This window comes from Mustelus asterias, chromosome 4, assembly GCF_964213995.1.
Source record: "Mustelus asterias chromosome 4, sMusAst1.hap1.1, whole genome shotgun sequence".
Classification (NCBI taxonomy): Eukaryota; Metazoa; Chordata; class Chondrichthyes; order Carcharhiniformes; family Triakidae; genus Mustelus; species Mustelus asterias.
The window spans coordinates 101,701,488-101,773,576 of record NC_135804.1 but is presented as its reverse complement, the minus strand read 5'-3'; the positions used below and the strand labels follow the sequence as shown (position 1 = coordinate 101,773,576).

Here is a 72,089-nt window from a genome sequence, read left to right as displayed (position 1 = left end):
CATTTACATAGCTGTTGAGATACTCCTTAAAGGTCACTATCGTAACAGCATCTACGGACTCCCCCTGGCAAATAAACCCTCTCTGTGCAAATAAACATGCCTCATACATCTCCTTTAAATCTTGCCCCTCGCACCCGAAACTCGTGCCACCGAGAAGTTGCCTCAAAGTGAGTGGAGGAATGACAAGTGCTCACGTCTTGACGGCAGCCCAATCATGCTGGCCCATTCTCTCCTTCTCTTGAGAGCTCCAGCGCCCGCTCCTCAAAAGGGGGTGAGGACCCAGAGGTCTGGCTCACCACCCCCTGTCTTCACCATCTCCTGAGTGTTATGGTCAGTCTTCTCCTGTGGAGACCGAAGGAGCCATGAAAGAAATGATGGCTTGGCTCCTGCAGAGCATCAAGTGGTGGCCCTTAGAGGGCAAGCGCAGTGGGGCTCTTGGGGGGATAGGAAGGAGGTGCTTGGGGGTCAGGAGCTGGAAGCATGCAGGGTGCTGGGGATGGGAGGCTCTGGGGGAAATTTGGGGGAAGATGCAAGATGGGGTTCAGCACTCACCCTTCTGCATGGATGAGGTCATTGACTTTTTTCTGGCACTGCTTCGCGGTTCAGGGGGGCCAGTGCCCTGGCACTGACCGAAGTAGCAACTTCCTCCCAGGCTGCATTTGCAATAGCCCCTGGTTTTGCGTCCTCCTGGGGGGAAGAGGGTGTCCCACCTCGCCTCTGCTGCATCCAATAGCCTCCCCAGGTCACCCACAGAAAATCGGGGGGCTGGTCGTGCGCACATTTTGTGCAGGAATGCCTGCCTGTCCATTCTTGAGTTTTTAATGGAGCTGCCCCTCGTTAGGGCCGATCAGCTGCAGGCAGTTTGGCAGAACATTCCAGCAAGTTCCATGCAGTTTGCTTGTTAGCATTGAGAGGAAGGCAAGTGAGCACTTGCAGGTGTGCTGAAGGGGAGGATCAGTGCCTCAATAACTGGGGACAGGGGAGAGAGAGGGAGGTGTCACACAGCGATCGGAGTCCGGAGGAGATGGGGGCCTTGTGTGAGAGGATCCGGGGTAGGGGTGAGGGGGATCACCCTGCCTGATATCTGTAGGAGGGAGGGTGGATCTCTCTGCCTGAGATCAGTGGGGGGAAGAGGGGTCCACTGCCATTCTGCCTGAGATCATTGGTGGGAAGAGGGGTCCACTGTCACTCTGCCTGAGATCAGTGTGGGTTCACTATCACTCTGCCTGAGGTCATTGGGGGAAGGGGGAGGGACCTGGGGTCATTCTGGATGGCGGGTGGGTGGGGGTGCTTGCATCGACAGACTACTTGGGAGTGTTCTCCCCACATCAAAAATCTACTTCAGCCCTCACTGTTCTTCTCGTGGGCACCGTTGCGCCACAAATGATTCACCTCATTTGGCATACCTTGCAAATTTTTCAACTCTTACGCCCTGATCCACGCATTCCGTTGCCTGGGCCAGCTTCACAGCTTTTTCAAGGTGATATTGGTCTCAGCAAGTAACATCTTCTGTATTATTAAGCTGTTTATACACAGACCATTCTGTCTCTTAACGTTTCTGCTAATGCTGGGCCAAATTTGCAGTGTCCTGCCAATCCCCCAAGTCTTGCCACAAAGCCTAAGATTGTCTCCCCTGGCTCACGGATTTTTTTAAATTTCAAAAATATACTTTATTCATAAAAAACTCTCAAATAAACCATTGCAAAACAACATGTCCAAAAATTACAAACAGTGCAAAAAAAGTCATTTTTACAATACTACACTATGCTTATTTACACGACATTACATTAATTACATTTTGGTACTTAAACTATATACATACATCAGATTTTACTGTGTGCTGTTATTTTTCAGATAAGCACACAGTTACGCAGGCCGAGGGCGTTCTGCAGTTACCGGGCCCTCGGTCTGCCTTGGTTGAAAGGCTTTACACGGTGGCCTTTTCCCATTGTGCCTTTGTGGCGGCTGTCCCAAGCTTGAGCGCATCCCTCAGCACATAGTCCTGGACCTTGGAATGTGCCAGTCTGCAACACTCGGTCGAGGACGAATCTTTCAACAGGAAGATCAGCACGTTTCGGGCGGACCAAAGTGCGTCCTTCACCGAGTTGATGACCCTCCAGCAGCAGTTGATATTTGTCTCGGTGTGCGTTCCCGGAAACAGCCCGTAGAGCACAGAGTCCTGCGTCACCGAGCTGCTCGGGACGAACCTCGACAAATACCACTGCATCTCACTCCAGACCTTCTTTGCAAAGGCACATTCCACAAGGAGGTGTACGACCCCCGCAACTGCTTCGAGGGCAGCATACGGTGATGTTGAGACCTCGAGCGTGCATAAAAGATCTGACAGGGAGTGCCTTCTCACCACCAGCCAAGCCAGGTCTTGGTGCTTGTTTGTGAGTTCTGGTGATGAGGCATTCTGCCAGATGACACTGACAGTCTGCTCCGGGAACCATCCGACAGGATCCGCCATCTCCTTTTCTCTCAGGGCCTCAAGGACGTTACGTGCTGACCACTGCTTGATCACCATGTGGTCAAAGGTATGTTTGCAGAAAAATTTCTCCACAAAGGACAGGTGCTGCGGTACAGTCCAACTACTTGGAGCGTTCCGCGGCAGTGTGGCCAGACCCATCATCCTCCGCAACACAGATAGAACCTCAAAAAGTAGTGGCACTTGCTGTTAGTGTACCGAGGATCTACACTCAGCTTGATGCAGCCGCACACAAAGGTGGCCATCAGGATGAGGGCGGCGTTGGGAACGTTTTTCCCTCCGTTCTCTGGAGATTTGTGCATCGCTACCCTCTGGACACAATCCATCTTTGATCTCCAGATAAATTTGAAGATGGCCTGGGTCACTGCTGCTGTGCAAGATTTGGGGATAGGCCAGACCTGCACCACGTACAACAACACGGACAGGACCTCGCACCGGATGACCAGGTTTTTTCCAGTGATAGAGAGGGAGCGTTGCTCCCACAAGCCCAATTTTTGCCTGGCTTTGGCGATGCGCTCTTCCCAGTTTTTGGCGCATGCCCCTGCCACTCCAAACCATATCCCCAGCACCTTGAAGTAGTCTGCCCTGACGATGAAGGGGACAAAGGATCTGTCAGCCCAGTTCCCAAAGAACATGGCCTCGCTCTTACCCCGGTTGACTTTGGCTCCCGTGGCCAGCTCGAACTGCTCACAGACTTGGAGGAGCCTGCGAACAGACGAGGGGTCTGAGCAGAAGACAGCCACGTCATCCATGTACAGGGAGGCTTTGACCTGCGTGCCTCCGCTGCCTGGAATTGTAACCCCTTTGATGCCTGGGTCGCTTCTGAGGGCCTCGGCAAAGGGTTCAATGCAACACACAAAAAAGACGGAGGAGAGAGGGCAGCCCTGCCTGACTCCAGACCTGATCCGAAACCTATCTGATTCCCACCCGTTGATTGAAACTGCGCTACTGATGTCTGTGTAGAGCAGTTGGATCCAATTGCAGATTCCCCCCTCAAAGCCCATTTTGGAGAGCACATCCATCATGTAGCTGTGCGATATTCTGTCAAACGCCTTCTCCTGGTCTAGGCTGATGAGGCAGGTATCCACCTGCCTGTCCTGCACGTAGGTGATCGTATCCCTGAGTAGCGCGAGGCTATCAGAGATCTTCCTGCCTCGTACAGCACAGGTTTGATCAGGATGGATCACTGACCCCAGAGCAGACTTGACCCGGTTGGCGATGACCGTGGCCAGAATTTTATAGTCCACGATCAATAGTGAAATGGGTCGCCAATTTCTAATTTCTTCCCTTTCCCCCTTCTGCTTGTAGATGAGGGTAATGATGCCTTTCCTCATGGATTCTGACATGCTGCCTTCCAGAAGCATACTCTCGTATACTTCCAGGAGGTCCGGGCCCGTCAAGTCCCACAATGCCGAGTAAAACTCAGCCGGTAAGCCGTCGCTTCCGGGTGTTTTACCCTTCTGAAAGGACTCGACGGCCTTTGTCAGCTCATCCAGAGATACCGGTCTATCCAGGCTCTCCCGCTCGCCGTCGTCTAAGACCTGCGTGATAGACAACAGGAAAGACTGGGAGGCCGTGCTGTCTGTTGGCTTCACTTCATACAGTGTGGCATAGAAGGATTTGCAGATCCTCAGAATGTCAGACTGCGATGACCTTACAGAGCCATCTTCTTCCTTCAGGCTGCTGATCACAGAGGTTTCTCTGTCCAAGGCTGCTCAGGGAGATGAGAGATGAAATCGCTGGGCCTCTGACGCAAATCTTTGTCTCGTCACTGGACACAGGTGAGGTCATGATGTGGAGATGCCGGCGTTGGACTGGGGTAAACACAGTAAGAAGTTTAACAACACCAGGTTAAAGTCCAACAGGTTTATTTGGTAGAGGTCCCAGAGGATTGGAGGATAGCTAATGTGGTCCCGTTATTTAAGAAGGGTAGGAAGGATAACCCGGGTAATTATAGGCCGGTGAGCTTGACATCCGTGGTGGGGAAGTTGTTGGAGAAGATTCTTAGAGATAGGATGTAAGCGCATTTAGAAAGGAATAAACTCATTAACGATAGTCAGCATGGTTTTGTGACAGGGAGGTCATGCCTCACTAACCTGGTGGAGTTTTTTGAAGAAGTGACTAGAATGGTTGACGAGGGAAGGGCCGTGGATGTCGTCTATATGGACTTTAGTAAAGCGTTTGACAAAGTCCCTCGTGGTAGGCTGGTGAAAAAGGTTGGATCTCATGGGATAAAGGGGGAGGTGGCTAGATGGGTGGAGAACTGGCTTGGTCACAGAAGACAGAGGGTGGTAGTGGAAGGGTCTTTTTCCGGCTGGAGGCCTGTGACTAGTGGTGTTCCGCAGGGCTCTGTATTGGGACCTCTGCTGTTTGTGATTTATATAAATGATCTGGAAGAAGGTGTAACTGGGGTGATCAGTAAGTTTGCGGACGACACAAAATTGGCAGGACTTGCAGATAGTGAGGAGCATTGTCAGAGGCTACAGAAGGATATAGATAGGCTGGAAATTTGGGCAAAGAAATGGCAGATGGAATTCAATCCTGATGAATGCGAAGTGATGCATTTTGGTAGAAATAATGTAGGGAGGCGCTATACGATAAATGGCAGAACCATAAAGGGTGTAGATACGCAGAGGGACCTGGGTGTGCAAGTCCACAGATCCTTGAAGGTGACGTCACAGGTGGAGAAGGTGGTGAAGAAGGCATATGGCATGCTTGCCTTTATAGGACGGGGCATAGAGTATAAAAGTTGGGGTCTGATGTTGCAGATGTATAGAACGTTGGTTCGGCCGCATTTGGAATACTGCGTCCAGTTCTGGTCGCCACACTACCAGAAGGACGTGGAGGCTTTGGAGAGAGTACAGAGGAGGTTTACCAGGAGGTTGCCTGGTATGGAGGGGCTTAGTTATGAGGAGAGATTGGGTAAACTGGGGTTGTTCTCCCTGGAAAGACAGAGGATGAAGGGAGACTTCATAGAAATCATAGAAATCATAGAAACCCTACAGTGTAGAAAGAGGCCATTCGGCCCATCGAGTCTACACCGACCACAATCCCACCCAGGCCCTACCCCCATATATTTACCCGCTAATCCACCCATCTCAAGACACTAAGGGGCAATTTTAGCACGGCCAATCAACCTAACCCGCACATCTTTGGACTGTGGGAGGAAACCGGAGCACCCGGAGGAAACCCACGCAGACACGAGGAGAATGTGCAAACTCCACACAGACAGTGGCCCAAGCCGGGAATCGAACCCAGGTCCCTGGAGCTGTGAAGCAGCAGTGCTAACCACTGTGCTACCGTGCTGCCCTAATAGAGGTGACTTAATAGAGGTGTATAAAATTATGAAAGGCATAGATAGGGTGAACGGTGGGAAGCTTTTCCCCAGGTCGGTGGTGGCGTTCATGAGGGGTCATAGGTTCAAGGTGAAGGGGGGATGTTTAACACAGATATCAGAAGGACATATTTTACACAGAGGGTGGTGGGGGCCTGGAATTCGCTGCCAGGCAAGGTGGTGGAGGTGGACACACTGGGAACGTTTAAGACTTATCTGGATAGCCATATGAACGGAGTGGGAATGGAGGGATACAAAAGAATGGTCTAGTTTGGACCAGGGAGCGGCACGGGCTTGGAGGGCCGAAGGGCCTGTTCCTGTGCCGTATTGTTCTTTGTTCTTTGTTCACCTCTGGAAGAAGAAACGCGAGCACGTTTTGTCCTGCTCCACGGAGCGGACCCTAGACTGGAAGATAACCTTGGAGGCCTCCGAGGCAAAGAACGAGGCTTCTGGCTCTTCACCTCCCAGAGATCCTCTGGCTCACGGATTGCCCTATGAAATCTGTATCTCAGCATAATGATCAAGGGATGGAGGTTAAAATGATTTTGACCAGCTACACAATCTGGTCAAAAAACACTTTTGGGGCAATCTTATCGGCTTGTCCTGCTGGTCAATCGGCATGGCGAGCCGGTAAGATTGGGCGAGAGGTGAAAAACTGGATTCATGCCCGGTTTCTCACCTCTCGCAATGTTACTGGCCCCCTTCTACTTGCGTAATCAGGTGCGAGGCTCATTTAAATATTTATGAGGTTATTTAAATATTATTAGTAAGTCCCTGGATGCAATTGTTTAAAGTTTATCTATTAGTGTTACAAGTAGGCTTACATTAACACTGCAATTAAGTTACTGTGAAGATTCCCTGGGCACCACACTCTGGCACCTGTTTGGGTACACTGAGGGAGAATTTAGCATGGCCAATGCACCTAACCAGCACATCTTTCAAACTGTGGGAGGAGACTGGAGCACCCAGAGGAAACCCACGCAGACACGGGGAGAACATGCAGACTCCGCACAAACAGTTAGCCAAGCTGGAAATCGAACCCAGGTCCCTGGCGTTGAGAGGCAGAGCTCACTTGCCTTGACGACCTCACCGGCAGAGGTCCTCACTGGCGAGGATCACATATGGTCCCCACCAACTGGAGCCTTGTGTGATGATCTTGCCAGTGGGACCGGAGGCCATTGAAGCCCCCCTGGGTAATCAGGGGCAGGGCTGGGCAGTGCCCCTTGGAGCTTGGGCCCCTGGCATTGCCCACCGGTCACCGAGTAGGACTTGAATCCATAGCAGAGGTGCAACTGTTACGACTGAACTTTAGGGAACTTTAGACATCTTTTGCCATATTGGTTCCTTGTTCAAAATTATGGTTTAGGTATTGGACTGTCTGACCTGCTACAGAGGAAGAAGTCTCACAACACCAGGTTAAAGTCCACCAGGTTTATTTGATAGCAAGAGCCACAAGCTTTCGGAGCGCTTGCTGCTCCTTCATCAGGTGAGTGGGAGTTCTGTTCACAAACAGGGCATATAAAGACACAAACTCAATTTACAAAATAATGGTTGGAATGCGAGTCTCCACAGGCAACCAAGTCTTAAAGGTACAGACAATGTGATTGGAGAGAGCTTTAAGCTCAGGTTAAAGAGATGTGTATTGTCTCCAGACAGGACAGTTAGTGAGATTTTGCAAGCCCAGGCAAGTCATGGGGGTTACAGATAGTGTCACATGAACCCAAGATCCCGGTTGAGGCCGTCCTCATGTGTGCGGACCTTGGCTATCACTCAGTATACCCGAACAGGCGTCAGGGTGTGGTGACTAGGGGATTTTTACAGTAACTTCATTGCAGTGTTAATGTAAGTCTATCTGTGACACTAATAAATAAATCTACTAATGCAGGCTTCTAATGATGGAATCAGTACTCAATCGATGAGTTAGCTTGAACTTAAATCACTGTCCTTAAACTTTCCATTCCTGCACAAACTTTGGTGATTTTGGTCTGTTGTTTCTGGAATGGGGTTTGAACCTTCAGACTTGGGAGGTAACTTGCTTTCTGTACAATTATTTAAATATCCTGCTTTTTTACTTCTTGCTGTGTCCTCTCTGAGAACTGATTGGTTGGACAGGCTGCTCGCCTTATTCACAAACCCCAACCACCCACTAAAACTCTGTGGCCAAATTTGAGGTGAACAGTAAGGCTCCTTATATTGTCATTCACTGCAAAATGTTGGCCAATATTATTTAGAGTCATAGAGTCATAGAGGTTTACAGCATGGAAACAGGCCCTTCGGCCCAACTTGTCCATGCCACCCAGTATTGACCACTAAGCTAGTCCCAATTGCCTGCATTTGGCCCATATCCCTCTATACCCATTTTACCCATGTAACTGTCTAAATGCTTTTTAAAAGACAAAACCTTCAGGCAACATTTAGCAGAGCCCTCACAGGCTCCAAAAACAAGACTTCAACCACAAGTATGTGAGCAGGCAGAGCAAGGGAATGAGCAGCCTGTTTCTAGCTTTTCTGAAGCCGCAGGGATTACATAACGTCAAAGTAGGAAAAGGCTTTGTATTTCCAGAAGGGAAATCACTTGGGTGTTTAAAAAATGTGCCAGATTGTCACTTTTATTGTAAATGTTTAGAAGTTAGCACTTGTCCTCAAGGCGCCGTCAGCTGGTGTTGTTTGGAGCTGTGAATAACTGTTCCTGGCTAGCTTGCACCGACGTGCATGATAATCTTCCAGTAATATTAGAGGTAAACATTATTGGAGTGGAATTTATTTTGATTGAGAAATATTGCAGGTTGAGTGGAGGTAAATGACAATGCTGGCAAACTTGACACTAGTCGCCTGAGAGATCCACCTGGACACTGCAGATGTCACAGCGGAACCCCGGAAGGAGCCTGAGACAAATAAATTCAAGGCTTTGCTGACCTTGGAGTCCACCGCAAATGCCCTGTCCACCTATCCCACATGGCAGGAGATGACAGCAATGATCTGTTGTGAAAGTCTGGGCTTCCTGACGCAATGGCACTCACGTCGTGTCCATAAAACCGATCCTCTGCCTCTATACCCCATGTTGGTGATACTATCTCCTCAGGGCTGGAGCTCCACAGTAAACTCCTCTGACATTTGGAGTTGCAGATGGGTGAGGGGAGCTCCTGTTGATATTGCTCCCTCTGCACATGCTGTTGCTGCTTCTATTGTTTCTCATCAAAGGTCCAAGGTGGAGCTGCAGAAGCTGCTCCCATGTTAGTGTGAAGGCCGACAGGAGAGCTGGGAAGGGCAAATCAAAGGCAGAAAATTCCAAGGTAACAGAAATGACTTTCAGTCATGGAAATCACCTCCAAGTGAAAGCACACTCTCAGAACAAACCCCGTGAGCAAGCAGCCTTTTAGGCAAAGCAGCACCTGTCAACGCTCTACTTTCAAAGAAATTTCAGGCTCCAGATTACTCACCCTCTTCAATTTGTGCTGCGCTCTCTCGTTGAACCTGGGGAGTTTCTGATAAATTTCTAAGAAGGATGTAATAATTGCATTAGAATAGATACAGACGAAATCTAGAAGATACTTTGGAGGAAAAGGATGTTCCCAATGGCACTGGTGTTACCAATAGTGATTTCTAACCCTAATCAATAATTCCAAACCTAACATCCTATCAACTATCTCCAACTACTAATCCCAATTCCACCACTAACTACAACTTTGACTATTAACTGATAACCTCAATTATTAATCCTAATATTCACCAAGTAACCCCCACCAATAATCTCAAACCCAATCACTAACAAAACTCCAGTTAGTAGCTCCAGCTCCTATTACTAACATGAAGCAATCCCAACCAATCGCGATTAACTTCAACCACTAATCCCAATCACTACTAACCCCAACCAGGCCACAAATGAAGAATTTTAGTTACAAGGGAAGATTGAATAGGTTGGGGCTGTTTTCTCTGCAAAAGAGGTTGTTCATGGGAGAGTTAATTGAGGTGTATAAAAATATGATACACCAAGTGAAATTGATAGAGAAACCTATTCCCCAAAAAGGGAAACTTGACAAGTGATCGTGACTGTTTTCTATTTGTATTTACCGTGAGAAAACATGTGTCCCAACATCAGGAGCCACAAGTTCCAGGAACACTTTTGGAGATTTAAAATAAATAAAATTAAAACATTTATTAACAAAAGAAACACAAATTTAAACACAGAAGATTACATTTACACAGTTAAAATTAGTCTTACAGACAATTCTCCAAAAGATTCTTTCTTAGACTAACAAATAAATGCCCTTTTGGGCAACAGTCCTTATGGACAAACAACATAAAGGGCAGAATTTTATGGCCTCACTCGGGCGAGACTGGAAATTCCTGCCTGAGGTCAATGGATATTTCTATTTTCTATCCCTCACTCAGTCTGATTCTGTGGCGGGCAGGGCGATAGAATTCCAGTGATAATCCCAGTAATATTACGAGGCACACCCCACTGTTGCTGTAAGGGGAGTATTTCCCAGACACTCTCTCTCTCCCTCGATCTCTCTCTCTCTCTCTCTCACACACACGAGGGGGAGGCAATTCTCCCAAAAAGGTTCTAAGTGCTGAATTTGCAGGAAAACTGGTGTAAATCACGATTATTTTTTCAGTGGGACTCGAATCTCCTACATTCTGTGCAATGTAATGGTCACAATTGTGAATATCATTAAAAGCTCGGGGGGCCGGGGCCTATTCACACCGGAGGCTGACAGTTCCCGGAACTCTGCACATGTGCAGTGGCCCCAAACTGTAAGCCTGCACTTTGCTGGCCAGCTTGATTGTTGGCCAGCCTGCGACTCTCGCCACCCCCCAAACCCCACAGCCCGATTGCAGCCCTCACAGCCAGCCCGGACCCCTCCTCCCTGATATCCAGTCCCACCCCCGACAGAACTCCCCCCACGGCTGGTAGACTCCCCCCCCCCCGGTAGATGACAGCCCCCACAGGCCGCCCCAATCGCTGGCCTCCATCCAGCCTCAATCGATCCCAATGCAGAGTGGCAGCGGGACCCCCCAATCCTACTGATTGCCCCCAAGCCCCACCCCCTAGGCCCTGCCTCCAATAGGTCCTGCCCCATTAGACCACACCCGCTTGGCACTGCCTGATGCCTGGTGCGCAGTGCCAAAGTGCCCCTTGGGCATGGGCACTTTGCATCTTAGGCAGTGCCAGGGAGCACAGGCTGGCACTGCCAGAGTGCCCATGCCCAGGGGCACCACCCCCACTTCCCAACCCCATGGGTGCCTCTGACTGCACCCCGCTTCACTCCAGCAGGGTCTCCCACTAGTTCCCCGAAACTGGGGAGCTAGTCTGATACCCACCGGAGTGGGAGATGCTAGCGGGCCAGGAGACTTCAGCCCCCGGCCCACTAATGTCATTAAAATAAAATTTAAAATAGATTAAAATCACTTACCTGCTGTTTCTGCTGGTTTCCAGTGTGTCGTGATCGCAACGGATATCCGGCGCTCGGAGATGCGCATGCATCAGGAACGCACATGCAAATCCCACGAATCCCATGCGATTCTCCTGGCCTGCCACGCTAAAAAATTAACGTGTCGGGATGGGAGAATCACTCCCTCGGTTGTAGAAATTCAAGACATTAAACCAAAACCCTACTTTCTGGATCAACCTTCTGGGGTGGGAGAAGGCTGTTCACTACACTTCTTCACAATTCTGTTTCAGGACAGAACACTTCAGGAGATCTTATATAGCTATGCCTAGTACAGCTTCCAACCCTGCTTTAAATATGGAAATTTTTAAAAACACTTTTAACCTCTTAAAGGGAGGCACTTCTGTTTTGTTTTTGTTTGCCTACACTGCAATCTTTACTGATTTAATTAGAAAAGGCTCGCTTATACACTTTAAGGACCCCATTACCAGGAGTGTTATCCTGGAGCCAACTCCTCCCTTACTTTTTTTTCAAAAATATACTTCATTCGTAAAATTTGCAAAGGCACATTACATAGTTATTCAAATTTGACATTATATAAAGAACAATGCATATCAATGTCTTCCAACACACCACTTGTCATTATAGGTGATAATTATGATGTACAATTTAATGTCAAACATGGTGATATAGCCATGGGCGTTTATTTTGGAACCGATCCTCAACGATTCATCACTTTTCCAGACCTGAAGGAACATAATCACCACTTTGGTCATGGCCCAACTAACTAGTGCTGCTTTGAACTGGCTGAATTAAAAAAAACCTCAGATTGATTGACAGGAGGACAAGGAGCTATCCCATGTACCGCCAGTTCTACTGACCAATCAGGAATAAGGTCTGGTGTGATTGACAGGATCCAACGCCAATCACAAACCCGCGATGGGGGGGAGGGGGCTGTCCCGCGGTGATGAAGGAATCACGCGCGCTCACCGCCCCCCCCCGCTTCCCAAAGATGGTGGCGTCGGCTCAGCTTTGAGAGGCCACGGAGAGAGCCGTCCGCTCGTAGTTGCAATCCTTCCAGCGAGAAGATTGAGCCGTTTTAATTATTATAATTTATATATATTTTTTAAAAATAAGTCAAATCACCGGAAGCATGCCCAACATCAAAATTTTCAGCGGCAGCTCGCACCAGGATCTGTCGCAGAAGATCGCCGATCGCCTGGGGCTCGAGCTCGGCAAGGTAGTCACCAAGAAATTCAGTAACCAGGAGACTTGGTGAGTGCACGGCCAGGAAGAGGAGGGGAGGAGAGAGGGAGGGCGCCGCATTGGGGATGAGAGAATTGGGAGCTGTGAGTCTCTCGATGCTGCCCTGAATATTGGCACGGAACCGGGTGTTATTCAACTTGTCCGTTGGCTGCGGCCTTGTGGTGCAGGTGTGTGTGTGTGTGTGTACGCGCGCGGGGCGCAGGGGGCGCCGGGATTTGTAGTCCCTCCCGCCGTCTTACTTTGGAATGTCCAGCGGACCACCAGCCTCGCAAAAACTACAATCCCCAGCCGGCCACCCGCTGGCGGCAGCGGAACACGTTGTCCGCTATCTTGGAGTTTGCGAGAAATGGCTAGAAGCATGAAGAGGCCTGTTTTAGTAAAGTTTACTTGCTGAATCGTTCCCTTCAGTAAATCCCACTTATCACCCCCACAGTGACATTTTTTTTTTGGCGTGGAAAATACTTTCCTAAGTCTTCCTTCTCTTCCCCCCCCCCCCCCCCCCATCCCCCCCCCCCCCCCATCCCCCGCGTCTCGCTTTCAGTAGTCTCACAAACAATCTTACTGTTTTAAATAGCAACGCTGCAACCGTAGCAACGCTGACCGATGACTTGCAGCAATGGCTACGTCCAGAAAGTTTGCAGCATAATAGTTGTATGTTTTGAATTAAATTTTGTGTGTGACCTAATTCGAATATAGTGAGGTGGAAGTGTGGAACTGAGTTCTCACCTCCCAAGTCTGAAGTTCAAATCCCATTCCAGAAACTACAGAACAAAATCACTAAAGTTTGTGCAATAACTGGAACCTTTAAGGACTGCGATCACTGTAGAATAAGGTTTAGGCTTGCAATGAAGAAGGACGGGAGCAATTTGGAGGAAGAATAATGGGAGCCTTCAGTGAGGGTAAAAATGGACCTGACCCAGATTGATTGAAATCAAAGATTAACAGGCAAAACCACATCTGAACAATGAGCAGCCTTAAATGAAAGAACTCATGCAGTCAAGGTATACTACCATGAAGGGGAGGGGTAATCTCGCTTTCAGTAGTCTCTCAAACAACCTTGCTGTTTTAAATAGCAACGCTGCAACCGTAGCAACGCTGACCGATGACTTGCAGCAATGGCTACGTCCAGAAAGTTTGCAGCATGATACTTGTATGTTTTAAATTAAATTTGTGTGTGACCTAATTCGAATATAGTGGGGTGGAAGTGTGGAACTGAGTTCTCACCTCTCAAGTCTGAAGTTCAAACCCCATTCCAGAAACTACAGAACAAAATCACTAAAGTTTGTGCAATAACGGGAACCTTTAAGGACTGCAATCACTGTAGAATAAGGTTTAGGCTTGCAATGAAGAAGGACAGGAGCAATTTGGGGGAAGAATAATGGGAGTGAATTAACTTCAGTGAGGGTAAAAATGGACCTGACCCAGATTGATTGAAATCAAAGATTAGCAGGCAAAACCACATCTGAACAATGGGCAGCCTTAAATGAAAGAACTCGTGTAATCAAGGTATACTACCATGAAGGGGAGGGGTAGTACAACCAAATCCAGACTGTCCTGGATGATGAAAGAGATCGAGACAAAGCAAAAAAAAAGGATTGGACTCAATATACAAAATTTAGAGGGGAAAATGAAGAAGCAAAAAGATCAAAAAGTATGAGAGACTGGCAGCAAACCCTAAAAGGGAATCCAAAAATCTTCTGTTGATATTCTATTACATTCTTGATTTATGCCTTGTAGATTGTGGACAAGCTTTGGGGAGTCAGGAGGTGGGTTATTAATCGTGGGTTTCCTAACTTCTGACCTCTTGTAGCCCACAGTATTTATATGGCTAGTCCAACTCAGTTTCTGGCCAATGTAGATAGTGGGGGGGATTCAGTGATGGTAATGCTACATTGAATGTCCAGTGGTAATGGTTAGTTTCCATCTTGTTGGAGACAGTAATTGACTGGCACCCCTGTGGCCCGAATGTTACTTGTCAGCCTAAGTCTGTGCATTGTCCGGGTCTTGCTACATTTCGGCATGGACAGCTTAAGTATCTGAGGAGTCGTGAATGGTACTAAGCATTGTGCAATCATCAGCTATCACCACCACTTCCTAGCTTATGATAGAACGAAGGTCGTCAATGAAGTAGTTGAAGATGGTTGGGCCTTAGAAGCTACCCTGAGGAACTCGTGCAGTAATATGCTGGAGCTAAGATGTCTAAAGTCCCAGGGACCACAGCCAAGTTTTTCATGCCACCTACGATTCCAACCAGCAGAAACTTTTTCCTCCTGATTCCTGTTGAGTTTTGTTCGGGCTCTTTGTTGACAAACTCGGTTCAAATGCAACCATGGTGTCAAGGGCAGTCACTCTCGCCTCTGGAGTTAGCCTTTGCAGTATCCAGTGCCTTCAGCCATTTCTTGATATCACATATTTGGCATGGTGGGCACAGTGGTTAGCACTGCTGCATCACAGCAACAGGGACCATGGTTCTTTGGACCACTTGTGCTACAATAATAGCATATTAGAGCAATCAGATTACCCATCAGATTAACACTCAGAAGTAGATGAGAGCCTTTCATTGCTAAAGGAGAGTGCAAAGGGTGACTTGTTTAAAGGAATATGGAGGAGTGGAAGGGAAATTAGAATGTAAACCAAACAACTTGCCTAATGCAATCAGATGTAAGTGGGTAAACTAAATTTAAAAGTGGGGATCCACCAGCAATGAAGGCATTGGGGAAGTGATAATGAGTGTAATATTATGGGGAAAGGAGGGCACGTTTTTGAAGGCTTGGTATAAAATGAAAGGTCTTCACTCCTATTTCTTCCTTTTGGAGAAATGGGATACAAAATTCACCAGTACAGTATTATAACCTTGTGTATAGTATACGTATCCGGTCCCAATTAGCAATATTGCTATCACAATTTTGAACTGATGTTTTTGTTAATATAATAATATATTTATTCAGTTCCCTTTTGAAAGTCATTATTGAATTTGGAGCCACTATCCTTTCTGGAATTCTAGGTCGTAATGTGCTATATAATTTTTTTACTTCGAGCCTGCACCGACAACAATCCCAACCAGGCCCTATCCCCTTTACCCCATGTATTTATCCTGCTAATCACACTGACACTAAGGCCATGCTAAATTACTCCTATCAACCTAACCCCCACACCTTTGGAGTGTTGGAGGAAACCAGAGCACCGGGAAGAAACCAAGAAGACATGGGGAGCATTTTAACTGGTGTTTTAATATAATGTAAAATTGGGGTGGCACAGTGGTTAGCACTGCTGCCTCACAGCGCCAGGAACCTGGGTTCGATTTCAGCCTTGGGGCGGCACGGTAGCACAATGGTTAGCACTGCTGCTTCACAGCTCCAGGGATCTGGGTTCGATTCCCGGCTTGGGTCACTCTGTGTGGAGTTTGCACATTCTCCTTGTGCCTGCGTGGGTTTCCTCCAGGTGCTCCGGTTTCCTCCCACAGTTCAAAGATGTGCGGGTTAGGTTGATTGGCCAGGCTATAAATTGCCCCTTAGAGTCCTGAGATGCATAGGTTAAAGGGATTAGCGGGTAAATATGTAGAGATATGGGGGTATGGCCTGGGTGGGATTGTGGTCGGTGCAGACTCGATGGGCCGAATGGCCTCCTCCTGCACTGTAGGGTTTCTATGATCTATGACTCTCTGTGGAGTTTGCACGTTCTCCCCATGTCTGTGGGTTTCCTCCGGGTGCTCCGGTTTCCTCCCACGCTCTAAAGATGTGTGGGTTGGGTTGATTGGCCAGGCTAAATTGCTCCTTCTTGTCGGAGACTAGCAGGGTAAATAGATGAGTTTGAGGGGGTGTGGCCTGGATGGGCTTGTGGTTGGTGCAGACTCGATGGGTCAAATGCACTGTATTTCTGCACTGTCAGGATTCTACGAAATCCTGTTTCAATGCTCAGAATGGAAGAATCCACGCTATCAAAAACAATAACTTGTGTTTATATAGTGCCTTAAACTGACATCAACCAGCTGTTTTATCAAACTCCTTCCTAGAACTGCTACTTCTGACCAAAGAACAAAATTAAATGCCAAACCATTATAAAACACTGATCAGATCACAACTGGCGTACTTGTCCAATTCTGGGGTACCACGCTTTAGGAAAGGTGTCAAAACCTTGGAGAGTGCAGTGTCGATTTATTAGGATGGTACAAGGGACAAAAGGGCAGCATGGTAGCACAGTGGTTATGCCTCACAGCACCAGGGACCTGGGTTCAATTCCTGCCTCGGGTCACTGTGTGTGGTGTTTGCGCGTGCTCCCCATGTCTGTTGGTTTCCTCCAAGTGCTCCGGTTTCCTCCCACGCTCCAAAGATGTGTGGGTGAGGTTGATGGGCCATGCTAAATTACCCCTTAGTGTCAGTGGGATTAGCAGGATAAATACATGGGGTTAAGGGGATAGAGCCTGGTTGGGATTGTTGTCGGTGCAGGCTCGAAGAAAAAAAATTATATAGCACATTACAACCTAGATTTCCTGAAAGGTAGTGGCACCAAATTCAATAATGACTTTCAAAAGGGAACCGAACAAATACTGAAAAGGGAAAAAATGCAGAACTGGGGGAAAGACCAGATAAGTGGGACTGATTGGATAAGTCTTTCACAGGCATGATGGGTCACATGGCCTGTGGTGCTGTATGGAGTCAGAGTCCTACAGTGCAGAAGAGACCCTTTGGCCCATCAAGTCTGCACTGACAAAACTATGCCAAATCTAATCCCACTTTTTTCAGCACTTAGCCCATAATCTTGAATGTTATGACATTTCAAGTGCTCATTCACGCACTTTTTAAAGGTTGAGGTTTCTTGCCTCTGCTACCCTCCCTGGCAATGCATTCTAGACTTGCCACTCTGAGTGAAAAATGTTTTTCCTCAAGTCCCCTCTAAACCTCCTGCCCCTCACCTCAAAATTATGCCTCCTCATTATTGACTTTTCAACTAAAGTGAACAGCTGCTTTCTGTCCACCCTCTCCTTACCCCTGAAAACGTATGCACCTCAATCAGGTTCCCCCTCTGCCCTAAAGAAAACAACCCAAGCCTGTCCAGTTGCTCTTCATAGCTCACATGATCCATTCCTGGCAACATCTCGGTGAATCTTGGACTGTGACCTAAAAAACGTTTTGTGCAGCTCTAACGTAACCTCCTTGCTCTTATAAATCTATGCCACGACTGATAAAGCATAAAGGACACTTGCCTTTTTAACTACCTTATTAAGCTGCCCTGCTGCCATCAAGGATCTGTGGTTAAGCACCCCAAGATCCCTCTGTTCCTCTGAGCTTCGTAGTGTCCTGTCATTTATTGAGTATTCCGTTGTCTTGTTACTCCTTCCAAAGTGCATCACCTCGCACTTTTCTGGGTTAAATTCCATCTAACCAACCTGTGTACATCTTCTTGCAACCTAAGACCTTCCTCACTATTAACCACTGTGCCAATCTTTATCTCATCTGCAAAGGTACACCCACATTCTCATCTATGTTGTTTATATGTAGCACAAATAATTAAGGACCTGGCACTGGATCACTGTGGTACGCCACTGGACACTAGCTTCCAGTCACACACACAGCCTTCTGTCACCAGCCTCTGTCTCCTACCACTAAGCCAACTTTGGATCCAATTTGCCAAGTTACCCTGGATCCCATGTGTTTTTACCTTTATCTGTTTCCCCTATGGGACCTTGTCAAAGACTTTGCTGAGATCCATATGAACCACATCAACTGCACTGCCCTCATCTATACACCTGGTCACATCCTCAAACAATTCAATAAAATTCATGAGGCACAATCTCCCCCTGACAAAACCATGATGATTATTCCTGATTAAACCTTGCCGTTCCAAGTGGAGATGAATTTTCTCCAATAGTTTCCCTACCACTGATGAGACTAACTAGTCTGCCACCCTTTTTGAAAAGTGAAACCACATTAGCTGTCCTCCGATCTGCTGGCTCCTCCCCTGAAGCCAGAGAAGAATTAAAAATTTGCCCCCCCCCCCCCCCCTCCCCACCAGGATCCCGGTTTAGGCCGTCGTCATGTGTGCGGAAATTGCCAACCGGAATCTTGGGTTCATATCACACTATTGGTAACCCTCACAGCGTGCCTCCTGGAATGGCAGAATCTCACTGGCTGTCCTGTCTGGAGACAATACACATCTCTTTAACCTGTGCCTAATGCTCCCTCCACTCACATTGTCTGTATCTTTAAGACCTGATTAGCTGTAAAGATTCGCATTCTAATCAGTATTCTGTAACTTGATTTTGTGTCTCTGTATGCCCTGTTTGAGATATCCACTCCATCTGACGAAGGAGCAGCGCTCTGAAAGCTAATGGCATTTGCTACCAAATAAACCTGTTGGACTTTAACCTGGTGTTGTTAAAACTCTTACTGTGTTTACCCCAGTCCAACGCCGGCATCTCCACATTATTTTTATGCACAGTGAATTACCTACATATCTGCTCCTCTATTGCCTGCTCACTGTTTAGGGGCCTATTATACAATGAGAATGCCCTCTTTTTATTCTTAAACTCTACCTGCAAAGCTTCATTTGAAGACCCTCCAAGATATCAGTCCTGTTTACTGCAGTAACTGACTCAATTAATGTGACACCACCTCCTTTTACACCCCTGCCTCGCCTGAAGATCCTATACCCCGGAATGTCGAGTTGTCAATCGTGCCCCACCCTCAATCCCGTCTCTGTGGTGGCAACAATATCCAGTTCCAAGTGTCAATCCATGCCCTTAATTGATCAGTCGTGCCTATAATACTAGCACTGATGTAGAAGCCATCCAGCTTCACCTTACTCCCTTGGAACTCAACATAGCTGAACTCAAAGAAAATTACAGCACAAGAACAGGCGCTTCGGCCCTCGAAGCCTACACTGACGATGCTGCCTGACTGAACTAAAACCCCCTACCTTTCCGGGAACCATATCCCTCTATTCCCATTCTATTCGTGTATTTGCCCAGACTCCTCTTAAAACTCATTATCGTATCTGTTTCCATTACATCCCCCAGCAGCAAGTTCCAGGCACCCACCACCCTCTGTGTAAAAAAAAAACTTGCCTTGTACATCTCCTTTAAACATTGCCCCTCGCACCTTAAACATATGCCCCCTCGTATTTGACATTTTCACCCTGGGGAAAAAGCTTCTGACTATCCACTCTGTCCATGCCCCTCATAATCTTGTAGACGTCTATCAGGTTGTCCCTCAACCTCCGTCGTTCCAGTGAGAACAAACCAAGTTTCTCCAACCTCTCCTCATAGCTAATGCCCTCCATATCAGACAACATCCTGGTACGTCTTTTCTGTACCCTCTCCAAAGCCTCCTCATCCTTCTGGTAGCGTGGCTACCAGAATTGAACACTATATTCCAAGTGTGGCCAAACTAAGGTTCAAAAAGCTGCAACGTGACTGGCCAATTTTTAAACTCAATGGCCCAGCCAAGGAAGGCAGGCATGCCGTATGCCTTCTTGACTACCTTCTCCACCTGCATTGCCACTTATAGTGACCTGTGTATCTGTACACCCAGATCCCTCTGCCTATCAATACTCTTAAGGGTTCTGCCATTTACTGTATATTTCCTATCTTTATTAGACCTTCCAAAATGCATTACCTCACATTTTGACTGATCAACTCTCTTGGTCTTGGTTCCTTTATTATAGTATACTAATGCTGTGTTCCCTCCCCCTGCCAATCTAGTTTAAACTCCTCCCAACAACACTAACAAACTCAGCGGCAAGGATGATGGACCCATTCTGTTTCAGGTGCAGACCACCTCACTTGTGTATGTCTCCAGAAAGCCGGCATCTCCACATCCAGAAATACTCCCAGTGATCCAGGAATCTAAAATCCTCCCTCCTGCATCAACTCTTGAGCATTAATCTGCCCTATTCTCCCATTTCCGTACTTGCTAGTTGTAGCACCAGGAGTAATCCAGCAATTACAACCGTTGCTACTTAATCTGCTGCCTAGCTCCCTGAATTCTTGATGCAAGGCCTCATCCTCATTCTACCTATATCGTTAGGACCAATGTGCTCCATGACTTCTGACTTATCACTCTTTTTAGTACGATTCTATGAAAATTAGGAAATTTAGGTTTTAGAAATTAAATGCCTTAAAATGTGACTTTTTAAATTCGCTTTGCGGCTTCTTTACATTTCTGCCTGTGACCTGTATTTAAATTTTAAAAATCTGCATGGCAATGTTCTGCTTATTCCTCTTGGCCTGATATACAAATGTTAATGTCATCAATATTTCTGTATCATGTAAAGTTGCTGTCCTTTCTTTTGTTAACATTTGTAATGGAAATTTCCCATGTGGAGTTTTAGGGAGAGAAAAGAAATTGCATTTATTTATGCCTTTCACAACCTTTGTCCCAAAGCACTTCACAGTTTATTGAAATACTTCTGAAACATTGCCGAACTTACATACAGCAAAGACTCAGTGATGTAGGTGAGCAGGTTTTTTAAAAACTGATTGAGGAAATATTAGCCAGGAGAACTCTGAACAGCGTTATAGGATATTTAGCTCATCCAAAAGACACAACTTTTAATTGTGTAGTGCCAAGGAGTATTGGTCTGACATGTCAACTTGACTTGATGTTTATTATATGTAAATGGTCTGTTGTGGAAATGAGCCAATTATCAAAAAATGTGGGTTATTTTTTCCTCTTAACTGAAATGTATAACACACATTAAACGGATAATTTTGACCTAAAACCTGGGAGGAAATTGACGGCAAGGGTCAGCTTTCCCATCACCTTCCCAGTGATGCACCCTTTTGACTTTGAAGAAAAGTAAAATGGATGGTTGATTCTTTTGTATCAGGTGGACTAGATTAAAATTACCTCCATGGACTTAACCACTTGAAAATGTATTTCATACAAACAGGACCAGATTGAGTGCTTTGTGACAACTGATAGTGTTAATTTAAAGTTTTACCTGAAGAATGCAGCTGCTTACAAAATCCTGTGCTTGTATTTGATCATATTGACTGCACAAATGGCAAGATTTGCAGTTGGGTACTTGACGTTTCCCTCTGTAGTCTTCTGCTAGAGAATTTTCACAGGAGATGCATAATAAGTTAGCAAAAGTAGATAGGGTGTGTATATTTGGAGTTATTGGTTGTAAACTCTTTTAGCTTGCTCACTTTTGGGCTTGAATACTGCTTGGAAATTTATTGCCCATTCAAAATCATAGAGGCATGTCCACCCATGGGACTTCCTTCGGCCCTGGAGACTGCCAGCTGGCGATGTTACCATTCTGGAGACACTGGTGTCTTGTGAGTAATTGTTTGTAACAAAGCAAGCTACCTGGCTTGGAACTTTCTCAAGGAGGATGTTTTTAGCAGAATGTGGGCCCCAAGTGGCTGTGCTGTACTCCATGTGGGTTGACTATTGTTTGGTGCAGTATTTCGTTCATCATCATTGAAGAGTGATGGGAAATTCCATTTCACAAGCCCATACAATTTGAAAGCTGCATGTTGACTTTGTACATTCCACTTTAGATGTGAATTCCAAAGGATCAGCATTCTTTCGTAACTTCAAGGGGTGTGGGGATTAATGCATTGTATAGTTGAATACTCATCAAGTATTGCTAATTCACATGTTTAATTTAATTTCGTTCCCCATATGTTGATCCATTTGACAAGATTATATGGATCTTCCTGAAGGCTAATCTCATCGGGCGGCACGGTAGCACAGTGGTTAGCACTGCTGCTTCACAGCTCCAGGGTCCTGGGTTCGATTCCGGGCTCGGGTCACTGTCTGTGTGGAGTTTGCACATTCTCCTCGTGTCTGCGTGGGTTTCCTCCGGGTGCTCCGGTTTCCTCCCACAGTCCAAAGATGTGCGGGTTAGGTTGATTGGCCAGGTTAAAAAAAAAATTGTCCCTGAGATGTGTAGTTAGAGGGATTAGCGGGTAAATATGTGGGGGTAGGGCCTGGGTGGGATTGTGGTCGGTGCAGACTCGATGGGCCGAATGGCCTCTTTCTGCACTGTAGGGTTTCTATGTTCTATGCTTCACTAGACAGTCGTCTGCAAAGAGTCTGATCTAGCTTTATAAATGGCTGAAGAATCATATATGGGCCCAGGATATACCTGGGGCATGCAGCTTAAGACTGGTTTTCAGTTCCAGAAGCCAATCCGTGTGTTCCCCAACCGGAAACCATGGATGAACAGGGTTATCCACTGCTTGCTGAAGTCCAGGTCTGAGGCGTTCAAGTCAGGTGACATTGACCTATACAAAAAAACCAGATACGATCTAAGGAGATCCAGTAAAGATGCCAAAAGACAGTACCGGACCAAGCTAGAATCCCAGGCTAGCCACACTGGCCCCCGCTGACTTCGGCAAGATCTGCAAGACATAACAGGCTACAAGATGAAGGCATGTAAAATCGCCGGCTCCAACGCACTACTCCCTGATGAGCTCAATGCATTCTACGTATGTTTTGAGCAAGAGGTCAGCGAGAGCATGCCCTCCACCCTGGAAGCCCTGGATGAATCTGTATCTGGGGTCACCATTGCAGATGTCAGAGCAGCTTTCTTGAAGGTCAACCCACGGAAAGCAACTGGCCCAAATGGGATACCCGGACATGCACTCAGATCCTGCACGGATCAGCTGGCGGAGGTATTCATAGACATCTTCAACCTCTACAACAATCTGAGGTCCCTATCTGCTTCAAGAAGACGACCATCATCTCGGTACCTAAGAAAAATCAAGTAACATTCCTTAATGGCTATCGGCTGGTGGCTCTGACGTCCATCATTATGAAGTGCTTCGAAAGGTTAGTTATGGCACGAATCAATTCCAGCCTCCTGAACTACCTGGATCCACTACAGTTTGCCTACTGCCGCAATAGGTCCACAGCAGATGCTGTTTCCCTGGCCCTGCACTCAACCCTGGAACATTTAGATAACAAGGACTCCTATTTATTGACTACAGCTCAGCCTTCAACACTGTTATTCCCACGAAATTCATCTCCCTCTGTGGCCTGGGCCTCGGCACCTCCTTCTGCGACTGGATCCTGAACTTCCAAACTCACAGACCACAATCAGTAAGGATAGGCAACAACTCCTCCCGATAATCCTCAACAACGGTGCCCCACAAGGCTGTGTTCTCAGCCTCCTACTATACTCCTGTACACCTATGACTGCAGCCAAATTCCCCTCCAATTTGATTTTCAAGTTTGCTGACAACACCACCGTAGTGGGTCGGATCTCAAACAATGACGAGACAGTACAGGAATGAGAGAGAGAATCTGGTGAACTGGTGCGGCAACAATAATCTCTCCCTCCATGTCAACAAAACGAAGGAGATTGTCATCGACTTCAGGAAGTGTAAAGGGCAACATGCCCCTGTCTACATCAGTGGGGACGAAGTAGAAAGGGTCAAGAGCTTCAAGTTTTTAGATGTCCAGATCACCAACAACCTGTCCTGCTTTCTCCTCCTCTCTCTCTTCTCTTCCCCCCCCCCCCCCCCCCCCCAAGGAAATTTGGCACGTCAGCTACGACTCTCTCCAACCTTTACAGGTGCACCATAGAAAGCATTCATTCTGGTTGTATCACAGCTTGGTATGGCTCCTGCTCTGTCCAAGGCTGCAAGAAACTACAAAAGGTCGTGAATGTAGCCCAATCTATCACGCAAACCAGCCTCCCATCCATTGACTCTGTCTACACTTCCCGATGCCCTGGCAAAGCAGCCAGCATAATTAAGGATCCCACGCACTCCGGACATTCTCTCTTTCTTTCACCTCCTTCCTTCAGGAAAAAGATACAAAAGTCTGAGGTCACGTACCAACCGGCTCAAGAACAGCTTCTTCCCTGCTGCTGTCAGACTTTTGAATGGATTTACCTTGCATTAAGTTGATCTTTCTTTACACCCTAGCTATGATTGTAACACATTCTGCACTCTCTCGTTTCCTTCTCTATGAATGGTATGTTTTGACTGTATAGAGTGCAAGAAACAATACCTTGATACATGTGACAATAAATCAAAGTTTGAGGCTGCTTTGTTCACCGTGACTCTTTGTTTGCTAAGAAATGTTCATGTCTATTATCTATTATTTCCTGGGACTCCATGATATTCTAGTTTGACGAGTAGTTTCGTGTGTGGTAAATGGTCGAGAACCTTAGGAAAATCTGCAATAGTTAGATCTGTGGTGATGCAATTGTCAAGGTTATAGGTGGCAAAGATGTGTTGTGATTCCATAGATCTAGCTTTACAAAGCATAATCAAAAAGGATAATCTCTCCTTCAAGATGCCTCATTAGCTAATGTCTTCTAGTGACATATAGCAAGCAATAGTAAGCAAAATAAGTCAGGGTTTGCTAGATCGGCAGGGGTTCTTGTAAATTGGAGACGTTAGCTCAATTCTGTGTTTATGGATTGTTGAAAAATGTACTGTTACATCGGTGCAAACTGTCTGCTACAATTTGAAGTGCATGGTTTGGGATGTTATTAGAACCTCGAGCTTTAGACAGATCTATGTTATGGAGGAGTTTGTTAATACCTTTTGTAAGTATAAACATAAGGCGTGTTTTTGTAAGGCTATCACTATAGTACAGATTCATACTCTGGTTCTTTGATTCCTTGAAGACACTCTGGAGCTTAGTGTTTTAATTTTTTCCTTGTCAACCAGTAGTAACTTGCCTTGACTTGCAACATGTGTATTTGGGTGTTATCCTTTCTTATTGATTTGATACAATTTCCTGGAGTTTCTCTCGGCCAATTCCATTTTGTATTTGCTCATGGTGCATCAAAGCTCCCTGTTGACCACGGTTTTGCTGCTCCGACTTAATCCAGATTTCCTCTTTCTTTGAAGGATAACCATTGCACAAACAGCATTTAGCACAGATATATAGCTGCTTCTTGCAGACTTTCTTCTTGAGATAGCTTGTAAACCATGGAGTGTTCTGTTCAGAGTAGATTTTGTGGGGAACATGTGGATTTACAAGGTACTTAGACATTCTGCAAACCTCTTTGAAGTACTTGTCCACTGAGTTGGACTCAGGAGAGTTGTTGAGAAATTGTTTTGTCATCTCTGCAGCTTGGCTCTTAAACCACCAATTATCATTATTGATGCTTTTTGGGTGCAGTGATGCCTTGATGCAGTACTCTCCCAAAACTGCTGGGTTATCACTTATCCTGGAATGGGGCCTGATTGATCTCATCAAAGCAGGAATTGTATGTAACAAGATGATCATCCAATATATTCTCAATTTCATTGCATCTCCAAGTTGCAAAGTTGACCATTTTTATAGTGTCTGCAATGTGCATTTTCCAAGAATCAGTAGCATTTAGCCAAGTGAGACCATGCTCCAAGTATTTTAAAAATAATTCGCAGATGATCTAAAGGATACACATTTATTAATAACTAGGTGTGTGTATGTGTGTAAAGGAGGAAGCACATTGTCCTGATACAAGTGCCTTTATTTACATGATTGACTTTTTCACGTGAATTACAATGTATTTGAATTACAAATACAAATGTGAAATTTGGAGGAATAGTTTATAGCAGTATCTAGTTGAAGAGTTAAGTTGCAGTTCAGTGGGGCATTTTTAAACTGACTTTGAGAAATCATCTTTACTCTTCCAAATCCCTGCTAAAAGAAATTGTATGCAAGTTTACAATGGTAAAATGTTTTTGTCATAAGTTCTTTGCTCTCCTTTATTTTAAATTTAATTTGTATTGGTGCATGCTAGTTTTAAATATTTGTGCTGCTTAATTTTATAAATATGAATGATTTTGCATAGAAATTTAACCCATTTGACTTTTAAAATGCAGCAACAAGGTAGATGAACTTGGGGCTTGGATTGGTACTTGGGACTACGATGTTGTGGCCATTACGGAGACGTGGGTAGAACAAGGACAGGAATGGTTGTTGGACGTTGCGGGGTATAGATGTTTCAGTAAGTGTAGGGAAGCTGGTAAAAGAGGTGGAGGAGTGGCATTGTTAATCAAGGATAGTTTAACGGCTGCGGAAAGGCACTTCGAGGGGGATCTGCACACTGAGGTAATATGGGCTGAGGTTAGAAATAGGAAAGGAGCGGTCACGTTGTTAGGAGTTTACTATCGGCCCCCAAATAGTAATAGAGATGTGGAGGAAGAAATTGCTAAGCAGATTATGGATATGTGTGGGGGTCACAGGGTAGTTGTCATGGGGGACTTTAACTTTCCAAATATTGATTGGAACCTTTGTAGGTCAAATAGCTCGGATGGGTCAGTTTTTGTGCAGTGTGTGCAGGAGGGTTTCCTGACACAATATGTGGATAGACCGACAAGAGGTGAGGTCACATTGGATTTGGTACTGGGAAATGAACCGGGCCAAGTTTTAGATTTGGTTGTGGGAGAGCACTTTGGAGATAGTGACCACAATTCGGTGTCTTTTGTTATTGCAATGGAGAGGGATAGGGCCGTACGGCAGGGCAAGGTTTACAATTGGGGGAGAGGTAATTATGATGCGATTAGGCAAGAATTAGGGGGCATAAGATGGGAACAGAAACTGTCAGAGAAAGGAACTAATGAAAAGTGGAACTTTTTCAAGGAACAAATACTGGGTGTCCTTGATAGGTATGTCCCTGTCAGGCAGGGAGGAAATGACCGAGTGAGGGAACCATGGTTCACGAAAGAGGTGGAATGTCTTGTGAAAAGGAAGAGGGAAGCTTATGTAGGGATGAGGAAACAAGGTTCAGATGGCTCGATTGAGGGTTACAAGTTAGCAAGGAATGAGCTGAAAAAGGGGCTTAGGAGAGCTAGGAGGGGACATGAGAAGTCCTTGGCGGGTCGGATCAAGGAAAACCCCAAGGCTTTTTACTCTTATGTGAGGAATAAAAGAATGACCAGGGTGAGGTTAGGGCCGGTCAAGGACAGTAGTGGGAACTTGTGTATGGAGTCAGTAGAGATAGGCGAGGTGATGAATGAATACTTTTCTTCAGTGTTCACCAAGGAGAGGGGCCATGTTTTTGAGGAAGAGAAGGTGTTACAGGCTAATGAAATAGATGTTCGGAGGGAGGATGTCCTGGCAGTTTTGAATAAACTGAAGGTCGATAAGTCCCCTGGGCCTGATGTAATGTATCCTAGGATTCTTTGGGAGGCAAGGGATGAGATTGCAGAGCTTTGATCTTTTGGTCCTCGCTGTCCACGGGGATGGTGCCAGAGGACTGGAGAATGGCGAATGTTGTTCCTCTGTTTAAGAAAGGGAATAGAAATGACCCTGGTAATTATAGACCGGTTAGTCTTACTTCGGTGGTTGGTAAATTGATGGAAAAGGTCCTTAGGGATGGGATTACGACCATTTAGAAAGATGCGGATTAATCCGGGATAGTCAGCACGGATTCGTGAAGGGCAAGTCGTGCCTCACAAATTTGATTGAATTTTTTGAGGAGGTAACTAAGTGTGTTGATGAAGGTAGGGTAGTTGATGTCATATACATGGATTTTAGTAAGGCGTTTGATAAGGTCCCCCATGGTCGGCTTATGATGAAAGTGAGGAGGTGTGGGATAGAGGGAAAGTTGGCCGATTGGATAGGTAACTGGCTTTCTGATCGAAGACAGAGGGTGGTGGTCGATGGAAAATTTTCGGATTGGAGGCAGGTTGCTAGCGGAGTGCCGCAGGGATCAGTGCTTGATCCTCTGCTCTTTGTGATTTTTATTAATGACTTAGAGGAGGGGGCTGAAGGGTGGATCAGTAAATTTGCTGATGACACCAAGATTGGTGGAGTAGTGAATGAGGTGGAGGACTGTTGTAGGCTGCAAAGAGACATAGATAGGATGCAAAGCTGGGCTGAAAAATGGCAAATGGAGTTTAACCCTGATAAATGTGAGGTGATTCATTTTGGTAGGACTAATTTAAATGTGGATTACAGGGTCAAAGGTAGGGTTCTGAAGACTGTGGAGGAACAGAGAGATCTTGGGGTCCATATCCACAGATCTCTAAAGGTTGCCACTCAAGTGGATAGAGCTGAAGAAGGCCTATAGTGTGTTAGCTTTTATTAACAGGGGGTTGGAGTTTAAGAGCCGTGGGGTTATGCTGCAACTGTACAGGACCTTGGTGAGACCACATTTGGAATATTGTGTGCAGTTCTGGTCACCTCACTATAAGAAGGATGTGGAAGCGCTGGAAAGAGTGCAGAGGAGATTTACCAGGATGCTGCCTGGTTTGGAGGGTAGGTCTTATGAGGAAAGGTTGAGGGAGCTAGGGCTGTTCTCTCTGGAGCGGAGGAGGCTGAGGGGAGACTTAATAGAGGTTTATAAAATGATGAAGGGGATAGATAGAGTGAACGTTCAAAGACTATTTCCTCGGGTGGATGGAGCTATTACAAGGGGGCATAACTATAGGGTTCGTGGTGGGAGATATAGGAAGGATATCAGAGGTAGGTTCTTTACGCAGAGAGTGGTTGGGGTGTGGAATGGACTACCTGCAGTGATAGTGGAGTCAGACACTTTAGGAACATTTAAGCGGTTATTGGATAGGCACATGGAGCACACCAGGATGATAGGGAGTGGGATAGCTTGATCTTGCTTTCAGATAAAACTCGGCACAACATCGTGGGCCGAAGGGCCTGTTCTGTGCTGTACTGTTCTATGTTCTAACAGATTCTCGTGTAGAATAAATAGACCTTTTCAATGACTGTTGGTGCATTTGTATGGATAATTTTTGAATGATTGTTCAGGGAACAGTTTGATTTTACTGGTGTACTTGGTATTATTGGTATCTTGGAGGAGAGAATTTTTAGCAATTGCCATATTTATCTGCCCAAATAATTTTACTTGAATGATTCAAACCTAAAGTGGACCTTGAGATGCAGATGAGCACCTAGAATGCTTGTGCTGGTCACCCTGAGTCAATCTGTTTCAGTGGGAATAAAATCTTTTGAGTACTGACTGCAGTAAGGTGGAAAACTAAATAAACCATCCTGCAATTTAATCTTGTGCCACAATAAAATCACTTTGGCTGAGATTCCCTCATTCTTTTAGTTTGCAGTGTGAAGGGGAAAACATCCTTTTCTTATTTTTCTGCCTCCGACCCCACCCTCACCTCATTTGAAGCTTGGCTCTTCTCATGGATTTGGGTATTTCAAACATTGAGATTGTGTCCGCACACCAACCCAGTTTGCCTCTTAGCAGTTGACGATTTAACAATTCCATGCACTGCCTAATGCCAACTTTTCACAATCCCCTGGTGTTTTGCACTTGAATGGAACAGAGGGAGATTGAAGAAAAGCTGCACTCTGACCATTTCCTACTACTTTTAATCCATTCCCTACCCAGCCACTATTCGAGTATGCACTGTCCCACTGTGACACACTCCATATATTGATCTGCCTGAAGTCAATTTTATTTTGAAATACAATTTCCAAGCCCATAACTTGTATATGCTAATTAAATACAAAATATGTATTGTGTACGATTTGTGCAGTGCACTTTGGATTCAATTTTAACTTTCAAAACAAATTGGGTATGAACCAGAATATGGTGGGTGGGTGGACTTGGATTGCCTTTTCAAAGATCAAATGCAATGGGCTGCATAGCTTTGTTTGATTCTTTAAAACAACATAGTATAGGAACAGGAATAATCCATTCAACCAGTCGAGCCTGCTCAGCCATTCAGTACCATCATAGTTGATTGGTTGCTTCCATGCATTTTACACACACTATGCTCATTTACATTTTTGATTTATTATTGTCACATGTATTAGTATACAGTGAAAAGTATTGTTTCTTGCGCACTATACAAAGCATACCATTCATAGAGAAGGTAATGAGAGAGTGCAGAATGTAGTGTTACAGTCATAGCTAGGGTGTAGAGAAAGACCAACTTAATGCGACGTAGGTCCATTCAAAAGTCTGATGGCAGCAGGAAAGAAGCTATTGTTGAGTTGGTTGGTACATGACCTCAGACTTTTGTTTCTTTTTCCCGACTGAAGAAGGTGGAAGAGAGTATGTAGAAGAGGTAAAAGTCTGTTTTAGTCACAAGTAAGGCTTACATTAACACTGCAATGAAGTTGCTGTGAAATTCCCCTAGTTGCCACACTTCGGTGCCTGTTCGGGTCAATGTATCTAACCAGTAAGTCTTTCAGACTGTGGGAGGAAATCAGAGCACCCAGAGAAAACCCACGCAGACATGGGGAGAACATACAAACTTCACACGGACAGTGACCCATGCCAGGAATTGAACCCTGACATTGAGGCAGCAGTGCTACCCACTGTGCCACCGTGCTGTCCCGGTTGTGTGGGGTCCTTAATTATGCTGGCTGCCTCGCTGAGGCAGTGGGAGAGGTAGACTGAGTCAATGGATGGGAGGCTGGTTTGCGTGATGGATTGGGCTACATTCACGACCTTTTGTAGTTTCTTGTGGTCTTGGGCAGAGCAGGAGCCATACCAAGCTGTGATACAACCAGAAAGAATGCTTTCTATGGTGCATCTGTAAAAGTTGGTGAGAGTTGTAGCTGACATGCCAAATTTCCTTAGTCTTCTGAGAAAGTAGAGGCTTTGGTGGGTTTTCGTAACTATAGTGTCGGCATAGGGCGATGAGGACAGGTTGTTAGTGATCTGGACACCTAAAAACCTGAAGCTTTTGATCATTACTTTGTCCCCGTTGATGTAGACAGGGGCTCAGAAATCTTTCAATCTTAATCGTAAGCATACCCAGTGACTGAGCTTCCACAGCCCTCTGGGTGGAGAATTCCAAAGATTCACAACCCTACCTGTAAAGATATTTCCCCTCAAGTCTGCCATGTCCTTATTTTGAAATTGTACCTCCTGGTTCTAGACTCCCCAACCAAGGGAAACATCTCACTTGCACCATGGGAAACATCTTACCTAGTATCATGGAATGATTGGGAAGCACCAAATGATCCAACTTTACTGCAGCTGCCAGCTTTCCTATCACAGCACACCCAAAAGCAAAATACTGTGCGTGCTGTAAATCTGATTTTTTGTTTTTGGTGGGGGAGGACATGCAGCACCTCCTGGAGAGAGAAACGAGAGTTAATGTTTCAGGTCAATGACATTTTGTCAAACCTGGTAAAACGTTATGTGTTACTTAAGGCATGGGAGGGGGTTGGTGGGAAGAGAATAAAAGGGATGACTAGTGCAACAAGGAGTGAGTAACACGCTACTTCACTATCAGCAAATTACCCATAGCGTGGAGATGATCTTGAACCAATGGAGAAACGTTGAACTATACCACGTTCATTCCAGAACCACTCCAACATCTGCCGTAGAGCTTCGTAAGCAGATGCTTGTGGGTACACACTCTCAAACTGAGCTCCAGGTCATTGTCACCTCTTTCCCCCAAAGCATATGAGAATATGGGCCTCTTACTAAACACCCAGAAAACTAAGGTGCTCTTCCAGGTAGCTGCCACAGCAAAACACCTCTTCCCATTGATTCAAGATCAACAGCGTGGTCTTGGAAAATGTGGGCAAAGACAAAATTAATTATCGTTGCCAATGTGCCAACTCAGTCTTTGGCTGACTGAAAAAGGAGTATTGAGGACCAGGATCTTTAAACCCAAGGCTGAGATCATGGTTTACCATGCAGCAGTATTCCTCACGCTCCTCCGTGCTTTGGAGACTTGGACAACCTACAGCAGGCATCTTAAAGCACTGAAGTGCCACCAACAATGCCTTTGTAAGACCTTCCAAACCTGGTGGCAAGAAAGGTGGATCCCCTCCCAAGTCAACTTGCCAAACATGAAGGTGCTAATCACTCCGACAAAAAAGCTTTGCTGGACAGTTTATACGCCATAAAACTAGTCTCTGGAAACAACTGCTCTACTCTGAACTCACTCACAGCAGGAGACTCCCAGAAGGACAGTGGAAACTCTAATGTCCTCAAATCATCCCTACAAAGGTATAAGAAACATTGATTCATGGGAGACTGAGCTTTAAGGAAGGTACGAACGACCGTGGGAATGTGCAAAAGTGAATTTAAGGTGTCAGTGGGACACAAACCTCTAAACAATCAACCTACCCAAACCTCCAAGCGCCTCAGCTCTGGCGAAGGGTCATCTAGACTCGAAGCATTGGTTCTATTCTCTTCCTGCAGGTGCTGTCAGACCTGCTGTGAGACTCCAGCATTTTCTGTTTTTATTTCAGATTCCAGCATTCACAGTGTCTTGCTTTTACCTCCAAGCACTTCCTTGGGCAGCGTCTGCGGATTGTGAATTGTACTTACTTAGCTGTCTCCATGCATATAAACTGGAATGAAAGTAGGTCATCCCTGATCCCAAAGGACTGCTTAAGAAGGTGGCTATGGAGCAAGTAAAGAAACAAAATATGGGATAAAAACAGAAAATTCTGGAAAATCTCACGTCTGATGACATCTGTGGAGAGAGAACTGGGCTAACGTTTTGAGCCTAGATGACCCTTCAGAGCTGAAGACAATAAAAAATAGAGCGAGATTTATACAGTTGGTGGGGGGGGGTGTGCCGCTGGTAGAGAGTTACCAATTGGTGGAGATGGGAGAGATTGACAGATGTCATAGACGAAAAGATAAAGGAAATGTAAATGGTGGTGATCGTGGCTAAGAAGGGTGCTGATAGCAGCCATTAAAGGATCAGAAGGTGTAAATGGCAGAACAAAAGTAAGCAGCGTGTCAAAGGACAACCCGAGACGCAACAGCTGGCCCTAGTGGAGGGGGAGGGAAAGATGGAAAGCAAGATTATATAACCTGGGTCTAGAGTAGTATTGATAACAGAATTAAATTCCAAATCTTGCTCTAACCTTGGCCTCTGTGTTCAAATGAAATTTGAAGAACATCTCATCTTTTAGTCTGATGTTGTGACGAGACTTGTGGAGTTTTTAACCTCTAATTTTCAGAAACCTATGGTCTATGGTAGCAGTTATAAAGAGAACATTGTGTGCACACAAGGCAGAAGGGTGAGTAGTACAGTTGTATTTTCTCCCAACACTTTTAAAAGTCAGTTGGGATCCTCCGAAGTCTGAGAGTTGCAGGTTAGACTCTCACTACAGCATGTAGTTTAGGGTGATATTTCATTGCATTAAGATTTTGTGCTACGTTTTTGAGAAGTGTTATGCTATGTTTCAACTTTGAGCCTAAGAGCCAGGAAGTTCTCAAAAATGTTCTGGCCATCACTTATCCTTTCAACACAATCATAAAATAAGCTAGCTGGTTAAGAATCTTGTTGTTTTGAGGGTCCTACAAACAGATTTAACTATTCACAGATAATTGGCTGTGAACTGTTAAATGCCGAGGATATCAAAGTCATAATGCAAGTTCTTTTTCTTGAATGTTTAGACAAGAATTGTGATCTGTAAGGCACTTATTTGAGAAGTTATGAGGTGTGGAGAAAATATCTAGGAAGTCAAATAGACGTGTGACCCTATCAGAAGATCTAGCATTATGGTCTGAAGATGGTTTGGGGCCAACTTCTGAATTTACCCAGGTAGCTCAGTATCTGTGCAGAGCCAAAATTGCTTTGCGCAGGTTTATGTAACCGTATCCTGGCATGCATTTTGGTTTATGCTAATTTCATTTTGACTCCTGTGTAGTTCTTCAGGCATGTAATATTTGGAGGTAGAAGGAACAAAAATTGGATTAAGTAAGGTGGAATTAAGAATTTTATGGCTGGGCTTTGCACATGGTGTCTTGCATTAAAAGTGTTTATAGGTAAATCAGCATAAATTCTTGGAATAGATGAATGTAGGGATTTTGCCTAAAATTAGATTTAATTTGTATACAATGATCTGGTACAAAAATAATCAGAATACTAAATGTGAAGTTAAAATAATAGCCTTTGAAACTGAAATGATATGAAAGGTAAATCATTTTTTAAGTATCCTTTATCTCCACCCACAGAAGATTTTTCCATAATCTATATAGCAAGTCCTCTTCCCATGTTGAATTTTGTCTTTCTCTGACTGGCTTAGATAGAACATAGAAAGCCACAGCACAAACAGGCCCTTCGGCCCACAAGTTGCGCCGATCACATCCCCGCCTCTAGTCCTATCTATAGCCCTCAATCCCATTAAATCCCATGTACTCATCCAGAAGTCTCTTAAAAGACCCCAACGAGTTTGCCTCCACCACCACCGACGTCAGCCGATTCCACTCACCCACCACCCTCTGAGTGAAAAACTTACCCCTGACATCTCCTCTGTACCTACCCCCCAGCACCTTAAACCTGTGTCCTCTCGTAGCAACCATTTCAGCCCTTGGAAATAGCCTCTGAGAGTCTACCCTATCCAGACCTCTCAACATCTTGTAAACCTCTATCAGGTCACCTCTCATCCTGCGTCTCTCCAGGGAGAAGAGACCAAGCTCCCTCAACCTATCCTCATAAGGCATGCCCCCCAATCCAGGCAACATTCTTGTAAATCTCCTCTGCACCCTTTCAATGGCTTCAACATCTTTCCTGTAATGAGGTGACCAGAACTGCGCGCAGTACTCCAAGTGGGGTCTAACCAGGGTCCTATAAAGCTGCAGCATTATCTCCCGACTCCTAAACTCAATCCCTCGATTAATGAAGGCCAGTACGCCGTACGCCTTCTTGACCGCATCCTCCACCTGCGAGGCCGATTTAAGAGTCCTATGGACCCGGACCCCAAGGTCCTTCTGATCCTCTACACTGCTAAGAATGGTACCCTTCATAATATACTGCTGCTTCATCCCATTGGATCTGCCAAAATGGATCACCACACACTTATCCGGGTTGAAGTCCATCTGCCACTTCTCCGCCCAGTCTTGCATTCTATCTATGTCTCGCTGCAACTTCTGACATCCCTCCAAACTATCCACAACACCACCTACCTTGGTGTCGTCAGCAAACTTACCAACCCATCCCTCCACTTCCTCATCCAGGTCATTTATGAAAATGACAAACAGCAAGGGTCCCAGAACAGATCCCTGGGGGACTCCACTGGTCACTGACCTCCATGCAGAGATGTGACTGTTTTATTTAAATAGTTGCAAATTAAATCATTGAACACCAACTCATTTACAATTTGTTCTCATTGCGGTAATGAGTTTATTCTAAGAAGTTCGCGTGGCTTAATTGAAATTTTAGATTAGAAGTAGTGTTCAGTGGTAATAAAGCCTCTTGTGCCCATTCTAACAACCCAGGCTTCTTCAGAAAGAATTGAACCAATGTATGATTCTAATTCCCATTCCCAGTGGCTTTAATGCATAAACTAATAGCAGATACCATTGTCAAGTCATCTTGAAATCGCATGAGCAAATTTCTCGTAGCAGTACCGACCACAACTTTTGTTTTAATTGGTTTATTACTCTTGCTAGATCTTAATCTTGGAATTCATAGTTCAGTCTGTCATGATTTGCATCCTAATTTCCAACAAATCTCTGGACTTTTGCAGGGTGATGGGAAGGGAGGTGATCTGCTTGTTTGTAATCATCCAGAGGTTAAGTGCGAGTTTTGTTTGATGCCCCATATAAATTTGTAAAAATTTAATAGCTTTTAGAAACTAGAAGCAGGAGTAGGCCATTTGGCCCTTTGAACCTGCTCCACCATTCATCTTGACCATGGCTGATGATTGAATTCAATATCCTGATTCTTCCCCCCCCCCCCCCCCCCCCTTCTCTCATATCCCTTGAGCCCTTTAGCACCAAAACCTATATCTAATTTCTTTTGAAATCACACAACATTTTGGCCTCAACTACTTTCTGTGGTAGTGAATTCCACACATTCACCACCCTCTGGGTGAAGAAATTTCTCCTCACCTCAAAGGTTCTAAAAGGTTTACCCTTTATCCTCAAACTATGATCCCTAGTTCTGGACACCCTCACCATTGGGAACATTCTTTCTGAATTTACCCTCTAATCCTGTTAGAATTTTATATGTTTCTATGAGATTCCCCCTCTTGTAAACTCCAATGAATATAATCCTAATCAACTTAGTCTCTCCCCATATGACAGATCTGTCATCCCAGGAATCAGCCTGGTAAACCTTCGTTGTGCTCCCTCTATAGCAAGTACATCCTTCCTCCAATGAGGACACCAAAACTGCGCACAATGCTTCAGGTGTGGCCTCACCAACTATACAATTGCAGCAAAGCATCCCTATACTCAAATCCTCTCGCTGTGAAGGCCAGCGTACCATTTGTCATCTTTACTGCCTGCTGTACCTGCCTACTTACTTTCAGCAACTGATGCACAAGGACTCTAAGGTCTCATTAAGTATCTGCCTCTCCATTCATACCCATTCAAGAAATGATCTGTCTTCCTATTATTGCAACAAAAGTGGATAACCTCACATTTATCCACATTATACTGCATCTGCCATGCAGATGCCCACACACTCAGCCTGTCCAAATCACATTGAAGTATCTCTGCATCATCTGCACAGATCACCCTCCCACCCAACTTTGTACCATCTGCAAATTTTGGAGATAATACATTCAGTTCCCTCTTCCAAATCATTAATATATAATGTGAATAGTTGGGGTCCTAGCACAGATCCCTATGGAACCACTTGTCACTGACTGCCAATCATAAAAAGACCCATTTATGCCAACTCTTTGCTTCCTATCTGCTAACCAGCTTTCTATCCATCTCAAGACATTACCTACAATCCCATTTGCTTTTTGGTGTATAATCATTTTCCATGATTATTCTCTTTTTTTAATGCTCAGAACTGGATTTTTAAATTGGTAGTGATGATTCTTGCATATTAGGCAAAAGAGAGTTGTGGTTTACACATTGTTACAATCACTACTGTAAACCAAAATACTGAAAGAGTCCCAAGGTGAAGGAATTATCAACATGATTTTACTTTAATAATTTTTAAAGTTTATTTATTAGTCAAGGCTTACATTAACACTACAATGAAGTTACTGTGAAATTCCCCTAGTTGCCACACTTTGGCACTTGTTCATGTCAATGCACCTAACCAGCACGTCTTTCAGACTGGGAGGAAACCGGAGCACCTGGAGGAAACCCATGCAGACACGGGGAGAACATGCAGACTCCACACAGACAGTGACCCAAGCCGGGAATCGAACCTGGGTCCCTAACGCTGTGAGGCAGCACTGCTTGCCACTGTGCCACCCCGGGGGGCATAGGGAAAATATTGGGTCAGAGGACCAAAGAGGTAGGTTTTAAGGAGTCATAGAAGAAATCATAGAAACCCAACAGTGCAGAAAGAGGCCATTCGGCCCATCGATTCTGCACCGACCAAGATCCCACCCAGGCCCGATCCCCACATCCCTACATATTTACCCACTAATCCCTCTAGCCTACGCATCCCGGGACACTAAGGGGCAATTTAGCATGGCCAATTAACCTAACCCGCACATCTTTGGACTGTGGGAGGAAACCGGAGCACCCGGAGGAAACCCACGCAGACACGAGGAGAATGTGCAAACTCCACACAGACAGTGACCCAAGCCGGGAATCGAACCCAGGTCCCTGGAGCTGTGAAGCAGCAGTGCTAACCACTGCTACCGTGCTGCCTTCAATGTTATTGGAGTGGATTAAAGGAGTGAAGTGGAGGGATGTGGGAGTGGGGGGGGATGTATTTCCGGGCCTTGGCAACTGAAGTCATGGCTATAAATGTGGAGTGACTAAAATCAGGGGTGCTCCAGAGGCCAGAATTAGATGAGTGCAGATATCTTAGTGGGGTTATTAGACTGGAGGAGACTGCAGGCATAGGGAGAGGTGAGGCCCATGGAATTGGAGGAAATGTGTTAGCATGGATTGAAAACTGATTGTTTTCTATGTGACAGAGTTGGAATAAATGGGTCCTTTTCAGAGTGGAAAACTAGTGTTACAGGGATCAGTTCTTGGCCTGCAGTTGTTCACTACTTACATTCAGTCCCTTCCTCCAGATCATTATGTAAGGGTTCCAAATTTGACGGTGATATGAAGATAGGTGGAAGATCATATTGTGATTCTGCAATGGGATGTCAATTGGGTAACTGGGTGAAAACCTGACAAGTGGAGCTTCATGTGGGGAAGTGAGGTCATGCATTTTGGGGGTAAGACAAATACAAAAGATAGATCATTATCTAAATGGAGAGAGATTGCAGGTGAGTGAATCATAGAGGTATTTAGGTGCTTTAGTGCATGAATTACAAAATGCTAGTTTGCAGATCCAACCAGTAGTTAAGAGGGCAAACAACGTTTTGGTCTCTTTTACAAAGAGTTAGAGTTAGAGGGCGGCACGGTAGCACAGTGGTTAGCACTGTTGCTTCACAGCTCCAGGGTCCCGGGTTCGATTCCCGGCTCGGGTCACTGTCTGTGTGGAGTTTGCACATTCTCCTCGTGTCTGCGTGGGTTTCCTCCGGGTGCTCCGGTTTCCTCCCACAGTCCAAAGATGTGCGGGTTAGGTTGATTGGCCAGTTTAAAAATTGTCCCTTAGAGTCCTGGGATGTGTAGGTTAGAGGGATTAGCGGGTAAATATGTGGGGGTAGGGCCTGGGTGGGATTGTGGTCGGTGCAGACTCGATGGGCCGAATGGCCTCCTTCTGCACTGTAGGGTTTCTATGATTTCTAAAGATGGGGAAGTTTTGTTGCAATTGTACAGGGTGTTGGTGAGGCCTGACGTGGAATATTGTGTACAGTTTTGGTCCCCTTAAAAGAGCTATAGTAACATTGGAGGCAGTCTGAGGGAGATTCCCCAGGGTAATTCCTGGGATGAGAGGGTTGTCTTATCAAGAGAGACTAAGTAGTCTAGTCTGGGTCTGTATTCCTTGTAGTTAAGAGCAAGGGGTGACTTCAGATCCTGAGGAGGCTTGACAGGGTAGATGGTGAGATGTTTTCACTTGTGGGAGGGTCTTGAACAAAGAGACATAGCTACAAGATAAAGGACTGTGATGGGTCGAAATTTCTTCTCAGAGGATGGTAAATTTCTGGAATTCTCTGCCTCAAAGAGTAGTGGAGGCTGGATCACTAAGTATTCAAAGTGAAGATGGATAAATATTTGATAGCTCGAAGAATAGAGAGCTATGGGGAAATGGCACAGAAAATGCCAGCACAGATCAGCCATGATCATGTTGAATGGTGGGGCAGGCTTGAAGGACCTGGTGGCCTATTCCTATTTCTATTTCTTGTGTTGTGTGTCCTTACTTGCTTGATGGGCTGCATGTATAGGGTATCACATACAGTGGTGATAGGTGAACAGAACTTGGTGCAAGTTAGGACACGGCAGAGGTTTGGGTGATGTCAAGTGTATGGAGGGTAGTATGTGGGAGACCGGCTAGGAGTGTATTGGACTGGTCCAGTCTAGAGGTAACAAAGGCACGAATAACAATTTCGGCAGACTATGAGCTGAGATAGAGTGAAATCAGGAAATTTTACTTGAGTGGCAATCAGTAACCTTGGTGATAGTGCAGATATGTAGCCTGTGGGGTTAAATATGACACTGAAGCTGCTAACAGTTTGGTTTAAGCTCACTGTTTCCAGGAAGAGAGCTGGAGTTGGTAGATAGGGAGTGGAGTTTGGAGCGGAGACTTAACCATGACTTCAGTCTTTCCAATATTTTGTTGGAGGAAATTTATGCTCAGACAGGACTGGATGTCATGGGTAATTTGCTCCCCTTCTCCACTGTTAATTTATCAATGTGTTGGTGCTGCTAAGGTAAAAGTGAGTATTATCAGCATTCGTAAAAACGAACACTGTGCCTTTAGATGTCATTGAGGGGCAGAATATTGATAAAACATAAGGAGTGGGTGGTGGTGGTTGCAAAGATGGGTCCTTAGTGGACCCCAGAATTAACATTGCAGAATTAGAAAGAAAAATCGTTGCAAGTGATAGCCTAGCTACATTTTTGATTTGATTTATTATTGTCACATGTATTAGTATACAGTGAAAAGTATTGTTTCTTGCACACTATACAGACAAAACAGGAGAGGGTGCAGAATGTAGTGTTAGCTAGAGTGTTGAGAAATATCAACTTGATACCAGGTATATAGATACAAACGGAACAGCCCCACACAGCTGGATGGCAAGATAATTGGTGTGGTTAGCTAAGTCAGAGGCTGCAGGGAGAGATAGCTTTATCTTTTGGCACAGTCACCATAGGCAATTTGTGACTTTATAAGAACTATTTGTTACTGTGCTGGAATCCTGATTGGAGGGATTCAGATGTGAAGCTCAGGGAAAGGTGGGTTTGGATCTGGGAGGTGACAACACTTTTGAGGATTTTGGAGAGGAAAAGGGATTTGGAGATAGAATTCAAGAACCATGGGGTCATTTACTAGTTTTGGAGGTGATGAGTGATGGGAGAGAGAGAGACAACCTGAAGAGAACTTGACTAGCTTTGGTGGTCAGCAATTTAGTGCATAAGTCGAGGGAGAAAGAGGTGGGTCTCATGGACAATGTCAGCTTGGGAATAAATACTTAGTTTACAGTTTTAAAAATATTACTAACATGCAAGTCGGCCTATATTCTAGGTCCAAAAATGTCAGTGTGCTTGCAGTGAACTGGAAACCAGAGGCCCAGGACTCATTTGAAATTAGGCCTCAGGCCTCTTCTGCATATGAGCTTTTTGGTTTTCCTGAGTCAGTTTACCTGTTTCTCTAGGTTGCCGCAACACTGACAGTGGCCTTTGGGTAGCTTTGGGAGCAGCTGTGCTGTGGAGGAACATTCCAGTTTCTAAATGATTTTTGGAGAGGAGTCATTAAACAAATATTAGGTCCCAAACTCCTCATTTAGTAGTTTCAGGGCTATACAACCTGTTTCACTCCGTTCTAGGCTGGCTCCCACTTCCATAACACTATATGCCCCCACCTTCTGCCTCAGGCCATCTGCTGAAACCCTTGCAGACTGACTTTTATTACCTCCTAGATTTGAACTTCCCAAGGCTATCTTGGCCAAACTTCATCTATAAACAAGAGCTCAAACAAAGCCCTACCCATGCACTACTACTTCCTTTTTCCATTCTTTCCTTTCCTCCATTGCCATCCGCAGCACTTCTTCACTTTGAATCTACTTTAGTGACCAATCTTTTGATCATCAGTGTACCCCCTCCCCTCAACCCTTGCAATATTTCCTTTATTTATTTCCTTTGATAACACCTTTGATGCAGACCTTTCTACAGTAAAGTGCAATGCAAGCCTTACTTATGACTAATAAACTACTTTTACTTTTAAATGTAGATTTATGTGTTAAGATGGGGATTCTAGTTTGGGAAAACAATTTGAGAGGTTTGTGGTCATTCTTAAAGATGAGGTACCTGGAGAGAGGGAACAATTCACAATGCTAGTTAGCATGGTTTTTGGGAAGGGTCGCTAGCAGTAGGAAATGGGATCAATGGAATAGGAGGCGAGTTTCATGCAAAACATCAGCCTAAAGAGGTTACTGGGGGAGAAATTAGAGGTAGATGGGAGTTCAAAGCTAGGTTGCAAAGCAAAATCTGAATGTGTTCCAGCTAAATTGCTCAGGTAGTTGTGTGACATATGTGCTCGTGTTGACATTTCTTGGACTTGCGCGCATGGGCGGTTTGGGAGCTTGCAATTCAACACTTAACCTGGTTGGTTTCTTTAAAAATGTATCATTCCCATGTCCTCCTGCCAGTGTGCCAACATTAGTGCAAGATATTGGAACAATTTGGTGTGGTTAGCTGTGTCAGAGGCTGCAGGGAGATATAGCTTTAGCTTTTGGCACAGTCACATAGGAGGTCATTTGTGACTTCATAAGAGCTGTTAGTGACTGTGGTGGAATCCTGATTTGAAGGATTCAATTGAGGGATTCAGATGTGAAGTTCTGGGAAAGGTGGGTTTAGATCTGGGCGGTGACAACATTTTTGAGGACTTTGGAGAGGAAAAGGGATTTGGAGATAGAATACAAGAACCGTGGGGTCATTTGCTAATTTTGGAGGTGATGAGTGATAGGAGAGAGAGACAACCTGAAGAGAACTTGACTAGCTTTGGTGGTCAGCAATTTAGTGCACAAGTCGAGGGAGAAAGAGGTAGGTCTCTGGACAATGTCAGCTTGGGAATAAATACTTAGTTTACAGTTTTAAAAATATTACTAACATGCAAGTCAGCCTATATTCTAGGTCCAAAAATGTCAGTGTGCTAGCAGTGAACTGGAAACCAGAGGCCCAGGACTCATTTGAAATTAAGCCTCGGGCCTCTTCTCCCTTCTGCTGAAGAGCTTTTTGGTTTTCCTGAGTCAGCTTGCCTGTTTCTCTAGGTTGCTGCAACACTGACAGTGGTTGATTTTTTCAAAAAAATATTATTCCCGTGTCCTCCTGCCAGTGTGTCAACATTATGTTGCACTGAATTTCACATACATTGCTTGCAGTCTGTGATGCACTGGCTTTTGCATAACAAAGAAAAATTCACAATGTTTCTTCTCATTTCCCTCTTTCTCCTTTCCCTGCCCCCAAAGTGTGGAGATTGGTGAAAGCGTTCGAGGTGAAGATGTTTACATTGTACAGAGTGGTTGCGGAGAAATCAATGACAATTTGATGGAGTTACTCATCATGATTAATGCCTGCAAGATTGCCTCAGCCTGTCGTGTTACTGCAGTCATACCCTGCTTCCCTTACGCTAGGCAAGACAAGAAAGACAAGGTAGGATTGATATTCTTAAAATAATATCCTGTCTGTCTGTGTACAAAGATTATAGCGTATTCGCATCAACAAATGTGAGAATTTTGAAAGGAGCTATTGATGGAAAAGGAGACACGTAGGTCACCAAGGACAAGTATGAAGAGTGTCCAGTAATTAGTGTTGCAAACAGGCAGCAGAATTCAAACTGGGGTGGTAGTGGTGAGGGAACAAGCTTGTGATATGCGGTGGGTGGGTGGTACGTACATCAACATACATTTGGAATCTGACATGGGCAGGATATAAATTAGGAAGATCCACGAGTCTAATCCATGGTACTAAGAAGGGTGGCACGTTGGCACAGTGGTTTGCACTGCTGCCTCAGCACCAGGGATCTGAGTTTTATTCTGGCCTTGGATAGCTGTCTGTGTGGGGTTTTAAAGTTCTTCCCATCTCTGTGTGGGCCTCCTCCTGGTGCTCCTGTGTGCTCCCATAGTCCTGTGGAGTCTTCCCATATCTGCATGCATTTCCTCCGGGTACTCCAGTTTTCTCCATAGTCCAAAGATGTGTTGGTTAAGTGGGTTACCCATGTAAGTGCACAAGGTTATGGGGATAGGGGAGTGAGCCTGGGGGTAAGATGCTCAGAGTTGGTGCAGACTTAATGGACCGAATGGCGGCCTCCTACACTGTAGGGATCCTATAGTTCTATGGGTTTTTCAGTAATGTACACATTTTGTTTTGACCATTGATTCACTAATGGCGCAACTTGCTGAATTTCCCATACAGTGTACGACACCAAATGGTATTTGAAGAGTTGGACGGAAAACTAAAATTGACAATAGTATCTTGAAGAAAATGCTCCTGAAAATATTGTAATGGAATGTACTTTATGGTGTTAGTGTTTTTATAAAATAATTCTGGGGTGGATGCTTAGAACACTTCCAAGAATTGATTTTTTAAAAACATAACATGTACGAGATTTGATTGTAATGCTGAATTGGTCTTATTTTCAGAGTCGAGCTCCAATTTCAGCCAAGTTGGTTGCTAACATGCTGTCTGTGGCTGGGGCAGATCATATCATCACTATGGATCTGCATGCATCTCAGATACAGGTGAGATACTCCTCTTTATCAAAATAAACAGGCAAACTCTCTATTGGCACAATGTGGGTGGGGCTGTATCCATTTATCTAAAACTATTCTATTTTTGTCGTGGTTTTCATTTTAAAGAACTTGACTAAAATCACTGCTTATTAATTAGTACGTTAATGACATTTCAAGAGCTAAGCAGAAAGCTAAAATCATCTATTTAAAATTGTGCCTGAAATGCTGATTTACCACGTGAAGCAAAACCTAAATACTACAGTAAAAATAGTTTGGCATGCATACATAGGAAAGGTGATCAGACAGGGATACTAAATGCATGTTGGTAAAACCTGTAACTAATTCACCAACTGGCTTTAAATATGATGTGGAGTTGCCGGCGTTGGACTAGGGTAGGCACAGTAAGTAGTCTCAACACCAGGTTAAAGTCCAACAGGTTTATTTGGTAGCATGAGCTTTTGGAGCGCTGCTGCTTCATACCCAGGTTAAAGAGGTGTGAATTGTTTCAAGCCAGGACAGTTAGTGAAATTTTGCAAGTTCACACAAGTTGTGGGGGTTACAGATAGTGTGACATGAACCCAAGATCCCGATTGAGGCCGTCTTTGTGTGCGGAACTTGATCCTGTCTGCACCTTTAAAGACTTGATTACCTGTTAAGACTCTCATTCCAACCATTATCTTGTAATTGAATTTGTGTCTATATATGCCATGTTTATGAGACAAATCCTGCACTCACCTGATGAAGGAGCAGCACTACAAAAGCTCGTGCTACCTGATAAACCTGTTGGACTTTAACCTGGTGTTATGAGACTACTTACTGTGGCTTTAAGTACAAAACTAATGCTACTGTTCCATAATTATAAACTCATTTAAAGGGTAATGAACAAGCATCTCTTGTATTGGGTCGGTCAGCAATCCTTTGATGCAGCAGATGGAAAAAGTGGCAACAAAGCCGCCAGCTTTCCCTGCTGTAGATTTCTGGGACTCTCGGGACTTTCCACCACTGTCACCGAAAGCAGGAGCGGAAAACTCCCCTCCCCAATATTTAACAAAGTGAGGCAGCAACTTTACTGGCACAACATGGCTCTTGCTTCCCGATTTTGCCTAGGGCTCGAAGCAACTGACGAGCAGTCTTCAGTTTCAAATTCAACACACTGGGTAGACCAAAGCTTTTGCTTTTCAACACTTTCCAAACCACAATCCATGTCCATGATCAGTGCTGTTACTGATTCCTGGTTGCCTTGTGCAGTGTGCAATCAGGCCTTGATTGGTTTAAGATGTGGTGATTAGTTTCTAATTGGTTTCTCAAGAATGAAGGTCATTTCCCCTTGTCCTTGGAATGGCCCTCTTAAGGTGTCTGTCCCTCTCCTAACCATTCTGTCATTTTGTCAAATTATACAGAATGGTGCATTTTGCATTTTACAAAGGTACAAAATTACACAATCTATGTAAAATGCATATAACTTCAGTACTGAAAAGTGACTCGTGTGCCAAAGTTAAGGCAGTGACATTCACTTAAAGATATAACATGACATATTTAACTAACATCTATTCCTAAGTAATAAAAGTCAAAAGAACTACACAGCTAAAAAGACTGATTATAGCACTTGATCCTAAACTTGCAGAATCAAATATACTGTGATGGAAAGTGACTTTTTTAAAGAAAACATCGCCAGTGCCAGAGCATGCCCCTGCGCGCGCACGCACGCACGCACACGCACGCACACACACACACACACACGTCATTGGTTTGGGGGTGGGGGGGCTGTGGGACATTTGTTACGGGAATTCATGTTTTGGGACTCCTGCCACCGCCCCCAAAAAATGGGAGTAGAAAATTCCTCCCAATGTTTTAAGCACAGCAGAAGTTCTTAAAGTTCACAATGTTCAAATGCAACAAGATCTGGACACTGTCCAGGCTTGGGCTGACAAGTGGCAAGTAACAGTCATGTCAGTCAAATGCTGGGCATTGACCATCACTAATAAGCGACACTCTAACCACCGCCCCTTGACATCCAATGCTGTTACCATTAGTGAACCCTCCCACTGTCAACATCCTTGGGATTACCATTGACCAGAAACTCAACTGGACTCACCACATAAACACAGTGGCTACAAGAACAGGTCAAAGGCGAGTAATTCACCTCCTGACTCTCCAAAGCCTATCCACCATCTACAAGGCACAAGTCAGCAGTGTGATGGAATACTCCCCACTTGCCTGGATGGGTGCAGCTTCAACAACACTCAAGAAGCTTGACACCATCCAGGACAACGCAGCCCGCTTGATTGGCACCACATCTAAAAACATTCAATCCCTCCAGCACCGACGCTCAGTAGCAACAGTGTGTACCATCGACAAGGTGCACTGCAGCAATTCACCAAAGATCCTTAGACAGCACCTTCCAAACCCACATCTAGAAGGACATGGGCAGCGAACAAATAGGAACGCCATCACCAGTAAGTTCCCCTCCAAGCCGTCCCCCATCCTAACTTGGAAATAAATCGCCATTCCTTCGCAGTGGCTGGGTCAAAAACCTGCAATTCCGGGTCAACCCACAGCACATGGATTACAGCAATTCAAAAAGGCAGCTCACCACCACCTTCTCAAGGGCAACTAGGGATGGGCAATAAATTCTTGGCCGGCCAGCCAGCGACGCCCATGTCCCACGAATGAATTTTTTAAAGTACGAGTAAGACTTTAGCCACCTTGAGGCTACACCACTGTTACCTGATCTGATAATGGCCTCCACTCCTAAATTTGTCAAACACAACTTCCCTTTCATAAAATCCACATGGTTATTATGACATTCTAAATGCCCTGCTATGAAATAATTTGCTTAATAATGAATGCCAACATTTTTCAAATGAGATGTTAAGCGAACTGACCAATGCTTTGATTTCCTGTTTTGTGTCGTCTCCTTCTTGATTAAGAATGTTACATTTGTGGTTTTCTTGTCTGCTAGGACCTTTCCAGAACCTAGGAAATATTGGAAAATTACAACGTATGCATTCATTATCTCTGGAGCCACTTCTTTTGAAGTACCTATAATGCGGACCATCAGATCCGAGAGACTTGTCAACAGTTTGCCCCGTTAGTTTTAATTGTACTGTTTCTAGTGAGTCCCCTCCTCCCTTTTGCCCATTGATTTTCCGCTATTATTGGGATGCCTTGGGTATCTTCTGAACTTAAGACAAATTTCTCCCACATCAGTTTTTGAGCTGCACATCAACTCTAATCTTACTCATTGCCAATCTGCTCAAGGCTCAGGCAGTGCAAATGTTATTGCCTTGAAAGCTAAATTAAAAAACAGAAAGCCAAGCTGCTCATACTCCCTTCATAGATATCTTCCTTAGTCTTATCTTTATTATTGATATCCATGTGGACCACAACAACTGGATCCTTTTCCTCTCGCTCCAAAGAAACGTTTTTAACCCTGGCACCGGACAGGCAGGTCTCACTCCCTCAGCTACAGAGAAAGTATCTAAATATGTACTGCGCTGTAATGTTCTATGTTCTATTAGTGTCCCCTATGCCTATTACATTCCTTTTCACTGTCCCAACTTAACTAGCTCCGTGTACCATAATATGGTCAGTTACATAAGTTATAAGAACTTTGTACCTGTTTCACAAGTACAAGGCCTGAGGTTACTCCATTGAACCTTCTGGATCCTCAGACCTGCATCACCCAGCATTCTCTTGTCCCTAACAACGAACAAATAGGAAGTGCTTAACCTAAAGTGTGTGACTGCCATCTGGAACAAAGTGTCCAGGTAACTTCCTCCCTTTATGATGCAACACAGTGTTTGAACTTGGACTCCAGCCTATCAAGTTCAAACTGAAGTTCCTCGAGCTGCAAACACTGACTGCAGGTGTGGTTGTTGTGGATTCCTCCCCATGCAACACCTGCAATCTCCCCTGCCCTGCTATCTCTATTTTATTTAACTAATTACATTCTCAAGTTTAAACATATAATTGTCTATAAATAGCTTTTAATCTAGGCATATCCTTGTTTAATAAATTTACTTGTATGCCTTGGTCCTTACTGTAGCCTAATCCACAGTACTAATTTAGCTTTGTTTTTAATTTTTCAAGTGCATCTTAGTCCCGTCATACTTGTCAAATTTTCTTAGTCTAGTGGAATCTGCACTTGGGTGAAACTGCTTTTGCTAATACTCTTATTAGTTTGCCTAATGTTTTACTAAACCTGATTTCCTATTCTTAGTGTAATCCAATGTCCTGGTTTAAAGAGGAAAGAAAAGACACTCACCAAATGTCACAATCCCAGTAGATATAACTGAACGGGATGATCCCAGAATGGATCCCTGTCTGAAAACACCGTAACTTTTTTAATAGAACATGGAGGAACTGTTTCACAAGACCTCAAATTAGTGTCACGAGCCCAACAAGGAAAAAACATTTATTAAGCATGAAATACTCTTTACCCCACCACTCCCTAATCTTAACAAACGCACATAGATTTTAAGATTAAGACAGATTACAAAGTGCATCTTAAGATACAGATAAAGGTAAAGTCACCATAGACCCAGCTGACTGGTGGTGATTTAACTTGAGGATCACCAGACCTCAGGCGAGGAGCAAAGTTGAGAAGATAGGCCTTCGTGAATAACCAGTCAGTACAGGAATTGAACCTGCGCTGTTGGACCACTCTGTCACAAACTAGCTGTCCAGTCAATTGAGCTAACTGACCCCCTTAACTTAAGCTGCAATGGTCCCATTGACACACACAGCCCCTTCTGAGCACACAAGATGACTGTGGTAAGATGCACACCTCTCTGAACCCAAGTGAATGTTTGTGGATTTCTCCTCAAAATCCCCCCAGATAATTCCTATATCATGAGCTACCTTGCCTCATTGAACCCCAGTTTCCACGCGAGTGATTTCAAATTCCACTTTGAAATGTCACACTTTCCAATCTTCTTTTAAAATTATGCTTTCCCTCTGCTACTTCCATCAAGTCTTCGCCTTCAGGTTTGCACCTCTCCCTTGAGGTTTCCTGTGTTTTAAAGGTTTTTACACAGACTCTGATTTCCACAATTATTTCAAATAATGTCTCCCAAACTGTAGTAAATTCTCTCAAACCTTCACACTACTACAGATATCTTTCTGGTCTCTCACGATCCAATGCTTTTTCAACTCTGTGACTTTACTAAACAGTAATCTGCTCTGGTTCCCAATTTCCTCTGTTTCATTAACTTCAGCCTTCTTGGAAACTTCTCTTTTCTCTAGTTTCCTGAACAAGCTGGACTTTAGATTTCCGGCATATCTTTTCTTAGCTGTTACTCCATGGTATGACTTTTTTTCTAGCAAGACTGAGAGAGATGTTCCCTCTTTAGCCTTCTAAAACCAACTGCTAGCAGAGCTGAGAGCTGCCTTCTCTCTTACTACCTATCTTCAACTGCAGTCAAATTGAGCTAAACTAGAACTCTACCTTACAAGGCCCCAGTTATTAAGCAATCACTGTTGGTTTATTTACTCTTCACGCCATAGCCTTCTCTAAGGACAATAAAATCACAATTGCAGTTGAAACTAACCCCCACACACACACAAACACCTTTGTCCAGCATGACCCTAACTATAGGTTTTACCCTTCCAGGTACAGAAGCATCAAGTTAAACCCATCTAAAACTATACCTTCCTTCTAATGTTTACCAATACAAATATAAATCCCGTAAAACTACCTTTCTTTTCTTAACACCAACCCATCACTTAACTATTCTCATGTGATATCATATTTTGGATTTTTCCTTTTTTAATAATTTGAAAGCAGAGGTTTTGTAGCACAATTTCTCTGAACCAGAAGTTTCACACCAGAACTTGATGGCTGAGGCAGGTGCATTCATAATGCAACCAAACAGGCTGAGTATCAGCATGTAATTCCTCCCAACATGTACAAATGGCAGACAATAGGAACATGTAAAAGTGTATATAGCTACAGCAACTCAAGACTTTTTGGGTTGCAGCTGGCTGAACCTCTGATGCGGATCAGTTTGATGCCAACTGCGCAGGGTTTAAAACCTCAATCCAGTTGGGGAGGATTTAGCATCTGCCACCTTTCCCTACCTATGGTGGAGGTTGTGCCACTGTTTGTCAGACCTGCCTTCGGACAGAGAACTCTTGAAGAATTTGAAAGCTTTTAAATGTTTTTTCCTGCCAATGTGTTCTGCTGGTTCACATTGAATTTTTAAATATACTATCCTACTCTGCTTTACTCCTCATCCAGTGATCAAGTTTAAAACGTGCAAGTGGATAGCCATTGAATGCACTAGTGGGGTGACTCATACCTGTGGGACTTTACCCCATATTGAAACTGTACCCCAGGGTGGAACAGTATTCTTGACAATGAGAAATTTGGCAGATGCTTGAAAAGTGGAATAACAATTGTCATTGTGAATTTTTTTTGACAATTTCTTATGCAGTCATACCATTCAGCACAATGTTTATATTTTGCATATTCTCTCTTATACCATAAAGTTTCCCGTTTCATGCCATCTCTATTTGCATTATGCCAAATTCTTGTTGTTTGCCCTGTAGGGTTTCTTTGATATCCCAGTGGATAACCTCTATGCTGAACCGGCAGTGCTCAAGTGGATTAGGGAGAATATTCAAGAATGGAAAAATGGCATTATTGTGTCTCCTGATGCTGGTGGAGCCAAAAGGTAGGTGGTCAGAGGAATGCAAAATAAGAAACCAGGGACCATACTTCAGCTTTGGGAGCGTAAGTGCACATTGTCTGATTGATGGTCAGATATACACCTAGCCTGGTTTTTACTTTTCATTTGTAGAAATAATCCTCTTTGAAATCAGAAATGCAACACAAAACAGATCTTGTTTTAATTTTCGTGGGAGATTTGCGTGGTTATTTAAACAGAAGTTCCAGTAGCTTTCAACCTACAATCAGGCAGCATAAATTGGAAGACAGTAAAGGTTCTGCACACCAAGAATAAGGTACTCTGTTCTTCAGTGTAAATCCCCATGACTTTAGACTTCAATTGTGATGCATGTCTCACTTGCAAGATCACTTTTGCTGTTTTAATGTCCTTTGTTAACTGTCATTTTTGAACTTGGAAAATTTAGTGGTCTGATTTTTAAAAAAATAATGCTGTTTTTCATAAAATGCTGCATTTGAATTTAATTATTTGCAGCCTTTTCCTATATAAAGGAATTTTTGGTTTGAACTTTTTTAAAGGTGGTGTAGTTAATTTTGTAATTTAAAGTTGTTAATCAATTACAATAATGCTGTTAATATTTCATTGTAATTGTAGTTTTTGTGCATTTTAAATTAAAATAACAGTTAATATAAGTCTGGAATATAACTGGAATTCTTGGCAGTGTTCCACCAAAGTTGGATAATTATGCTGCAGCTATTTTCATGCTATAGAAATAACTCCTTAATTCAGAAGACTCTGCCAACTAATTACATCATATGTTTGTGTTTTGACTCTGTGGTTTTTTTTTGCTAAACCAAATTTGCTCACGAGACAGCCAACTAATCATCAAATTTATACTTTAGCATAGGACAGGGTTTCTCTATATCCAAATTTTAAATCCCTTGTATTGCATGTAGTTGGAGGAACCATTCTAAAAGCACTAGGCCAGTTCCCTAATAAACCTTATAAGTAGTATAGGTCAGAGATTTGTAGATGAATAATTAGTCCCTTCACCAAACTCCCCAACAAAGAACCATTTGGAAATTCTTCAACTAGGAAGTTTGTATTCCTAATGTATAAATCACCAAACCATCATACTTCAAATGATTTTGATTTAAAATAACAGCAATGTTACAGTCCCCCTGTTGAGGAAGTCGGACCATAAGATTACAAACAGATTTTTCTTTTATCTGTCAATTCCACATGAATGAAGTCCTCAAATGTTGAACTCCTATAACCTCTTGTGCTGCTTTGTTTCATAAGTAAATTTTCAGTTTTATTTTGATTAATCTCCAATGGCTCTTAATCAAGTTTTGCATTGTCATTAATTGGACTAGTAATTAGTGGCAGAGGTTTTTTCACTATATTTTGTGACATATCTTGGACATGCCATTATATCTTTATTTTGGATAGAGCCATTAGGCTCGAATGTTTATTGAGCTGTAAGATATATGTAAGTAGAAGAATTCTGAGGTCATGTTTTTGCAGTCCATTTGTGATTTTCAAGACAACACAAACTGGACTGACTGTTTAATCCCATAACTTATCATTTTGTTGAACAAATAATATACAAACTAGCAGAAATTTCCTTCGCCATTCAGTAAGATTTTTGATCTGATTGTGGCGGCATGGCAGCACAATAGTTAGCACTGCTGCCGCACAGCGCCAGGGACCCGGGTTCAATTCCGGCCTTGGGTCACTGTCTGTGTGAAGTTTGCACGTTCTCGCCGTCTAAGTGTTTCCTCTGGGTGCTCCGGTTCCCTCCCACAGTCCAAGGATGTGCAGGTTAGAGTGATTGGCCATGCTAAATTGTCCATTAGTGTCAGGGGAAAGAACAGGATAAAATGTGGGGTTACGGGGATAGGTCCTGGGTGGGATTGTGGTCAGTGCAGACTTGATGGGCCGCATAGCCTCCTTCTGTACTGTAGGGATTCTATGAAAGTATTAATGCCCTATCAATCAAAGAATGTCTAACCTAGCCTTGAATATATTCAATAACCCAGTCTACACTGCTTTCTGTGGAAAAAAATTCAAAAGATAAACAATCCTCTTGAGAAGAAGTGCTTTCTTCTCCATCTTTAATGGGAGGCCTCTTTATTTTTAAACTGTTTCCCCAGTTGTAGATTCTCCCACAAGTGGAAATATCCTCTCAGCACCTATCATCAAGCCCCTTAGAATCCTATGTTTCAGTAAGATCACCACTGCTCTTTAGAGTTAAGAATGAGTATAGTTCAGTCTTTCCTCACAAGACAACCCTGTGATCCCAGGAATTTGGCTAGTTAATATTCTCTGAACTGCTTTCAATGCAAGTATCTCGTTCCTCACTAAGATCAAAACTGTACATCGCATTTTAAAATATATTCATTTCATGGGATGTGGGCGTTGCTGGGTAGGCCAGCATTTTATTGTTCTTGAGAAGGCGGTGGAGCACTATCTTCTTAAACTGCTGCTGTCCGTGTGTTGTAAAATGCTCAGTGATGTTAGGCAGTTCCAGGATTCTGAGACAACAACTGAAAAAATGGTGATATAATTCCAATTCAGGATATTGTTTTGAGATCTGCCCAATCCTCTACGGATGTAGCAAGGCATTCCTATTCTTACACTCCATCCTCCTTGCAATAAAGGCCAACATTCTAATTACTTGCTGTTCCCATGTGCTAACTTTGTGATTCATGTACATGGACACATCTCTTCCCCTATACCACAGCATTTGTGGTTGCTGTCCATTTAAGTAATATTCAACTTATCTGTTTTCCTGTCAAAGTGCCATTTTCCGCATTATATTCCATCTACTAATATTTTGCCCACTCAGTTAACCTGCCAATATCCCTTCTGCAGACTGTCCTTCTCACAAATTGCTTTCCCACAGTCAACAAACTTGGCTGCAATATAGTCATCCAAGTCCTTGATATAAATTAAAAACCATTCAGGCCCCAGTAATCCCTGTGCCACTCGTACAGTTTCTCAACCTGTAAATGACCCATTTATCCCCACACTCTGATTCCTGTTAGTTAGTTAATCCTCTGTCCATGCTAATATATCACCCTCAACACCAACCTGCTCTTATTTTGTATAGTAATCTTTTAAGTGGCACCTTACTGAATCACTTTTGGAAATCTAAATACACTGCATCTATTTTTACCCATTTCTCTACCCTACTTGTTAGATACTCAACTCTTAAGAAATTTGTCAAATATGATCTCCCTTTCACAGAACCATGCCTAATTGTATTGTGACTTTCTAAAGATCCTGCCACTACCTCCTCAATAATGGGTCCTAACATTTCCCACTGTCCGGTGTTGGGTTAACTGGCCAATTGTTTCCTGCTTTCTGTCTCACCCTTTCTTAAATAAAGGTTTTATATTTGTAATTTTCCTATCCACTGCAGTCATAGCTTTTTCATTTTGGCCTTGATATGCCTGCATGAGATTAATTCTGACTGCTAATTGTGAACATTTATTTGTTTTCTCGCATCTTAACATCAATCCTTACTATTTAAAATAAAACAACGAATATTAAACTTAGCATCCTTGTTTTATGCATTTTGTGTTAAAATATATTTTAAATTGTGTAAAATCTGAGTGCTGATTCAAAACACAATGGAGTTGTCTGACATGTTGGTAGGTACCTCCATATTAAACTAGCAGCCTTGTTGCATCACTTCTGTATATTCATTTGCCAACGCCATCAAGCCAATCCTAATTATTTTGCATTCATTTCCACAAATTATAATTTCAACCAGGAAATTGAATGGTGGCAGAGAGCCATAAAGATTCAGTTGTCATAGTTCTTGTTCATTGCTTTTACATGTTTTAGTATCATATAACTAAAATGGAGCATATGCACATCAAACTTACTCTTTTGAACCTTCCTTTTTTTTTAGAGTTACGTCCATTGCAGATCGACTGAATGTGGATTTTGCGTTGATTCATAAGGAGCGTAAAAAAGCCAACGAAGTTGACCGAATGGTTCTAGTTGGTGATGTGAAGGACCGAGTAGCCATTCTCGTTGATGATATGGCAGATACTTGTGGTACAATTTGCCACGCTGCAGACAAGTGAGTTGCTGAATTATGGAAGCTTAAAAAACTGCTGTAGAGAAGCAACATGTTAAAGGAAACAGAGGCTCCACTCAAGATTATTTTACTCCAGAGATACCGATCTCTCGCAGATCTGTTTGCTTTTATTGTAGCAATATCTGTAAAGGCATTCAAACAATCAGCATTTCCCATCTACAATTGATGCTCCTGAATCATTCTGATCTAATGATCTCTTTTACAGCCATCAGAATTAATACCTGGGGTGGGGAGGGGACAACAGATAATCGTGCTTTGTATAAGCAATTTTTGTAGACTGAAATGGTAAGATTTTTAAAAAATAGACTTGTGACAGCACTTTATGTATTGTTTTGTGCTCTCTTTTGTCTAATTTGCATGACAGAAGTAATATACTGCCGGTAGGTTAATCTACATTTCCCCTCCTATATTAACAACTCTAAAGCTTGACCTGAACCTGTCCAGGTGGAGAAAATGGTCAAGGCTCACGACCAATGCACATCCATTTTGTTCAAGTTTATTGTCGTATCAGTACCCTCCAGTAATCTACAAACATAAATACCCTGTCCCCTTCAAGTTAAATCAGTACTTCACTAATATTCCTCAACTTCTCAATTGCACCCACTGAATTGATCACTCAGGAGTATGTTCGCATGTGTGTGAATGATCAATTCCACCTGCAGTTAACCTGCAAGTCACTGCCCCCTTCATAAATAAGTTTTTATTTTGCAAAGATCTCCCTTCTGACTTGTACTTTCCTACATCTTGTAACAATCCCACATCCTGAGGTTATGAATTGTCCATTAACATGTAAAGGTGTTTCAGTGAGTAATATTCTGATTTACCAGCATCAGATTGGTGAATGAGTTTCACTCTGAAGCAGATTTTGGGATGTAGTGCACACCCACACATTCTGGAACCCGCAGTTTGTTAGCTTGTAAGTATTTCCAGTTCTACAATTTAGCCACACTGCAGTGGTCAAGCCAAATCATTTAAATCTTGGATAGACTTATTCCCATCCTGTGGTTGGTCTATCTCTGCCATCTGCTAGTCAATTCATGCGTCAGTTTTATTTCAAGGTTTTTAAAGTCCAGTTCCAAAGTCCCATGGAATGCAAGTGAAACTTAACTAATTTTTGACAATTGTCTATTTTTTCTCCTCCAATAGCTTAAGTTGAATGAAATAACAGGATTGAACTGCAAAAAGCACTAACAACTGTTTTGTTTATAAGAAGTATGCAGGATGAGCAGACTATCGATTTAAATTGTTTATAAATCAGTAAATTAATTCTGTCCAGTGTTTTTTAAATTTGTAATTATGCCTATGTTTTTTCCAAATAGTTATTGTCCCATCAAAAATTGGAAATGAAATGCTGCAGTCAGTGGCAAAGTGAGAGGGGAAGGAGCTTAGTTTTTGATTTGATTTATCTGTGCATCACAGGCTGCTGTCTGCTGGAGCCACAAAAGTCTATGCCATCCTCACACATGGAATCTTCTCTGGTCCTGCTATCTCCCGCATCAACAATGCCTGTTTTGAAGCAGTAGTAGTCACCAATACAATACCTCAGGAGGACAAAATGAAACACTGTCCGAAAATACAGGTATGTTAAGAATTAATTTTGCTACCACAAAGAACAACTTGATGTGCTATCAAGGAAACAAATATTTCCCTGTTCTTAAGCCTACCTAGAATAGAGATAAAACTTGCTTCACGTGGAATCTGTGTCTGATTTTGGCCAGTTAGTGGTACTTGTCTGTGGAAGTATTCTAGCTTATGTTGCAGACTATTTTGTCACAGAAATTCCTTTCCATGGGAAGGTAGCACAGACTATTACATTCGGTGAAATGAAGAACAACTGCTTTGGATAAGCAAACATTTGCATGGAATCACATCTTAAAAGATGTAGTGTAATTTAGACTTTGAACTGCAACAATTTCTAAATTTTCAGATAGCACAAATTTGGATGGGACAGTCAATACAACGGAGGGCTACGACGCATTTCAAGAAGCCACAGTTGAGACCGAGAGATAGCTGCAGAAAATCAGGGCCAAAAATTAAACATTGCAGAGTATACACATTTTCGAAAAGTAGAGGGAAAACTGGAAGATGGAGTAACTATATTTATTTGGATAACATGATCACAATAGAAAAAAATGAAGTATCAGCAAGATGCAATTGGAATCCATATGAAAGATAAAAGAGCAGTCACATTGATGGGTGTAGTGCAGGTAGTCTAATAATGAAAGGGAAGTGAAGGAAGAAACATGCAAACAAATTAGGGAACTGAATAAAAAACACAACATGATCAACTGCATCATTTATAGGTAGACAAAAAGAATAAAGGAATGGAGTTCCTACGATATGTACTGGACTCCTTCCTAACCCAGTGTGTAAAAAGCCCAATGGGGGAAGATTTGCTATTTGATCCAGTAATGGGGAATGAACAAGAGCAAACAGTACAAGTCGGGGAACAGCCAGGCAAAACTGACCATAATGTAGTATATTTAAAGTTGATAAAAAATTTGAAGTATGACAGAAACCAGGTTAATCAATTGAAGAAAAGCTGTTTTTAAAGGGCTGAGAATAGAATAATAAAATGGTTAACTTAGTGGCAAACAACAATGGGAAATGTTTAAAACTATATCTGAAGTACAGGGGAAAATTATTCCTCCAAAAGGAAAGTGCAAACTAGAGACACTCCATGGATGAGTAAAGACAAGGGAATAACTGAGGGTAAAGAAAGTGGCATACATCAAGTATATAGACAGCAGAGGAGTGCAATGTAAGAGAGAATACAAAGATTAGGAGAGAAGTCAAAAAAGCAAAGATGAATTATGAAATTAAATCCTTGAGCAATGAGATGAGTAATAAGACATGCATTCCCCATTTTTGTTTTAAATGTATTGAATAAATCAAACTGCATCAATGCATTTTTAAAGAATATAGGGAAGAGATTGCACAGGCATTACTACATGAATTTAATAATTCACCAAAAAAAGACGTGTCAGACAGGTCCTGTATTTCCCTATATTTCAGAAGAGGGATTGAACATGACTAACATCTTAACACAATGGTAGCAAATAGAGCATTGAAGAACATCTAGAAACTAAAATTAAATCAATAGTCAGCATGGATTTCAAAAGGGAAAATCTTGGTTGACCAACCGTTATTGACTTTAAGGAAGTAATAAAGTAAGTAATGGGTGCAATAAATTTAGTGCAGTTTTGCCGCATCCAGTTGTGAATGGTGGTACACAGTTCAACTAATCAAAAGAGGAGACTCCACTTTGCCAAGGCCACTCGGCTCCTGACCTCAATGCAGCTTGGTCCAAACACAAGCATTGTTTGAATTAAAGAGCTGAGTGATTGCCCTTAACATCAAGGCAGCATTTGACCAAGTGTGGCATCAAGGAGCCCTGGCAAAACTAAACTCATTGGGAATCCGGTGGGTGGGGCTTTTCACTGGTTAGTTGTATCAAGTATAAAGGAAGATGGTTGTGCTGTTGAAAGACAATAATTTCAGCCACAGGACATTGCTACAAAAATTCCTCTTGGTAGTGCCCTAGGCTCAGCCATCTTCAGCTACTTCATCAATAACCTTCTGTCTATCGTAAAGACGAAAATGGAAATGTTCTCTGGTGGTTGAACATTGTTCAATACTGTTTGCAACTCAAGTACGTGAGTAGTCCATGCACTTGTGCTGCAAAATCTGGACAATATTTCCATTTGGGCTGTTAATTGTCAAGTAATATTTGCACCATGCAAGTGTCAGACAATGGTCATCTTCGAATGAATCCAACCGTCTCCCCTTGACATTCAATGGTATTACCATTGCTGAATGCCCCACTATTAACAGCCACAGGGCTTCTATTGACCTGAAAATGAACTGGACCAGCCATATGAATACAGTGGTCACAAGAATGAGTCAGAGACTTGAATTTTGCAGTGATTAACTCACCACTTAACTCCCCAAAGCCTGACTCTCTACAAGGCACACGTCAGGAGTGAGTCAAGTAATTGGGGATGAGGAATAAATTCTGGCCTAGCCAGTGATTTCCACATCCCGTGAAAGAATAAGTTTAAGGGCAGCATGGTGACACAGTGGTTAGCATTGCTGCCTCACAGCACCAGAGACCCAGGGTTCGATTCCCAGCTTAGATCACTGTCTGTGTGGAATTTGCACGTTCTCCTCGTTTTCTACGTAGGTTTCCTCCCACAGTCCAAAGATGTGCAGGTTAGGTGGATTGGCCATGCTAAATTGCCCCTTCGTGTCAGTGGGGCTAGCTAGGGTAAATGCAATCACTCACCTCTTTAATTCAACAAACAATGCTTGTGTTTGGACCAAGCTGCATTGAGGCCAGGAGCCGAGTGGCCTTGGCAAAGTGGAGTCTCCTCTTTTGATTAGTTGAACTGTGTACCACCATTCACAACTGGATGCGGCAAAACTGCACTAAATTTATTATGCTATGGGAATAGGGCCATGGTGGGATTGTGGTTAGTGCAGACTCGATGGGCCGAATGGCGGCCTCCTGCATTGTGGTATTGTATGATTCTGTAATAAAAAGTATATCAGAGTAAAATTTGCCATTATAATAGATTTAAATGAGCAAAGGAGAGAATGGGTATGGACTGGTTTGGCCAAATGGCCTGTTTGTGTTCATATATTCTACAGTGTGGAGATGTCTTTGTTGGACTGGGGTAAGCACAGTAAGAAGTCTCTCAACACCAGGTTAAAGTCTAACATTTATTTGGCAGCACAAGCTTTGAGTGTCGCTCCTTCAGGTGAATATATTCTTCAGGTCATATATTCTACACCAGGGTTCCCATACTGGGTTCTGCAGGACTCCCCCAGGGGTTCCGTAGTAGATCTAGCTATTTTAAATTTAAAAATAGTTTTCCTTGTAGCATGTCCAATAATGGGGAGCTGAGAGGGGGCTGTTAATGGGTGCTCCCAAAATAATGAAAAGATGGCAAGACTTTGTTGAATAACATAACTTTTTTCATTATAATGTATACATAAAATATAGAGGCATCTTGTAAGTTTGTTTTTGTATATTTGATTATTATTGTGCTGTAGGTACATTTGTTGTGCATCAGTATAATAAGGATGTTTCTCAGGGGTTCCTTCAGTACTCTTGGGAACTCAAAAGGGTTCCACAGCTGAAAATGTTCTATGCAATACCTGCTTCCTAATCTGGTTCAGTGTAATTATTGAAGATAATAAGATCTTCCCTTTATTTCTTGTTGGATGTAATTGACTTAAAATATTAAGAACCCCAAAAATTAGTTGGTTTTGGTTCACATTTTGACCTCTGCATAAAAATACTATGTTCAAAAAATTGAACGTTTTATGTTCAACCTCTGGTTTCATGCAGTTGTTCCACCCAGGAGAAATCATCTCATTCTCTGTATTGAGAGGGAGGGTAAATATTTACTTTAACATCCTATGAAGTATTCAGTATTTTAAAGAAGGTTTTAGCAGTTTCTTAAACAAGAGAAAAGGTTGGGGAAGGATTCCAGAGCTTGGGGCCTACGCAACTGAAGATGCAGCCATTAATCCAGCTTTTTGTTCAGTTTATTTCCCCTCCCTGCTTTTCACCATGTTTTTATTTCCTCTCTGCTGCCACCTTCTGTTACCATGTACATCAAGTTCCATGATGGCTTTCAAAAAAAGTGGATAGATGTTTAGAAAAAACATAGACAAAGAAAGTGTGTTGAATTGGATTAAGTGCATAGCACTTGAGAGCAAGCATAGCCATCAAAGATCTTATGGCCCATCTCGTGCTGTAAAATTAGAATTTATTCTATGGTCACGAAGGTTCATTACTAGCTATAAATGAGCACCAATGTACGTTCATGATGTGGATGCCATTTGCAAATGCAGTGTAAACCTTTAGTGCTGTGTTTTCATTTCCCAAACACATTTTAATTCCATGATTGCCAAACTCGTGCAGTTCAACTTGAGTTGTATTTCAATTAATGTAATACCAGTTTCTAGTTTCTCTCAATTTGAAGTGTGACTGATCTGTCTATATTCAAATGCATAAAACAACTCTGAATCATGGTTTTGTTTTTTTTACTTATTAGGTTATTGATATCTCCATGATCCTAGCTGAAGCGATTCGAAGAACTCACAATGGAGAGTCTGTATCTTACCTGTTTAGCCATGTTCCATTGTAATGACTATGGCATTTGCTGTTTCAGTACATGCTATTTTACCAAATTGTTTTCTCTTTCCTATTATCCCTTCCCTTGCACCTGCCACACCAAATGGTAAAATATAGTCTTTGCTTCTGCTTCAGCAGTCAGGACAAAAAATCCAATTAGGCATTCATCGGTACGTTGGATGTTTCCAATTGAAAACAGTAGCTGCAATTGGGCTTTATGTATAATATTACATAGCCCTATATATCAGAAAAGAAAGCATATCTGGTATTTAATTAAAATGCCTGTGTATATTCTCCATACATATCCATGTTGCAATATTGATTGCTCCATGTCTGCTATAGTGTAAGCGGTCACTTATTTTACTTTGAGAAAGTTGTTGCTAGGTGCCTACGAATATTATGGCAAAACTGGAATAGAAATTGTGCGTTGACGAGAAATGAATGTATTAAATCCCTTTAATCCCTGCTATTTTCTTTTTTTTTGTTTCCATCATTGCAGCAGTGTACTTGGTCAAGTTCTATATATTTTCCACCTGAAATGGTGACGACTGAAGTCTGATATAGAGAAATGCGGGCAGATAATTTCTGCCTTGCGCTTCATCAGATATATAATAACTTCATGATTATGAACAATCCTGTTATTACATGGTGCATCCCCTCCAAGTTGTGATTGGTTTGGGTTGGGCTCTCTGTCAGTTGGAAGGTGGCTCCGCTTACTTTCCATGAATCTTTAAGTGAATTAGAACTCTAGTAAACATTGCTCATTCAGAGGCTTTATATATGCCTTTAAACCTGGGAAAAAACCTTGTTTTTGTGAAATCTAAATAACCTGGATAAACCATTGCAAATTTAATCAGTGTTGCAATTTGCTTTACTTGACCTTTTTTTTTCTGTATACACATTTATGAGCCATATATTTAAAAATAACTGTTGTGACCTCATGCTTTACAATTGAGCAGTTTTGTTTTACACTCTTGTGATGGGTAGAAAGATGCTAAATTTGACTAGCTGCTTGCACATAATCCAGATAAGTAGCAAATTCATTTTGCCCCTCATTCAACAGTAAGCTTTCATGCTGGTGTTTTTTTTTAGTAATAATGCAACTTTGAGTGAAGCCTTGTTTTGAGCATTCTGAATTTTGTTCTTTGGAAAACTACATATGAGGGGTATGTGCAGAGTTTTGAAGACAGCAGCCTTTTTTGGGTATATGCAGAGTTTTTGAGGACAGCAGCAGCCTTTGCAATTATTTGCAATGTATTTTACTTGCAAGTTGGAAATCTGAGAAGCTTGGTAATCCTGAAATAAAATAAACCTTTTGCTTAATGTCAATCTATAGGAATTGAAATGGGATTTGTCTTGGATTTTCTGGCTTCTTTGTTCAGCAAGGCCAGCTCTGATCATACATTGAACCTTTATCCAAAGCATTTAAAGATACAATTTCTGTTGGAATGTTGGCTTTGCTAAGGATATTGCTGTTTGTTCTACAGCATCAAATAACTTGAGAATTAAAGATGTTTGGTACATGTCACATGATTGAAAACTTCCTTAAAAGGAGTGTTAAAATGCTGGTTTGCACACTTGACTAGGTTCCAATCAGCAAGGATATGGTTTGGTTTACCTACTTTTTGACCCCAGTGTGAAATGATACTGCTTTAAACCAGTTCCCAGTGGTTAGAACATACACGACTGGACAGTTTGAGCCAATTGGCATTGTGGCAGGTCGTGGGGAATGTGTGGGAAGCTTCAGCTTCATTCACAATGCAATTCTGTGAAGTGATGTACTTGAGTTGGGATTGCTAGATGAAGTCCCATAAATAAAACGCATTCCCAAAACTTAGTAGACGTGTATGTGCTGTTTGGATGAAATACACACCATTTCCCGCAAGGAATACGAGCAAGACGTTAAAATATTTTCTATATTTGTGTGTGTACAGGGTTCACATTCTGAGTTTATATATTCATTTATTTAAACTAAAATTGGAATCACGGAGTGGGGGTTGAGGCTGTTGCAGGAAGAGTTGTCTTGGGAACAATTCAATATGGGTGGTACTGTTGGCTCACTTTGGACCTTGCTCCTAAACGGGCCCCACCACTTTGGTCCTTTTGGACTTGTAATACTATTCTGATCTCCTCATTATCTGCATTCAGCAGTGGTAGTGTGTAGAAAATCCAGATTTAGTGCTGTATGGAGCTGCAGTGGCTCACATGAGCTATTCATAGCTTTCGGGTCCTTTGGTTGAAAATTAGAGTGGAGTTGCATTATATGCAAATATACAATAATTCAAACATGGCCTGATCTGTGAATAGAAATATTGAATTTTTAAAAGAATTTTGATGAAGTTGGTGTTGAACTCTGTACAGTTACGTTGGGACAATTCCTACATATTAAATGCAAGTCTGCAATTGTTATTCAGTTTTTAAGCTTGTTTTCTACATTATAGAGAAAAGCTGAAGAGCTTTAGTTTGTTTCAATCATGTGCTACAATAAACATATGCAGTGGTTATTTTTGCCATGCAAGTGTTCTGATTTCCATTTTCAGTTTCATTGTGTTTATTCGTTGTCGTAATATCATCGTAGTTAGTACCATGCACATATTCCCATTAATTACATGAGCCTTCATAGTAAGCGTCGCCAGACTATTAGACTAAGGCTTTTGTTTCTGACACGTGCATGTGTTTTGATGTCTTAAACCGATAAGGGTTTCAAAAGTCAATAGTCAACATGTGTTTCATGTGTCTAGAAGTTCCTACGATTCAGATAGTTACTCTAATATTTTACTGTGACCCAAGAAAATTAAATATACATTATTTTTGCAAGATCTTTGATAAAATTGTATGCGGTCCACTTGTCATTTTTATTTGTCTTGTTACTACTTTTTTGTGTTCATTTTATAGATTAAAAACTTAGGAAAATGCAATGTGTATCTGAAAGTAATCCAATATATTGAGTGCTTAAGTAAGGGTGTGCCTTATTTCAGAGCATTCTTAAAAATAAAGATGGTTGAATTACAGAAGGCTGAGATTAGTCCAAGTCATTTTGTACACAGTTGGACAACCACCATCGTTGTCTAAAAAGTCCTGAATATTCAGAACCATATTCACAACAGTCAGTGGGAGTACAGTCTATCATGTCGATAATCCACTTCAAAAGGAAATTAAGTGATTTATTTTCAGTTTTACACCCTTGCAAAGTAACCAAAATTCACTAATGGGTTGCTGCTCCCCCCCCCCCCCCCCCACCCCCCCAAACTCTATTGTCTCCTGCTCACTTTTGCTCTCAGGTCTGGATGAGGCTGATTTGGATGAGACTTTGGTCGTCTATCTGACAACAATTCCTCTGGAGAGAGCCCAGTTGTGGATTGTGGTGTGATACGATAATGAAATAAAAATCCTGAGAGCTTTATACTCAATGGTATCACCTTCCATTCTCCTCCATCTCTCCTTTAGAGTTTGAACAGCTTGTTCTGCCAAACCATTTGAAGCCGAGTCAAATGTCACAGTACACACGTACCATTCTTTTGCATGAATTCTCAAAATCACTTGTAAAGATAGTGTCGTTATCCAAAATGAGCGAATCTGGTAGACCATGAGTTGCAAAAATTTGACGTAGTTTGTCAATTGTCACAGGAGTTGTAATATTACTCATGATCTATGCTTCCAACCATTTTGAATGCGCATCTACGACAACCAAAAACGTGGTTCATGAAAGATTCTGCAAAATCCACATGAAGTCTGGATCATGGTCGATTACCCTGCTACCAAGGATAAAGTGGTACTGGCGGTGCCATACAAACAAAGAACAAAACAGCACAGGAACAGGCCCTTCGGCCCTCCAAGCCCGCGCCGCTCCCCGGTCCAGGATTGAATCCTGAATCCAGGATCCCCGCCCAATTTTCCAGCCTATCTACATACCAATATCCTATCCACCGAGCTGTCCCTCACAGCTACGATGCTTTGTTCATTACAACCTATTAACTCACTCCCACCCCCCCATTCCAGACCATGTGATCTCCAGGGAGAGGCGAAAACCCAGAGTGAAAACCCCAGGGCCAATATGGGGGAAAAAAATCTGGGAAATTCCTCTCCGACCCCCTGAGGCGATCGAAACGAGTCCAGGAGATCACAATGGCCCCGATCGGAAAATGCTTCCCAACCCTAGTCATTTCCACTTCCACGAACACCATATGAATTCCCTGCCCCCGAGACAGGTTCCCAACTATCCGCAGTCTCGCTCTGTACTGGCACCAGCAAGATGTTCATAGAATGAAGCCTTGAAACGAGAAACAAGGAACAATTAGCCCGTGCCGCTCCCTGGTCCAAACTAGACCACTCTTTTGTATCCCTCCATTCCCACTCTGTTCATATAGCTGTCTAGATAAGTCTTAAACGTTCCCAGTGTGTCTGCCTCCACCACCTTGCCTGGCAACACATTCCAGGCCCCCACGACCCTCTGTGTGAAATATGTCCTTCTGATATCTGTGTTAAACCTCCCCCCCCCCCCCCCTTCACCTTGAACCTATGACCCCTCGTGAACGTCACCACCGACCCGGGGAAAAGCTTCCCACCGTTCACCCTATCTATGCCTTTCATAATTTTATACACCTCTATTAAGTCTCCCCTCATCCTCCATCTTTCCAAGGAGAACAACCCCAGTTTCCCCAATCTCTCCTCATAACCAAGCCCCTCCATACCAGGCAACATCCTGGTAAACCTCCTCTGTACTCTCTCCAAAGCCTCCACGTCCTGGTAGTGTGGCGACCAGAACTTGACGCAGTATTCCAAATGCGGCCGAACCAACGTTCTATACATCTGCAACATCAGACCCCAACTCTTATACTCTATGCCCCGTCCTATAAAGGCAAGCATGCCATATGCCTTCTTCACCACCTTCTCCACCTGTGACGTCACCTTCAAAGATCTGTGGACTTGCACACCCAGGTCCCTCTGCGTCTCTACACCCTTTATGGTTCTTCCATTTATCGTGTAGCTCCTCCCTACATTATTCCCACCAAAATGCATCACTTCGCATTTATCAGGATTGAACTCCATCTGCCATTTCCTTGCCCAAATTTCCAGCCTATCTATATCCTTCTGTAGCCTCTGACAATGTTCCTCACTATCTGCAAGTCCTGCCAGTTTTGTGTCGTCCGCAAACTTACTGATCACCCCAGTTACTCCTTCTTCCAGATCATTTATATAAATCACAAACAGCAGAGGTCCCAATACAGAGCCCTGCGGTACACCACTAGTCACAGGCCTCCAGCCGGAAAAAGACCCTTCCACTACCACCCTCTGTCTTCTATGACCAAGCCAGTTCTCCACCCATCTAGCCACCTCCCCCTTTATCCCATGGGATCCAACCTTTTTCACTAGCCTACCATGAGGGACTTTGTCAAACCATCTTCTGGTTTATCTGCCAAAAAGAATAGGATTTTAAATATTGGGCCACCAAACGTACGACCTGCCTAGACTTTTCATTCTAGAAACACCTGCATGAGTTTCATCTATTTCACAAGAAATAGAAGCAGGAGTAGGCCACCAGATCTTGATTTGATTTATTGTCACATGCATTACTATACAGTGAAAAGTATTGTTTATTGCGCCCTATACAGACAAAGCATATTGTATTTGCCATTCCAATATGATAATGGCTGGTCTATGCTGACCTCAACTCCTTTTCTGTGCTATTTCCCTCTAGCCCTCCATTCCTGCTGTATCAAATATTTATCCACCTCCATTGTAAATACTTCTAATGATCCAGCCTCCACCACCCTTTGGGGAAGAGAATTCCAGAGATTCACCACCCTATGCAAGAAGAAATCTCTATGCACCCCAGTTTTAAGTGACCTCATCTGTGTCCAATGAAGAAACAAAGATTTCTGTTAGAGACTCAGCAATTTCATCTCTTGTCTCTCTCAGTAATCTAGGATAGATGCCATCTGGCCCTGGGGATTTGTCTACCTTAATGCTTCCTAAAACACCTAACACTTCCTCCCTTGTAATTGCGATTTGTTCTAACAGGTCTACACATCCCTCTGAGACACTACCAATCAACGTGTCCCTCCTTTGTGAATACTGATACAAAGTATTAATTTAGGATCTCACCTACTTCCTCGGGTTCTAAGCATAATTCCCCTCCTTTGTCCTTGAGAGATCTGACTCTTTCTCTGACAACCCTCTTGTTCCTAATATATGTATAAAATGCCTTGGGATTCTCCTTAATCCTGTCTGCCAAGGACATTTTATGACCCCTTTTTGCCCTTCTAACTCCCTTTTTGCCCTTCTAACTCCCTGTTTGAGTTCTTTTCTATTTTATCTGTATTCCTCCAGTGCTTCATCTGTTTTTAGCTGCCTGGACCTTATGTATGCCTCTTTCTTTTTGATTAGACCCACAATTTCCCTGGTTATCCATAGCTCTCGAATCCTACCTTTCCTGTCCGTCCTTTTTACAGGCACATGCTTGTCCTGCACTCATCAACTGCTCCTTAAAAGACTCCCAGATATGGATTTACTTTCAAACAGCCTCTCCCAATCAACAGCCACCAAATCCTGCCTACTTCCGCTGTAGTTTGCCTTCCCCCAATTCAGCACCTTACCCATAGGACAACACTCATCCTTTCCCATGACTCTCCAAAAGTTTACAGAATTGTAGTTACTGTTCGTCACATGTTCCCCCACTGAAACTTTGATGACTGGGCTCATTCCCCAGTACTAGGTCCAGTATAGCCCCCTCTCTAGTTGGACTATCAATATATTGTTCCAAAGAACCTTCCTGGACACATTTTACAAATTCCTCCCTGCCCGGCCCCCAGCCCTAAGGGATTTCCAGTCTATATGAGGGAAATTAAAGTCTCCCACTACAACAATCCTATTTTTTCTACACCTGTCCAGAATCTCCTTGCATATCCGTTCCTTAACTTCCCGTGGGCTGTTGGGAGGCCTGTAGTATTCCCCCAGCATAGTGACTGCGCCCTTCCTGTTTCTGAGCTCTCCCCACAGTGTCTCATTACATGATCCTTCCAAATTGTCCACCCTCTGTACCGCCGTAATATGCTCCCTAACCAGTATTACTGCTCCCCCACCTTTTCTAGCCCCTCCTCTGTCTCGCCTAAAACACTTATACCCCGGAATATTCAGCTGCCAGTCCTGTCCTTTTAACCAAGTCGCCGTCATTGCAACCACATCCAAGTTTCGCGCATGTATTAAGGCTCTAAGTTCATCTGTCTTGCCCGTTACACTCCTTGCATTGAAGCAGATGCACTCCAGACCTCCAGGCCCACTGAGTTCATCCTCCCCCAGATTGCTCTTCCTCTTAGGTAGCCTTGTCTTGGCCCCATGCTCGTCCCCAGTCTCTACGCTTGCTGACCTATTCTGATCCCCACCCCACTGCCACATTAGTTTAAACCCACCCGAACCACACTAGCAAAGCTCCCAGCCAGGATATTGGTGCCCCTCCAGTTCAGATGTAACCCATCCTTCTTGTACAGGTCCCATCCTCCCTGGAAGACTTCCCGGTGATCCACGAATCTGAAACCCTCCCTCCTGCACCAGTTCTTTAGCCACATGTTCAGCTGCACAATTTCCCTGTTCTTAGCCTCACTAGCACGTGGCACGGGGAGTAATCCAGACTTTGCTACCCTAGAGGTCCTGCTTTTCAGCCTTCTACCTAACTCCCTAAATTGCTCTTGCAGGACCTCCCTGCTCTTTCTGCCTACGTCATTTGTACCAATGTGGACAATTATGTCTGTCTGATTACCCTCCCTTTTTAGGATGCTTTCTACCCACTCGGAGACATCCAGGACCCTGGCACCAGGGAGGCAGACTACCATCCTGGAGTCTCGTTCGTGCCCACAGAACCGCCTGTCTGTGCCTCTAACTATTGAGTCCCCCACTACTATTGCTCTCCTATTCTCCCCCTTTCCCTTCTGAGCCACAGAGCCCGACTCCGCACCGTGCCTTACCCATGGATGGTCATCTCTTCCCCGCCCCCCCAGTATCCAAAATGGTATATTTATTTTGGAGGGGAATAACCACAGGGGGTCCCTGCACTGACTGCTTCCTCCCCTCTCATGACTGTCACCCAGCCAGCTTCGTTTTTAGGTGTTTCCACTTCCCAATAACTGCCATCACCCCTCTGCTTCCCGAATGATCCGAAGTTCATCCAGTTCCAGCTCCAATTCCCTGGAGCTGGGTGCACCTCCCACAGGTGAAGTCAGCAGGGTCACTAATGGTGACCCTTACCTCCCACATCCTGCAAGAGCAGCATTGAGCTGCCCTAACTGCCATCCTTTCCACCCAAACTCCCAACTGTCGCCGCTCTGTTCGTGTTCTTTAAACTGTCGTCTCTGTGTTCCCACTCTTTAAACTGTCGCTGCTCTGTGTTCCCACTCTTTAAACTGTCGCTGCTCTGTTCCCACTCTTTAAACTGTCGCTGCTCTGTTCCCACTCTTTAAACTGTCGCTGCTCTGTGTTCCTGCTCTTTAAACTTTTATTCCAGGTGAGACCTCGTCAACACCCTATACAATTGCAGCAAAACCTCCTTATTTTTAAACTCCAACCCCTTTGCAATAAAGGCCAAAATGTCATTTGCCTTCTGAACTAGTTTCTGGACCTGCTTGCTAACATTTTGAGATTAATGCATTAGAACACCCAAGTTCATTTGTTCTTCACTTACCTGCAGAGTCTGTCCATTTAGATAATCTCCCTAAAACGAAGAAGGTGGACATCGACTTAGGAAGTATAACAGAGGGCATGCCCCTCTCTACATCAATGGGGGCGAAGTGAAAATGGTCAGGAGCTTTAAGTTTTTAGGTGTCCAGATCACCAACAACATGTCCTGGTCCCCCTATGCCGACCGAAAGCCCACCTACGCCTCTTTCTCAGGAGACTAAGGAAATTTGACATGTCTGCTACAACTCTCACCAACTTCTACAGATGCACCATAGGAAGCATTTTTTCTGGTTGTATCATAGGTTGGTATGGCTCCTGCTCTGTCCAAGACTGCAAGAAACTACAAAGGGTTGAGAATGAAGCCCAGTCCATCACACAAACCAGCCTCGCACCCATTGACACTGTCTACACTTCCCATGCCTTGGAAAAGCAGACAGCATAATCAAGGACCCCATGCACCCTGGACATACTCTCTTCCACCTTCCATTGGGAAAAAGATACAGAAGTCTGAGGTCACGTACCAACTGACTCAAGAACAACTTCTTCCCTGCTGCCATCAGACTTTTGAATGGACCTACCTCGCATTAAGTTGATCTTTCTCTACATCTTAGCTGTAACAGTAACACTACATTCTCCACTCTCCTTTTCTATGTACGGTATGCTTTGCATAGTGTGCAAGAAGCAATACTTTTCATTATACTAATACATGTGACAATAATAAAGCAAATCAAACTCCATTTGCCAAGTGTTCACCCAGTCATCCAATCTATCTTTTTCCCCTTACAGAACTATAATATCCTCATCACAGCCTGCCCTTCAACCTATCTTCGTATCCTCGGCAAATTTGAAAACCTTACATTCTGTTCCTTCCACCAGATCATTAATGTAAATAGTGAACAATTGCAGGCCAAGAACTGATCCCTGCAGTACTCCGCTAGTTACATCTTTCCATTCTGAAAAGGACCCATTTATTCCAACTCTATTTTCTATTTAGCAGCCAGTTTTCAATCCATGCTAACACAGTTCCTCCAATTTCATGGCTTTTACTTTATGCACCAGCCTCTTATGTGGCATCTTGTCAAATGCCTTTTGGAAATCTAAATATACTACATCTATAGATTCCCCTCTATTCTCTCTGTTACATCCTCAAAGAATTTGAGCAAATTTGTCAAACATGATTTACCTTTCATAAAACCATGTTGACTAGGTTTGATTATATTCAGCTTTCCTAAATGATTAGCTCTTTCCTCTTTGATTATTGACTCCTGCATTTGCCAATAATAGATGTTAAACTAACTGGCCTATAGTTCCCTGCCTTCTGCCTTTCTCCCTTTTTGAACAAGGACACCACATTTGCTGTTTTCCAAACTTCTGGTATCCTGGAATTTAGTGAGTTATGAAAGATTTCAATCAATGAGTCCACTATCTCTGCAGCCACTCCCATTAAAACCCTAACATGCAGTTCACCAGGTCCTGGTGGCTTGTCCACCTTTAATCCCTTGAGTTTCTCACTGTCTTAATACTGAATGCAACTTTTCTCTCAAAATTAATTATGTCCCTTAAGAGCCTTCTAGGCTTTTCGTGCTGGATCCCAAAAACTTTCCTGGGGGTGGGTGAGGTGTAATTGGAGCCCAAGATTCCCCATGATCTTATTGAATGATGAAGCAGGCTCAACAAGCCATTTGGTCCACTATTTATTGTATTCCAAACTGTTTTGTCATCTCTTCTAAAATCTATTTATTTTGCTTGTAATCAAAAGTTGTTTTTTTTTGGAAAATTGGCAGACCTAGATCCACCCTAATCACCCTTTCCACCCTAATCACAAAATCTATACCCCCTAGTTTTGACCTTTGCGAATAGAGATAAAGCAAATTGGTAGGAGGATTGGGGTAGGGGTTGAAAAGGTCTTTCACACAGGATCATTTGATTTGATTTATTATTGTCACATGTATTAACATACAGTGAAAAGTATTGTTTCTTGCATGCTATACAAAGCATACCGTTCATAGAGAATGAAATGAGAAAGTGCAGAATGTAGTGTTACAGTCATAGCTAGGATGTAAAGAAAGATCAATTTACTGCGCGGTAACTCCATTCAAAAGTCTGATGGCAGCAGGGAAGAAGCTGTTCCTGTTACGGTTGGTATGTGACATCAGACTTCTGTATCTTTTTCCCGACGGTGGAAGAGAGAATGTTCGGGGTGCATGGGGTCCTTGATTATGCTGGCTGCTTTGCTGAGGCAGCGGGAAATAGTAGACAGAGTCAATGGATGGGAGGCTGATTTGCGTGATGGATTGGGCTACATTCATGACTTTTTGTAGTTTCTTGTGGTCTTGGGCAGAGCAGGAGCCATACCAAGCTGTGATACAATCAGAAAGAATGCTTTCTATGGTGCATCTGTAAAAGTTGGCGAGAGTCGTAGCTGACATGCCAAATTTCCTTAGTCTTCTGAGAAAGTAGAGGTGTTGGTGGGTTTTCT

At 43.5% G+C, this 72,089-nt stretch overlaps 1 protein-coding gene across 1 annotated transcript; it reads left to right on the top strand.

Annotated features, from left to right (window-relative positions):
- The first annotated feature begins 12,216 nt into the window (after positions 1 to 12,216).
- LOC144492896 (ribose-phosphate pyrophosphokinase 1) lies at positions 12,217 to 63,473 on the top strand. The gene is made up of 7 exons (XM_078211485.1): positions 12,217 to 12,490; positions 42,790 to 42,973; positions 43,963 to 44,061; positions 50,605 to 50,729; positions 54,604 to 54,777; positions 56,215 to 56,374; positions 60,861 to 63,473. The coding sequence occupies exons 1-7, from the start codon at positions 12,369 to 12,371 to the stop codon at positions 60,951 to 60,953; spliced, it is 957 nt and encodes a 318-aa protein (XP_078067611.1). The 5' UTR covers positions 12,217 to 12,368; the 3' UTR covers positions 60,954 to 63,473.
- Positions 63,474 to 72,089: the final 8,616 nt, after the last annotated feature.

Coding starts and splice junctions, on each gene's coding strand:
- LOC144492896 (XM_078211485.1), top strand. CDS start 12,369: ATGCCCAACATCAAAATTTTCAGCGGCAGCTCGCACCAGGATCTGTCG. Junction 42,974..43,962: donor GGCAAGACAAGAAAGACAAG/GTAGGATTGATA, acceptor TCTTATTTTCAG/AGTCGAGCTCCAATTTCAGC. Junction 56,375..60,860: donor AACACTGTCCGAAAATACAG/GTATGTTAAGAA, acceptor TTTACTTATTAG/GTTATTGATATCTCCATGAT.